Below are 72,089 nucleotides of genomic sequence, written 5' to 3' on the forward strand. Positions count from 1 at the left end.
AAATTATTACCTACACACTTGACTCCGCGGCGACAATTTTGTCGCTGATTTGCCTAACAGCCCATTACGGTGCTACGAATTCCGTCACCAACTCTACTCACAGATGTTACCTATACAAGGAGTGTTATCGTCAATCTCCACAACACTGTGGGCCACGAAGTATCCTCATAGTATGGTGTAAGGACAGCGGACCATCAGTACCGGTTCAGCTCAACGTATTCGCGGTGATGATTGGCGACGGCCTCGTGGGTCCAGTCATCCACAACCCCTAACAGGCGAGGTACACTGTAGTGACACAAGTCACGGGATACCTCCTAAGATCGTGTCAGACATCCTTTTGCCCGGCGTAACGCAGCAGCTCGATGTGGTACCGACTCAAGTCGTGGGTAGCCTCTGCAGAAATATTAAGCCATACTGCCTCTATGGACGTCCATAATTGCGAAAGTGTTGACGGTGGAGGATTTTGCACGCGAACTGACCTTTCGATTATGTTCCATAAATGTTCGATGGGATATCGTGCGATTTGGGTGAACAAATCATCCGCTCGAATTTTCCTGAAAGTTCTCCAATCCAATCGCGAGCAGTTGTGGCCCGATGACACGGCACGTTGTCGCCCATAATCCATACTCGAATGGCTGCAAGTGGTCTTCAAGTCGCCATACATAACCATTCCCAGTCACTGGTCGGTTCAGTTGGATCGAGGACCCAGTCTGTTCCATCTGAACACATTCTACACCATTATGGAGACACCACAGTGCCTTGTTGACTACTTGGATCCATGGTTTCGTGGAGTCTGCACCACACTTGAACCAAAAGCTCTTACCAACTGGAATTGCGACTCATCTGACCAGGCTACGGTTTTATGGTTGTCTAGGGTCCTACCTATATGGTCAGGGACCGGCACTCCTGGCGATGTAGTGATGTCAGCAGAGACACTCGCGTCGGTGTACCGCCTTAGTCCACTAAGGCTAAATTTCGCTGCACTTTCCTAACTGATACGTTCATCGTATGACCCACATTGATTTCTGCTATTATTTCACTCAGTGTACCTTGTCTGTTAGCACCGACAAATCTACGCAAACGGCACTGCTCCCAGTCATTAAGTGGAGGCCGTCGGACACTGGGTTGTCAGCGATGAGAGGTAAAGCCTGAAATTTGGTATTCTCCACACACTCTTGACACTGTGGATCTAATTCCCTAATGGTTTCCTAAATACACTCCTGGAAATTGAAATAAGAACACCGTGAATTCATTGTCCCAGGAAGGGGAAACTTTATTGACACATTCCTGGGGTCAGATGCATCACATGATCACACTGACAGAACCACAGGCACATAGACACAGGCAACAGAGCATGCACAATGTCGGCACTAGTACAGTGTATATCCACCTTTCGCAGCAATGCAGGCTGCTATTCTCCCATGGAGACGATCGTAGAGATGCTGGATGTAGTCCTGTGGAACGGCTTGCCATGCCATTTCCACCTGGCGCCTCAGTTGGACCAGCGTTCGTGCTGGACGTGCAGACCGCGTGAGACGACGCTTCATCCAGTCCCAAACATGCTCAATGGGGGACAGATCCGGAGATCTTGCTGGCCAGGGTAGTTGACTTACACCTTCTAGAGCACGTTGGGTGGCACGGGATACATGCGGACGTGCATTGTCCTGTTGGAACAGCAAGTTCCCTTGCCGGTCTAGGAATGGTAGAACGATGGGTTCGATGACGGTTTGGATGTACCGTGCACTATTCAGTGTCCCCTCGACGATCACCAGTGGTGTACGGCCAGTGTAGGAGATCGCTCCCCACACCATGAAGCCGGGTGTTGGCCCTGTGTGCCTCGGTCGTATGCAGTCCTGATTGTGGCGCTCACCTGCACGGCGCCAAACACGCATACGACCATCATTGGCACCAAGGCAGAAGCGACTCTCATCGCTCAAGACGACACGTCTCCATTCGTCCCTCCATTCACGCCTGTCGCGACACCACTGGAGGTGGGCTGCACGATGTTGGGGCGTGAGCGGAAGACGGCCTAACGGTGTGCGAGACCGTAGCCCAGCTTCATGGAGACGGTTGCGAATGGTCCTCGCCGATACCCCAGGAGGAACAGTGTCCCTAATTTGCTAGGAAGTGGCGGTGCGGTCCCCTACGGCACTGCGTAGGATCCTACGGTCTTGGCGTGCATCCGTGCGTCGCTGCGGTCCGGTCCCAGGTCGACGGGCACGTGCACCTTCCGCCGACCACTGGCGACAACATCGATGTACTGTGGAGACCTCACGCCCCACGTGTTGAGCAATTCGGCGGTACGTCCACCCGGCCTCCCGCATGCCCACTATACGCCCTCGCTCAAAGTCCGTCAACTGCACATACGGTTCACGTCCACGCTGTCGCGGCATGCTACCAGTGTTAAAGACTGCGATGGAGCTCCGTATGCCACGGCAAACTGGCTGACACTGACGGCGGCGGTGCACAAATGCTGCGCAGCTAGCGCAATTCGACGGCCAACACCGCGGTTCCTGGTGTGTCCGCTGTGCCGTGCGTGTGATCATTGCTTGTACAGCCCTCTCGCAGTGTCCGGAGCAAGTATGGTGGGTCTGACACACCGGTGTCAATGTGTTCTTTTTTCCATTTCCAGGAGTGTATGTCCCACACATCTAGCTCCTATTACATTTCCGCGTTCAAAGTCTGATAATTCCCGCCGTGCGGCCGTAGTCACGTCGGACGTCTTTACACATGAATCACCTGAGTACAGATGACAGCTCCACCATCGCACTGCCCTTATAAATGTTGACCACGAGATACTACCGCCGTCGAGATCTGTGCATATCGCTATCCCATGACTTTTGTCATCTGCACTTCCTGCGGGTGATCACCCAGTGTTCCTGGCTGAAAGACGTGCCTTTGGCGGTAAGAAGGATAATTCTTCTACTACACGATGGTGCTGGAGCACACTTCTGCGTTTCCGTGTAGAGGAATATCGATAACATCTATCCCAGCTGATGGATCGGATGTGTTGGTACAGTCGTATGGCCACTTCGCACACCTTGTCTAACAGTAGCCAATCACAGCATATCGTGCTCTACACTTTGCTGTACAGAGGTACAATACATTTCCACTCATATGTCCATATAACCATTTTGACTCCTTATCTTTTCAGACATCGATACTTGATGTAAAAATCACAATTGCGAAATCTGTATATGAATATAAACTCTGAGAGAAAAATAAAAGAAAAGCTTCGCGCCACGAAAGAATTATCTGAATGGGACGGGAGTCGGTGTATGACACGTACATCTACAGACAAGCAAACCACTACTATTTCAGAAAATTTGGATGATTTATTCAAGAGAAATAGCTTCACAAATTGAGCAAGTAAATATCGCGTTGGTCCACCTCTGGCCCTTGTGAAAGCAGTTAAGCGGCTTGGCATTGATAGACAGAGTCGTTGGATGTCCTACTGAGATATATCGTGCCACATTCTGTCCAGTTGGTACATATATCGTCAAAATCCGAGCAGGTTGGAGGACCCAGTCCCTAATGTTCCAAATGTTCTCAATTGGGAAGGGATCCGGCGACCTTGCTGGCCAAGATAGGTTTTGTCAAGCACAAGACAAACAGTAGAAACTCTCCCGTGTGCAGGCTGGCATTATCTTGATGAAAGGTAAGACCAGGATGGCTTGTCACGTAGGGCAACAAAACGCACTGTAGGATAACGTCGACGTACCGCTGTGCTGTAAGGGTGCCACGATTTCCAACCGAAGGGATGCTGCTATGAAAGGAAATGACACTCAGACCATCAGTCCTGGCTGCTGGGAGCTGGGACGGATGGTGGGCGGTAGTCAGGTTGGTGTACCACCGGTGTCTGCAGCGTCTCCAGAGAGTCTTCGCTGGTCATTCTGGCTCAGTTTGATTCAGGACTCATCACTGAAGACAATTCCACTCCTGTCAACGAGATTCCAGGCCGAAGACGCGTCTGGAGACGCCCCTGAAAGCGATAGGATGGCGACCGCCATACGACCCGACAGCCAGAAGTGCTGACCTGGGGTGTCATTTCTTTTCATAGCAGGACCACTTTGGTTGACCTCCGCAGCATCTTTACATCACAGCGGTACATCGACTACGCCTTGTTTTGTTGCCTTTCATGACAAGACGTCCTGAGTTTATTGCAGCAAAACGATGCCAGACTGCGCAGGCCGAGATGTTCTTCTGCTTGTCTTCGTGCCTGCCAACATTACCTTGGCACCAAGGTCGCCAGATCTCTCCACAATTGAGAGCGTTTGGAGGCCGGCCGCTCCAGGCATCTCCGATTTTGACGATCTACTTCTCCAGTTGGACAGAATTTTGCTTGATATCACTCAAGAGAACATCCAAGTGCATAACTGCTTGAATACGGACCAAACGTCGACCAACGCATTATTGATTTTCTCAGTTCGTAAAACTCTGTCTCGAATTAATCATCCCGTTTTTCTGAAATAGTAAGCATTTGTTTGTATGTACATGTACATACCGTACACCGACTTGCGTCCGATTCGGATGATTCCTTCATGGTGCGTTGGTTTCTTTTTCTGTGAACATATGCATACATATTTCACAAACAGCTGCACTGAGGGTAACACTTTCTTTCTATTGAATTCTCGAATAAATCGAGAATGGTATCACTTTCGGGATCTTTATCCTTGTGGTCCTCTCGCGAAGTAGAGAAAGATCTAGTTTAACAGTCCACAGGATATAACAAAAAAGTACGACCAAGTTTCTGGACACACATAGAAGAGGAAAATGGTCCAGAAAACGTAGAACACTTTTCCTACAACTTCTCGCAATACATTCATCATGGGAAAGACACAGGAACAGAACATACCAGCGTATCGCAAGAATCTGTTTCTTACATGGAATATTCAAAACGCTCTCACGGCTGGGTATGGTTAAGTTTTAACCCTTAGGTTCACCGCCAGTGCTTCCTGCTCTATTTCACCGGAGACAACGTTGACAGCAGACCGACAGCATTGCTTGGGTCTACATGAAACTCATTTTATTGCCTCGCTTACACATAGCATTTGAAAGTTGAGAGATTGTTTGAGCTCGTGTCGCAGAAGACTGTGGCACCACGCGCAGTTCTCCAGAGTAGGCCACTGCATATGGGATTCATTGCGACAGCGATTTCTTCCACACATTAATGCTAATCTAGGCTGTTTTAAACCTTTCCACGCAAGGAAGAGTTTCGTGTGGTAACCTGGTACGAATATCACGAGCTCAGATGGAGAGCCAGTACTAAACAAAGGGGGGAAAGCTGAAAGGTGGAACAAGTATGTAGAGGGTCCATACAAGGGATATGAACTTGAAGGCAATATCATAGGAATGGAAGAAAAAGATGAAATGGGATATAAGATACTATGAGACGATTTTGATAAGAGTACTGAAAGACGAAGTTGAAACATGGCGCCTGGAGTAGACGACATTCCGTCAGAACTACTGATAGCTTTGGGAGAGCCAGCCCTGACAAAATTCATTCTTCTGTTGAGCAAGATGTATGAAACAGGCGAATACTCAGACTTCAAGAAGAATATAATAATTCTAATTACAAAGAAATCAAGGGCTTAAGTGTGAAAATTATTGAACTATCGGTTTAATAACTCCTGGCTGCAAAATACTAACACGAATTCCTTACAGAGGAATGAAAACAATTGTAGAAACTGACCTCCGGCAAGGCCGGTTTGGACCTCGGAGAAATGAACGAAACGCGAGCTGATGCTGATCCTGTGACTTGTGTTAGAAGATCGGTTAGGAAAAGTCAAACATACGTTTATAGTATTTGTAGACTTAGAGAAAGCTTTTGACAATGTTGACTGCAATACTCTGTCTGATATCCTAAAGGTAGTAGGGGTAAAATACAGTCAGCGCAATGCTATTTACAACTTGTATAGAAACCAGGTAGCAGTTATAACCGTCGAGGGGCATGAAAGGGAAGTAGTGGCTGAGAAGGGAGTGACACAGGGTTGTAGCCCATCTCCGTGGTCATTCAATCTGTAAAGCTGTCCAGGGAAAAATACTGAGTAGGAATTAAAGGTCAAGGAGAAGAAATAAAAACCTTGATGTTTATCGATGACGTTGTAATTCTGTCAGAGACAGCAAAAGACATGGAATAGCTGCTGAACCGAATGGAAAGTGTCTTGAAAGGAAGATATAAGATTAACATCAACTGAAGCGAAACAAGAATAATGGAGTGCAGTCGAATTAAGTCAAGGGTTGCTGATACAAATAGTGTAGGAAAGGAGACACTTTAAGTAGTAGATGAGTTTTGATATTTGTGTGGTGAAATAACTCAAAAAAAGTTAAAATGTGCGTGAAATCTTATGGGACTTAACTGCTAAGGTCATCAGTCCCTAAGTTTACACACTACTTAACCTAAATTATCCTAAGGACAAACACACACACCCATGCCTGAGGGAGGACTCGAACCTCCGCCGGGACCAACCGCACAGTCCATGACTGCAGCTCCTGAGACCGCTAGGCTAATCCCGCGCAGCGCGAAATAACTGATGATGGCCAAAGAAGAGAGGATATAAATTGTAGACTGGCAATGGCAAGAAAAACGTTTCTGAAGAAGAGAAATCTGTTTTGAATATAGATAAGAAGAGAATAGAAGCCTTTGAAAGGTGCTGCTACACAGGAATGTTGAAGGTTAGATGTGTAACTAATGAAAAGCTACTGAATGGAATTGGGGAAACAAGGAATTTGTGACACAACTTGACCAAAAGAAGGGATCGGTTGATGGGACACATTATGAGACTTAAGGGATCACCAGTTTAGTACTGGAGGGAAATGTGGGGGATAAAAAACGTAGAGGGCGACCAAGAGATGAATACAATAAGCAGATCAGAAGGATTAGATTGCAGTAGTCATCCGGAGACCCTTTATGTTTGGCCTTACCTTTATGCCACTCTTCGCCGTAAATTAGCGAATAGCTTTGTGTGTCTTTGTTTTCCCAAAGTTCTCTATTTATGTTCCCTGAGCTTCCAAGAGGTACAGAGCATAATTCTGTTATCTCTACTTTCGCACGGATTTAATTCTACAGAATATTACAGATTAGCTAGGTCTTCCAAATGCGTCTAGCTCTTCTTTAAAGAGTGAAGCCAGTAAAGAAAATTTGCCGTAGACTTTTACGTGTCAGAATAAAAATGTTCGTTCGTTTTACTTTGATGCATTAGAACGTTGGAAATTAAATGTAAAAGTATTTCAAAGTGAAAATACCTATCCGAGACTTGAAAAGTCATTTTGTGAGAGACATTTGCTTATTTATCCATTATAAAAATGAGATTTATCAGAGATATTAACACCTCAGTCATTTACACCTCTTCTTGAGGAACGCGAAACATGTGTAATTTTACAGTTTACACTTGACAAAGGAGACAAAGAGTTTTCTGCAACATATGACATGGAAAGGGCGATATGTAGCTGTTTGACCACGGTCACGTAAAATCAGCACTAGGAGTGGACGGCTTAGATTTCCGAGAAGGGTCTTGGAAAAGTAGAATGCAGTTTTAAAGGAAATCGCATACGAGCCGCCAGTGCGACCAATTCTAGAATATTGTTCCAGTGTTTGGAGTGATTATCTGATGGGCAAGACAGAAGACATCTAAAGAATTCAGAGACGCTCTGCTGCGATCGTAAAAACTCGGTATGCGGTCTCCTGCTACAGGCCTCGAAGGCCCAAAGTATGTCGACCGGCCGCCATGTCATCCTTTGCCTTGCACTATCATGCGGACATGGTATGGAGCTGCATGTGGCCGGCACACCGCTCTCCCAACTTTTTCCCGACTTTCCAGACTTGGAGCAGTTACTCGTTCCAGTAGCTCCTGAACTGGCATCACGAGGCCGTACCACGAATCGACTCCAAGTCTTCCGCAGGCACAGCTGCCATCTGTGCTGAACATACAGTTATGGAGGCAGCACAAGTCGGTGCAGCCCGTACCGAAGTGTAAATAAATGCTCCGTAAACTAGAATGGTAATCACCGGAAGAGAGGTGTCGTTATTATCGCGAAACAACACTATGAGATCAAAAGTGTCCAGACAACTGGCTGAAAATGACTTACAAGTTCATGGCCATCGGTAATGCTGGAATTCAGCATGGTGTTGGCCCACCTTTAGCCTTGATGACAGCTTCCACTCTCGCAGGCATACGTTCAATCAAGTGCTGAAAAGTTTGTTGGGGAATGGCAGCCCATTCTTCACGGAGTGCTGTACTGAGGAGAGGTATCGATGTCGGTCGGTGAGGCCTGGCACGAAGTCGTCGTTCCAAAACATCCCAAAGGTGTTCTACAGGATTCAGGTCGGGACTCTGTGCAAACCCGTCCATTACAGGGATGTTGTTGTCTTGTAACCACTCCGCCACAGGCCATGCATTATGAACAGGTGCTCTATAGCTTTGAAAGACGCAATCGCCATCCCCGAATTACTCTTCAAGAGTGGAAAGCAAGGTGTTTAAACCATCAATGTAGGCCTGTGCTGTGACAGTGCCACGCAAAACAGGGGTGCAAGCCCCCTCCATGAAAAACTTGACCACACCACAATACCACAGCCTGAGAATTTTACTGTTGGCACTACACACGCTGGCGGATGACATTCACCGGGCATTCGTCATACCCACACCCTGTCATCGGATCGCCAGATTGAGAACCGTGATTCGTCACTCCACACAACGTTTTTCTACTGTTCAACCGTCCTATGTTTAAGCTCCTTACACCAAGCGAGCCGTCCTCTGGCTTTAGCGGCGTGTTGTGTGGCTTATGAGCAGCCGCTCGACCATGAAATCCAAGTTTTCTCACCTCGCGCCTAACTGTCGTAGTACTTGCAGTGGATCCTGATGCAGTCTGGAATTCCTGTGTGATGGTCTGGATAGATGTCTGCCTATTACACATTACGACCTTCTTCAACTGTCGGCAGTCTCTGTCAGTCAACAGACGAGGTCGGCCTGCAATCTTTTGTGCTGTATGTGTCCCTTCACGTTCCATTTCACTATCACATCAGAAAGAGTGGAGCTGTGGATGTTTAGAAGTGTGGAAATCTCGCGTACAGACGTAAGACGCAAGTGACACGCAATCACCTGACCACGTTCGAAGTCCGTGAGTTCCGTGGAGCGCCCCATTTTGCTGCCTCACGATGTATAATGACTACTGAGGTCACTGATGTGGAGTACCTGGCAGTAGGTGGCAGCACAATGTCCCTAATATGAAAAACCTATGTTTTTGGGTGCGTCCGGATACTTTTGATCACATAATGTAGAGAAATTCAGAGAATATTCAACAACCATTAGTACGCTGCCACCACCACGCATCTCGCGGAGAGCTCACGAGAATCAGATGAAGGAGTTTAGGGCGCCTGCAGAGGCATGTAGATAGTCATTTTTATGGCTCATTACACGAATCGAATGAGAAAATCTCCACGCACTGTCCAATGGTTTGCGGAGTAGATACTTAGATGTACAGGTAGAAGGGACAGTATTAAGCTGTGCAGTCAAGCTTATCTCCTTCCAAGCCACCGGACCTTGCTGTACTAATTGATTAACCTGTAATCTCAGACTACTGATTGCGAATGCTATCTACTGATTAGGACTGCTATCATGTTGTTTATAAAAAGATATCAGTGATACATACATGATGAAAAACAAATCGCGTATATTGAGTTCAGGTGCACAGACGGAATTTTTGTAGTGACGCAGTAATAAGAGCTATCTCTCTGGCACACTGGACTGTTAGAGTCTTGGAAAGGAATTGGATCAGTTCTTACATGTAAACCTAAGATGGAGAAAGTGCTCTCGCTGGTCACTGATTGGCCAACAGAAACGGAGGCTGAATCGTTAGTCTGCTAATTGGTTTGATACAGCATGTCACGAATTCCTCTCCTGTGCCAACCTCTTCACCTCAGAGTAGCACTGGCAATCCACGTCCTCAGTTATTTGCTGGATGTATTCCAACCTATGTCTCCTCCCTTTGCAGCACTCTCTAGCACCATGGAAGTTATTCACTAATGCCTTAACGCACGTCCTGTCATCCTGTCCCCCTCTTCTTGTCAGTGTTTGCCACGTGTTCCTTTCTTTGCTGATTCTGCAGACAATCTCCTCATTCTTCATCCAATTTCCAACATCATTTTGTAGCACCACATTTCAAACACTCCGATTTTCTTCCTTTCTGGTCTTTCCACAGTCCATCATTCTCTTCCGTACAACGCTTTGTTGGAGATGCAGACACTCAGAAATTTATTCCTCAAATTTAGGTCAATGTTTGATATCAGAAGACTTGTCTTCGACAAGAATGCCTTTTTTGACAGTGCGAGTCTGCTTTTTACATCCTCCTACCTCCGTCTGTCATGGGTTATCTTGCTTCCAAGATAGCAGAATTCCTTCACTTCGTGTACTTGGTGATCCTCAATCCTTCTGTTAAGTTTCTCGCTGTTATATTTTCTGCTACTTCTAATTACTATCGATTCTCTTCGCCTTACTCTCATTCGATTTGGTGTACTCATTAAACTGTTCATTCTATTCAATCGATCATGTAATTCTACTTCACCGTCATAGAGGATAGCAATGTTATCAACGAATCTTATCATTACTATCCTTTCATCCTGAATTTTAATTCCTCCCTTGAATCTTTCTTTTATTTCCGTCATTACTTCTTCAATATACACAGTGAACAGTAGTAGCGAAAGACTGCACCCCTGTCATACACTCTTTTTGATCCGAACGGTTGGTTCTTGGTCTTCCAAACTAATTGTTCCCTCCTGCTTCTTTTGCATATTATATGTTACCCGTTTAGCCCTAAAGCTCACTCTAATTTTTCTCAAAATTTCGACAATCTTCACTGACCGAAACATTAATCACTCTATGAATCCTTTGACCTAATGCTTCCAAACTGACGATCCAGCATTTCAAAGGCTTTTGGATATATTGATTAAAATTCCGTATTTACTTGAGGCTATTACCGGCATATTTAGACAGAAAAAAAAATCATTTCTGCAGATGAAGAACGGTGTGAGTGCAAGACAGCTGTTGGGTCTGTCTTACGTTACCGATCTTTTCAGATGGAGATAGCATCAGAGCTTGCGCAGAGGATTTGTACGTGAAACGTATAGCCAACTTTCTGACTGTGAGACAGTCTGTCATTGGTACCGATGATTACAATTAAAGTGCAGCTATTCACTAAGGTAGTGTGTGGGGCCTAATTATCGTGTTGTAGAGAAACTTTTTAGATATGCTAATGCGTTAATGCAGAACCGATTAAGGCTGGAAATAAATTAGTTCCAATTTTGGACATCGAGTACAAATCTCTCGCTGTGAATGCAAGAAAGACAGACAAATCTTCCCGTTTGCAATGAATTAGGAACGGGACGTTGGAAGAAATGGTCGAAGAAGAGAGAAAGGCTTAATGTTGATTTTATTATTAACCTCTGCTTACGCAATTTGTTCAATATGAGCTCCAGAGACATCGACGAGATGCTGTACAGCGACAGATTTGCACCTGGTGGACAAAATTGGAACTAATTTTTTTTCACCGTAAATCGGTTCCAAATTAACGCATTAGCATATCTACAAAGTATCGCTGCCAAACTATAATTGTAGCCCACACTAGAAGTCCGTGAGTTGCTGCACTCTTCACTTTAACAACCCTGTGTGAGGGATGTGGAACATCATACTGACAAATAGCACAGACAGTTGGACATAGTGCAGTGACTGCAGAACAATTGGTGACGAGATAAATTCAGGACAACAGCGTGGCAAGTAGAATAAGTACAGATGTTTTCAGAAGGACCACACCACAAAAAGATCGTAGGATTGTTCGAATGACCCCGAGGAATAGACAAGAGCTGAAAGCCGGAGAGAATTAACCACAAAATGACGGGAACATATTACTGGAAACAAGGTTGGGATCTCGATTTACCATGTGACGTTTACCACTGACACCATACCCCAGATAAGATGCTATTAAGCCAAAGACAACTGGAACGTTGAGTGGCATCTGTCTGTGATGATCACGTCGTCGCTAACGGTCCTGCAAACGACACTGTGAAAGAATGTAGGAAGCAGCGATTATCGAGTACGTGGCATTGTATTGTGGGGAGGTACTGGATATGGCTACAACACTGATTTAGTAATTGCTGACGGAAGACTGAATGCCACATGTGGCAACCCTGTTTTGATATCCTTCATTACCAGGATACCAAATGTCATATTCCACCAGGATACTGTAAGACGCCACCGCACCGCAAATGCCTTTAGGAACGTCCCCTATTCTGTCCTCTATTTTGTCGCCCATAGAGAATGTCAGGGATGCTATGGGAAGATGTCTGCTGTCCTAGAAACCTCCAGCCGTCAATCATCTTGAAGTGACGCGGTATATGTATCAGGCATGGCGAGAAATTCTTCAGGATGACATTCAGAGGGCGTTTGCTCCCAAGCCACAACGAATAAAAGAGAGTATTGTAGCTATTGGGGGACGTCGTTAATCAGATCCGAATTAAATGAACATTCACTCATTTAACACCCGTTACGTGATGAACATCTGCACAAAGTTCGAAATTTTGGACTGGTGTTTCACGGTGTAAAATTTCCACTTCCGTAAGTGTATAAATGAATAACTCCATGTAATCTTGCCTATGAGACACGTAATAAACAGAGCTATTCGTTTTTTCGTTTAAGTAGTATCCAAAACCTATAATACACAAGAAGAGCCACGATGCAAAAAATCCAAAGAAAGTATACCGTGTAGGCCGTTATCAGTAAAAACGGGTCGCAGTGTGGTATATTGGGTCCCTTAATTGGGCAGATAGGTTAGAAAATTTAGAATCGGAAATGGACAGGCTAAAGTTAGATATGGTGGGAATCAGTGAAGATCGGTGGGAGGAGGAACGGGATTTCTTGTTACGTGAGTATAGGATTATAAATAAAAAACCAAATAGGGATAATACACGAATAGGTATAATACTGAATAAGAGGAATATAGGTAAGCTACTATCAACAGCATATTGAATGCGTTGTCGTAGTCAAGATAGACACGAAGCCAACAGTCACCACAGTAGTACAAATTTATATACCAAATAGTCCGTGGATGATGAGGAAACTGGAGAAATATATGATGCGATAAAGAAGTTATTCAGATAGTTAAGGGAGAGGAAAAGGTAATTGTGAGGCAGGAATCGAATTCGGTACCAGGAAAAGGAAGAGAAAGAAAAATAATAGATGGATATAGGCTTGGGGAAAGGTTCAAAAATGGTTCAAATGGCTCTGAGCACTATGCGACTTAACTTCTGAGGTCATCAGTCACCTAGAACTTAGAACTAATTAAACCTAACTAACCTAAGGACATCACACACATCCATGTCCGAGGCAGGATTCGAACCTGCGACCGTAGCGGTCGCTCGGTTCCAGACTGTGGCGCCCAGAATCGCACGGCCACTCCGGCCGGCCCTTGGGGAAAGGAATGAAAGAGGAAGCCACATAGTAGAATTTTGCACAGAGCATAATTTAATCAGGGATAACAGTTGCTTTAAGATACATGTTGAAAAGGTTGAATACATGGAAGACACTTGAAGACACTGGAGGTTTCAGATTGACCATGAAATGGCAGTACAGAGGTTTCAAAATACATTTTAAACTTTAGACGTTTCTCGGGGCGGATGTGGACTCTGCCCACAATTTATTGTTTACAAACTACAGATTAAAACTGAAGAGATTACAAAAAGGTAGGACATTGAGGTAGTGGGACATGGATGAGGTGAAAGAACTAGAGGTTGTTGAGAGTTTCAGAGAGCGCATTCGGCAATGACTGACTGAAACTGGGAAAAGTGGAAGACGACCCAGAAGAAGGCCGCTGCAACCGTGACTGAAACGTTGGTTTTTTTCCAGCAGCAGTAGGTTTATACGTTATGACGCGGTATCACATCTAGAAAACGTTTATGTCGACTAATGATTTCCTTTGAGGGTTAAGTTGGGAAATTATACTTTAAAACATGTGGATGAATTTTGATATTTGGGCAGTAGAGTAACTGATGACGGCCGAAGTAGAGAGGATGTACAATGTAGACTGGAAACGGCAAGAAAAGCGTCTGTGAAGAAGATAAATTTATTGACATCAAATATAGATGTGAGTGTTAGAAACTATTTCCTGAAGGTATTTGTCTGGAGTGTAGCCCCGTTTGTAACTGAAACATGAGCGATGAACATTTCAGGCAAGAAAAGAACAGAAGCTGTTGAAATGTAATGCTACCCATGAACGCTGAAGATGAGTAGATGATGTAAGTAATAAGGGCGTACTGAACAGAACTAGGGAGAAAAGAAGTTTGTGGCACAACCTGACTGAAAGAAGGTATCGACTGAAAGGACACATTCTGAGGCATCAAGAGATCACCAATTTAGTACTCGAGGGAAGTGTGGGAGGAGGCGGTGAGTAAAAATTAGAGAGTAAGACAACAGTAAGCAAGGATGTGGATTGCAGTTGTTATTCTGATAAAAAGGGCTTGCACAAGATAGAGTAACATGGAGAGGTACATCAAACCAGTCTTCAGAATGACGAGCACAACAAAAAACAGACTGGACAATGACCAATGACCCCTTGACTAAGAAAGTCTGGACCTGTATAAGCGAAACAGAAGGTAGTAAGAATACACAACAGACCTGTTACTAGTCACAATCCCAGGATACACCGTCGAGTATAGGGATAAATTCAGAAATACGATAGATAACTACCAAAGATTTATACTGCGAGTAGAATCTGCAAGAAGAAAAGGGCCTCTGTTGAAAGGTCTTTCTGAGAAGCTCACGATATAGTAGCAGAATGTAAATACCGACGGAACAAGTAGCCCTAAAAGACGGAAAAATATTTTGTGTTACTGTATAGTTTATACAATTACTGCATAATCTACATGCTTGGTGAATAAATATTTGAACATATCTAGAGTCGAGTGGTTCTAAGAACATTCTGGAGCGAACGATTCGTTCGCCAAAATCGCCCGATATGATTCCCGTCGATTATTTACGGGACTTAATCGAGAGGTCAATTCGTGCACAAAATCCTGCACCTACAACATTTTCGCAATTCTGTACTGCTATAGAGGCAGCATGGCCGAATATTACTGCACGGGACTTCCAACGACTTTTTAAGTCCATGCCACGGAGTTAGCGCACTAGGCCGAACCAAAAGAGGGTCGACACAATATAAGGATGTTTCCCATGACCGTTGTGGCCTCAGTGCAGTTTAAGCTACTGTGCTTCATTATGATAGGGCTCGATTTCTTAGTGGGTAAGTACTAGACTGCAAATCGGGTGGTCTCCTGTTTGATTCCCTGTCCTAGGATTTCTTCCGTCATTCATCGGTTTTTCAGTTCTGGAAATGATTTGTTTGTATGTAAAATGCTAATCTGCACCGAGATATGGTGTCCATTTTAAACTGTAATTAATCTACACTATTGACTTTTCGAAGGTCGAAAAAAAAGACAACGATTCGTTATCTCAAATAGCACCATGGCTAGTAAAGCACTGTAACGTTCACAAGAACCTACGAGTTGAAGACACCTTTAGTTTACTTCATTTTGTAAGGTGTGCTGCTGTTACAGCTGATAAGCTCTAATTAAATTTACGTGTAGTTAATATATCCGATGAAAGTATGAGAGCCACAGTGAGATCCGAAGTACAATAGGGCAAATGACTGTTCAACAGGCGTAGTAACAAAAGTGCAAGCTACGTTAAAAGACCTAGGAAAAGTTAAAGGAAAAATAGGAAATTCTATCCAGAGCGTTTGATCTAATCGGGCCTGCGTGTACAGTTACAGTAATAAGACGAAACAGATGCAGATTTAATGGAAGAAGTAGGGATCTGAAAAATCATTTTAGTTGCAGAAACTCACCACAGGACACGACCACAAGCGCGGCCAGAAATAAAGTCTTGCTCGCCATCACCGCAATGATTACGCTGCGCTCTCCGTAACTGAGGCTTTCAACTGAGATATGCGAGATCTTGGTCACCTGACCTCCAGCATCTCTCGATAGCCCACGCACAACAGTACAAAGTACCTCCGATAGTGGCAAGCATATCGTGCCCGAGATCAAGTTCGTTCAGTCATGTGACTAGTTAAGGTCATCAATAAAGGAACTTTAATCGATGTGGATGAAGGCACAATCAACAAGAGGCGGCTCAGCAAGGCTGTGTTTGTTCTACATCTACATAGACACTCCGTAAGCCACCGAAAGGTGCGTGGCGGAGGATACTCTGTACCACTACTTGTCATTTCCCCTCCTGTTCAATTGGCAAATAGAGTGAGGGAAAAACGACTGTCTGTACGCCTCCGAATGAGCTCTAATTTCTCGTATCTTATCTTCATGGTCCTTAAGCGCGATGTATATTGGCGGCAGCAGTATCGTTCGGCAGTCAACTTCAAATGTCGGTTCTCTAAATTTTCTCAATGGTGTTTTCCGAAAAGAACGCCATCTTCCCTCCACAGATTCCCATTTGAGTTCCCGAAGCCTCTCCGTAACATTTTTAAGTTCTGTTCGAACATATCGGTAACAAATCTAGCAGCCCTCCTCTGAATTCCTTCGATATCTTCCTTCTATCCGACCAGATACGGATTCAAACACGCGAACGGTAATCAAAAATGTCACGCCAGCGTCCTGTGTGTGATCTCTTTTCTTTCCTAAAATTCTCCCAATAAACCGAAGTTGGCCATCTGCTTTTCCTATCACAGTTCTCACGTGCTCGTTCCACCTCATATCGCTTTGCAACGTTACGCCCAGATATTTAAACGACTTGACTGTGTCACGCAGGACACTAGTAATACTGTATCCTAACATTACAGGTTTGTTCTCCTTACCCATCCGCATTAGCTTACGTTTTTCTACATCTAGGGCTGGCCACCATTCATCACACCAACTGGAAATTTTGTCAAAGTCGTCTTGTATCTTCCTACAGTTACTCAACTTCGACCATCACCGTGCACGACGGCATGACCAGCAAACAACCACAGACCGCTGCCCACGCTGTCCACCAAATCATTTATGTGTATAAAGAACAACAGCGGTCCTGTCACACTTCATTGGGGAACTCCTGACGATACCCTTCTCTGATGAACACCCAACATCGTGGGCAACATACTGGTTTCCATTATTTAAGAAGTCTTCGAGCCACTCACATATCTGTGAACTTATTCTATACAGGGTGGTCCACAGATAGTGATTGGGCCAAATATCTCACTAGTCTAGCTTGAAGGGGGAAACTAGATGGGGCTATCGTTGGCCCGCTAGATGGCGCTGCCATAGGTCAAACGGATATCAACTGCGTTTTTTAAAATAGGAACACCCATTTTTTATTACATGTTCATGTAGTACGTAAATAAATATGAGTGTTTTTGTTGGACCACTTTTTTCTCATTGTGACAGATGGCGCTGTAATAGTCACAAACATGTAAGTATGTGGCATCATGTAACATTCCGCCAGTGCGTACGGTTTTTGCTTCGTGATACAGTACCCGTGTTAAAATGGACCGTTTACCAATTACGGAAAAGGTTGATATCGCGTTGATGTGCGGCTATTTTGATCATAAAGCCCACCGGGCATGTGCTATGTATGCTGCTCGGTATCCTGGACGAAATCATCCAAGTGTCCGGACCGTTCACCGGATAGTTACGTTATTTAAGGAAACAGGAAGTGTTCAGCCACATGTGAAACGTCAACCACGAACTGCAACAAATGATGATGCCCAAGTAGGTGTTTTAGCTGCTGTCGCGGCTTATCCGCACATCAGTAGCAGACAAATTGCGCGAGAATCGGGAATCTCAAAAACGTCGGTGTTGAGAATGCTACATCAACATCGATTGCACTCGTACCATATTTCTGTGCACCAGGAATTGTATGGTGACGACTTCGAACGTAGTGTACAGTTCTGCCACTGGGCACAAGAGAAATTACGGGACGATGACAGATTTTTGGCTCTGAGCACTATGGGACTTAACAGCTGTAGTCATCAGTCCCCTAGAACTTAGAACTACTTAAACCTAACTAACCTAAGGACATCACACACATCCATGCCCGAGGCAGGATTCGAACCTGCGACCGCAGCAGTCGCGCGGTTCCGGACTGCGCGCCTAGAACCGCGAGACCACCGCGGCCGGCGACAGATTTTTTGCACGCGTTCTATTTAGCAACGAAGCATCATTCACCAACAGCGGTAACGTAAGCCGGCATTATATGCGCTACTGAGCAACGGAAAATCCACGATGGCTGTGACAAGTGGAACATAAGTGCCCTTGGCGGGTTAATGTATGGTGCGGCATTATGGGAGGAAGGATAATTGTCCCCCATTTTAACGATGGCAATCTTAATGGTGCAATGTATGCTGATTTCCTACGTAATGTTCTACCGATGTTACTACAAGATATTTCACTGCATGACACAATGGCGATGTACTTCCAACGTGATGGGCGTCCGGCACATAGCTCGCGTGCGGTTGAAGCGGTATTGAATAGCATATTTCATGACAGGTGGATTGGTCGTCGAAGCCCGCACGTTCACCGGATCTGACGTCCCCGGATTTTTTTCTGTGGGGGAAGTTGAAGGATATTTGGTATCGTGATCCACCGACAACGCCTGCTCACATGCGTCAGCGAATTGTCAATGTACGTGCTAACATTACGGAAGGCGAACTACTCGCTGTTGAGAGGAATGCCAAATAGATTGAGGTTGACGGACATCATTTTGAGCATTTATTGCATTAATGTAGTATTTACAGGTAATCACGCTGTAACAGCATGCGTTCTCAGAAATGATAAGTTCACAAAGGTACATGTATCACATCGGAACAACCGAAATAAAATGTTAAAACGTACCTACGATCTGTATTTTAATTTAAAAAACCTACCTGTTACAAACTGTTCGTCTAAAATTGTGAGTCATATGTTTGTGGCTAGTACAGCGCCATCTATCACAAATTGTAAAAAGTGGTCCAACTAAATCATTTATATTTCTTTACGTACTACACGAATATGTAATAAAAACTGGGGGTTCCTATTTCAAAAAACGCAGTTTACATCCTTTTGACCTATGGCAGCGCCATCTAGCGGGCCAACCATAGCGCCATCTGGTTTCCCCCTTCAAACTAGACAAGTTTCGTTCTTTCTAGTTTTTTAGTTTGACGATTATTTCGTGAGATATTTGACCCGGTCACGATCAATGGACTTACTCCTAAAATGTCAAATGATCCAGCCATTCAGATAGTCTGAACTTCCTGGAAGATTGGAACTTGTGCCCGACTGGGATTCGAAACGGGATCTTTGCCTAGAGGTTCTGGCGGAAGTAAAGCTGTGAAGGTGGATTATGCGTCGTGCTTGGATACCTCAGTCGATAGAGCACATGCCTTCGAAAGGCAATGGTCCTAGGGTAGAGTTCCGGTCAGGTACAGACTTTTAATCTGCCAGAAAGTTTCAGACCAGCGCACTCTTTGCTGCAGAGTACAAGCTCATTCTGGTTCTAAACTTTCTGCTGACCATAAAACTACTGGAGACGCCGATGACCTATTCAACTGATCTCTCCATGGACACCATTCCATTTTGGTTACACATACGGTACAGCTATTCGTATTGAGGCACTCGAGCTACCTAACTGCAAGGAGGTCCATGTTTCGAACGGATCGTAAAAGATTAGTCAAACAGAATTCCAATCAGCATATAACTCAGTACGAGAAACAGAACGGAAGATATGTGATCGGAGGCTTTCCGGGCTAATGTGCTGTATCCAAGGTTCTCGGGTGTCCAGCCGGATCATTCCATCGGCACCACCTGATGATGGCGGAACGGTTATCCGCCGAAATATCGTGGAACTTCGACGATCGGATCCGGCTGGACACCCGAGAACCTTGGATACAGAACGGAAGATGGTCGCGAGATAGCAAAAACGTATATAACAAAACAGTCGAAAATTCATGAAGAGTATCCTAGTTTTTTGGGAAGGCCGCGTAGACATGTAATGGCCGGACGTTTCGTGAGCGTGCAACGATAACGAATGAAATGGAAGAACGTACTTTTTATTCCTGTGTCAGTCGATCGTTGCGTACCACATAACGTGTCGTACATGGGGCGATCTTTATAATGCTACAACCTCGCCAACTATATGGGATCAACAACTAAGAAATTCACTATGTGGTCAGTCTGAACCGGAGTCGGACCGGTACATTTAAAACTGTAGCATTTCGAAGCAGGGCAGTCATCGAATGGAATGCTTCCTACTGCTACTGTTGATTACTTGCCTGACACCTGACTGAGAAAGTATTTTCAGGGGGTGTCAAATGGCTCTGAGCACTATGGGACTTAACTTCTGAGGTCATCAGTCCCCTAGAACTTAGAACTACTTAAACCTAACTAACCTAAGGACATCACACACATCCATGCCCGAGGCAGGATTCGAACCTGCGACCGTAGCGGTCACCCGGTTCCAGACTGTAGCTCCTAGAACCGCTCGGCCGCCCCGGCCGGCTCAGGGGGTATAAAAGGGCGCGGGAACTGAATGTAGCAGAGTGTCCGCTTAAGGGGACCCGCTGTTGGGTGATTATTTTCAGTTATACATGTTAACATTAAGCAGGTGTGATATGTGCACTTTTCCCTTCTTATTACTTCGCTTCCGGTTTCATAAGCGAGTTCACTGGACATATATTTGCTTAAGTTTTTGTTGCAATATAAAAAAAAGCAAGTAAAGTTACAGATTTGTGTTTACAAGGTCCAGTATTTCGTTAATCACTGCCTCTCGTAAGTTTTATAGTACGATACTTGTTCTGTTGACAGATATCGTTGAGAGCCTATACACGATCACATCTACACTCTTGTTCACAGAAAACAGACCACGTTGTACAACTAGAAACAGGACGTTCATATTCACAGGATATGTACATTAGGATGTTTTGCAGAAATGATTAGTATTTGAACCATGTCGGCCAGCGGGTTCAAGGTCAACATCGATATCACTGCGCAACATCAAATACCGGTAAAAAGTGCCTAGCCTCTCGTTGAAGCTATATGGGATGCATATGTGTGACTTGAGCAGGTATGCAGGATACATCGCAGACGTATGCGCGAATGGTACCGTCAAATTAGTGAGTTTGAAAGAGGGCGAATTACTGGCTCGAGAAAATGTCATCGATCCATCCAGGAAACTACTGCTAGTGTCGGACGAACTGTTACGGCAGTGCAACCGGTGTGTGCAGAATGTTTCACGGAAGACCGTAGAACGCGACGACATGGGTCAAGTCGCACCGCCCAGATAACCCCCCCCCCCCCCCCTAGAAGATAGATACCTCGTCCCAGTGGCATTGCACGACATATCTACGTCCTCAGCTCCGGCGCAACAGTGGAACAGTGGAGCATATCACAGGGGGTGACCATCCGTCGGCGTTTATTGCGGCATGGGTTACGTTCGTGTGCGTCGTCCACTTCTCCTCCCACCTTTGACGAATGTATAGACACATGCTAGACGGCAGTGGTGTATGGAAGGACGACACTGGGGACAGGAATGGCATCAGATAGTGTATGCCTACTAGGTAACAGGAAGTGTGCTGAACCGAGGTGATTCAAATTCTAATCATTTCTGCAGAACACATTAACATACATGTCCTATGAGTATGATCGTCCTATCTGTAGTCGTTCAACATGCTCTGTTTTTCTCTGAACATGAGTGTATAATGATTATAATGGCTCTATGGCCATTGGAAATATGCTAGAATCCCAACAAAAGTCTAGTGTACGACATCCAGCCGGTATTATGATTAGTCCCATCCCTTATCGCTTCTTTCACCTACAATAATGATTCGTACATGCGAATAACGCGGAATTGCACCGTGGTTCGCAGCCCACGTTGAACCGTAACTCCCCCTATAAATGTTTGGGTAAGTTAGTTAAGAGGTAGAAATAGGCAAGGGTACGCTAGGGCATATCACCTCCAATATCACTATTGTCTAGTAAAGCTCTGCGATGTTCAACGTAGCCTTCAATTCGAAGATAGTTGCACTTTACTTATGGGACATACAACAAACCTTCTGGAATTCAGGCTTAGACTGACGATTGGTTAATGCCGTGTTGCACATTCTGCGAGGTAGCTGAGACCATCAGCAGGGGCAAAGTTGGACGATATGGTAATTTTTCTTCTTGGCTTTCTTGGAACTTAACTGAAATTCGTTCTACTACGTTCAGCTAGAGACTGAAGCTCACATGCGAAATTGTTTATCTGCTGTTCAACAAAAAAAAATGAACGCACTGACGATGGTGCAATATCACTGAGCTTGTATGGATTTTAAAGACGGATATTATGTTTGGTCAAAGTAGAAACCTACACTCATAATTATCTATTACTACGGAAACCTCTCGCAAAATTATATGCAATTACAGGACACATCCTGCTGTTTATTTTGAATTCAAAGCCGCTGCATCGAATATGAACTTACCTCTGGCCTCCTTGGGATAATGTTTTTCCAACAACTGGGTCCGCAGTGTTTTGAAAACTGTTGTTACCCCCAATCTTATCTTGTTCACAACTAAAGTTCTCGCGATATTAGAATAACATAATGCAGGAAGCAAGGACATAATTGTCATAATTCCTTTTGTACAGACGTGAAGTGACGTATAAGAAAGAATTAAAGTGTCTATTTTATTCTTTGTTTAGGATCAGTACAATATACCTTTATCGAGATTGTTGCTACTTTTGCACTGTATTATTTGTTGGCTGTTCTTCATTTTGTGCAACAGAATTGTCATTTTATGATTTATGTCTTGCTAACAGTAATTTCAACCTCTGTCAAGAGATTTCAAGTCCTCTTCTCCATCTAGAAGTCAGACTTTCATGTGATACAGAAAAATATTAGTGTTCTGTACTTTTATATGTCTAAAGTGTACAGCTGGAGGGTCCTGAGAAGAACCATGTGAGTCCATGCTTGTGAAAAATTCATTGTAGCCAGGAGATGTTTGTGATTATCTGGCTGCCTCTGCTTCTTGGCTTTAGATATTTGCCTTTAAGTGACTGTTCTTTAGCAGCACCCACAGGACATGTCACGGACGTCGGCTAGCAATCTTGAGCCACATTCCACCTCCTGATAGCAGGCGGAAGAGCGCATTGCTGCGTGAATACCAGTAGATTGCTAACAACACCGATCTTCTGGTAATGAACGACGTATTCCCTGCGGAGCGAAAAAGACTAAGATAAAGTCATCCCACTCTCATCACAGCCAGGAGTCTCAAGGTAGCTGACTTCAATCCCATTGATGACTGGAAGCGCTGCTGACAACAGAACTGTTCTTCACAATGCCTGAATCTGCCTTGCACCCAGAGGAAACCCCTTGAATTCGACAAGCCTCGGGCAATAAGGACTATCTTGAACGCATCCGAGTGGGCCATGTATGATGTGCGGACACTATAAGTGGGGCAAATCTTCATAACCATCCTGTGACTGTTTTGCGGAACGACAGACAGTTGCTCATGTTGTATCGACATTTGTCGCACGTGCCAACAAACATCCTTTCGAAGATTTCCTCACAGTGACGACTGATGTTATAAAATACATAAAAGACCTTGACATCCGTCTGTAGCTGTTGTTACTTATGTTATTTTATGCTGGAGAGCTGCGCTTAAACGTTGACGTGTAGTAGTTTTGTAATCTTTGTGTATGTATTGCAATACGATAAATAAATTACTCCTATATGCAACATGATCAGTATCTTCTTCTTCATAGTTTATCACATGGGGCATCTGTAAGATTACAGAGACAGTAATATGATCTATAATACATATTTTTTTAGAAATACTCATTCGTCCGATAAATCGCAATTATTGCAGTCGATTACAATTTGTAGTTTCACAATAACCACATTCGGATCTTTTAAGAGACTGAGAAATTAAATTGCAACATAATCTAGGAAGACGCTGGTGGTACGAGTAATAAATAGTAAAATTTAAAAATTACCAAAAAATCTGCCACACTAAAATTATTGCCATGGCTACACCACAAAAATTGATTGTGTTGAATCACAGATGATGTTAAAATTGAGATAAGTAAACTTTTTTTAATCATTCTTCTGACTGGTTTGATGTGGTCCGCCACGAATTTCTCTTCTGTGATAAACACTTCATCTTAGAGCAGCACTTGCAACTTACGCCCTCAATTATTTGCTGAATGTATTCCAAACTCTATCTTCTTCTAGAGTTTTTACCCTATACAGTTCCCTCTCGTACCATCGAAGTTATTCCCTGATGTCTTAACAGATGTCCTACCATCGTGTCCCTTCTTGTTGTCAGTGTTTTCAGTATATTCCTCTCCTCGCCGATTCTGCGGTGACCCTCCTCATTCCTCACCCTATCGGTCCACCCCATTTTCAACGTTCTCCCGTCGCGACACATCTTAAATGCTTCTTCTCTTCTACTGCCGTTTCCCAAAAGTCATTGTTTCACTACGATTCAATGCTGTGCTCCGAAGGTGCATTCTAAGAAATTTCATCCTCAAATTTAGATCTATGTTTGACACTAGCAGACTTCTCTTGGCCAGGAATGCCCTTTTTGCCAGTGCTGGTAGCTTTTTAATGTCGTCCTTGCTCTGTTCGTCATGGGTTATTTTGCTCCCTGGTTAGCAGGATTCCACAGCTTCGTTTACTTCATGATCACCAGTTATGACAATTTTCTCGCTGTTCTCGTTTCTGCTACTTCTCATTACTTTCGTCTTTCGGCAGTTCACTCCATATTCTGTACTCATTAGACTGTTCATTTCATTCAGCTGGTCCTGCAATTCTTTTTCACTTTCACTGAGGTTAGCAACGTCATCCACGAACCTTAGCTCTCGTATCCTTTCACACCGAATTTTAATCCTACTCTTAAACTCTTCTTTCATTTCTGCCATTGCTTCTTCGACGTATAGACGTATAGCAGGGGCTAAAGACTGTAACATTGTCTTACCCCTTTTAAATCCGTGCACTTCGTTCTTGGTCTACCACTCTTATTGTTCCGTCCTCGTTCTTGTACGTATTGTATATTACCCGTCTTTCGCTTTGGCTAACCGTTTTCTCAACATTTTGTGCATCTAGCACCATTTGACAATGTCGACCGCGTTTTACAAGGCAACAAATCCTATGAATGTTTCTTGATTTTTCTTCAATCTTGTTTCCTTTATCAGACGCAACGTAGGAATTGCCTCTGTGGTGCCTTTACCTTTCCTAAAGCCAAACAGATCATTCAAACATATCATGAATTTTCTTTTCCATTCCTCTCTTATTACTTTTGACAGCATCTTGGATGCATGACCTCTTAAGGAGATTGTACGATAATTCTGCACTTGTCGGCTCTTATTATGTTTGGAATTTTGTGGATGACGTTTTACCGAAAGTGTGATGGTATATGACCAGTCTCATATTGTTTTGCTGCTTCTCCAATTATTTTAGAAACTCCGATGGAATATTGGCTATCCCCTCTTCCAAAGCTATTTCCCGTTCTGGATCTAACACAGGATCGCCTATCTCTTAGCTATCGACTCCTATTTCTTCTTCTATCACGTCAGCTGACAAGTGAAGATGTATCATGTCAAATTACATAATAGTAGACATATCTAGCTGATGTCAAAAATGTAAAGGCGCCTTTCGCGACATACGAGGAAGCGAAGAAATAATTTACACGCGCATAAAAAATATAAGCCTGATATTGGACGGCGAATTTACTAGAGGAAATATGTCCTACAGTATTTCTAAAAATGTAGTTTACCAAATACACTATGTGATCAAAAGTATCCGGACATCCCCAAAAACATTTTTCATATTAGATGCATTGCGCTTCCACCTACTGCCAGGCACTCCACGTCAGCGACCTCAGTAGTCATTAGACATCGTGAAACAGCAGAATGAGGCGCTCCGCGGAACTCACGAACTTCGAACGTGGTCAGGTGATTGGGTGTCACTTGTGTCACACTTCTGTACGCGAGATTACCACACTCCTAAACATCCCTAGGTCCCCTGTTTCCGATGTGATAGTGAAGTGGAAGCGTGAAGGGTCACGTACAGCACAAAAGCGTACAGGACGACCTCGTCTGTTGACTGACAGAGACTGCCGACAGTTGAAGAGGGTCGTAATGTGTAATAAGCAGACATCTATGCAGACGTCACACAGGAATCCCAAATTGCATCAGATTCCACTGCAAGTACTATGACAGTTAGGCGGGAGGTGAGACAACTCATAAGCCATACATGAACCTCGCTTGGTGTAAGTAGCGTAAACATTGGACGATTGAATAGTGGAAAAACGTTGTGTGGAGTGACGAATCACGGTACACAATGTGGCGATCCGATAGCAGGGTGTGAGTATGGCGAATGCCCGATGAACATCATCTGCAGCGTGTGTAGTGCCGACAGTAAAATTCGGAGGCGGTCTTGTTATGGTGTGATCGTGTTTTTCATGGTGGGAGTTGCACCCCTTGTTGTTTCGTGTGGTACTATCACAGCACAGGCCTACCTTGGTGTTTTAAGCACCTTCTTGCTTCCCACTGTTGAAGAGCAATTGGAGGATGGCGATTGCATATTCCAACACGATCGAGTACCTGTTCATAACGCACGACCTGTGGCGGAGTACTTACACGACAATAAAATCTCTGTAATGGACTGGTCTGCACAGAGCCCTGACCTGAATCCCATAGAACACCTTTGGGATGTTTTGGAACCACTACTTCTTCCCAGGCCTGACCGACAGACATCGATACCTCTCCTCAGTGCAGCACTCCGTGAAGAATGGGCTGCCATTTCCCAAAAATCCTTCCATCATCTGATTGAACGCATGCCTGCGAGGGTGGAAGCTTGTCATCAAGTCTAGGGGTGGGCCAACACCATATTGAATTCCAGCATTACCGATGGAAGGCGTCACGAACTTGTAAGTGTTTTTGCAGCCAGGTGTCCGGATACTTTTGATCACATAGTGTATATTCAGAATCAATAACTGTTCTCACAAGTATCATTATCCGCACAGGGATGACATCACAAAGCAGCAACACAACATAAAATTAATTATACGTTTCACAATATAAGCATCTTAAAATAATTTAAGTGCAAAAATAGAGACGTTTCTCAAGGCAGAAACTAATTAGCTGGGGAACGGATGCTTCATTAGTTGCATTTCAAACGGTGTCAGAAGACCAGCAAGCTACGTAGTGACGAATAGTTTACCAAACACGGCAATTTAAAACACCTAAAAGGATTTCAGATACTGTCATGAGAATTGTTTTGGGCAAGAAATTGTGTGTTTCTTCAAAACAGAATGTTTGCCGTTAATAATTACACTATGAATAGCTGCACATAACTTGACCGTAATATGACTGAGATATGCAGACTGCAAGCAGCCAACTCGAATATTAGTGCTGGAAGAAACTTTCATAAAAAGGATTGGCACTACTAAATGGCTCTGAGCACTATGAGACTTAACAGCTATGGTCATCAGTCCCCTGGCACTACTAGTTAGGAGAAAATTTTAGAGCTAAATTGTGTGCCAAAGTCATAGATTAATTTCAAAACATCTCTCCACTGTTTTAGACAGTGAGAGCGCAGTTCAGTCCGTTGAGTAGAGCTCAGGTTGTGTACGGTTAGTCTCAGTGGCTCTTTTACTGTTATTTCAGAGAGTATTCCGTATGGAAAATAATCCCTCTCTCCTTTACACATTTTCATAAATAGTGAGAACAAAGTAAACGCAACTGTCCACTTTACAAGCATTCATCAAAATCATGTACATGGAAATCCATGCAAACATTGGAGGGTAGCAGTGGTAAACCATCTAATCATCTCTGGTAGAAGCGTGCTGTGAAGATCTAATCATTGGTTTCGTGATTCCGCTAGTCTTGGGAACAGTGTCCGCAGAGGGCACGCTCTTTCATTTGTTACAGGGGACAATGTCGATGCACTGCGAAAGCTATACTAGGATGCCCTGTAGGTAAATGGAAATGAGCTTTTGGCGTCATTGGCGGGAGGCCCCTTACGGGGCAGGTCCGGCCACCTTGGTGCAGGTCTTATTACATTCGACGCCACATTGGGCGACCTGCGCGCCGGATGTGGATGAAATAATGATGAAGACAACACAACACCCAGTCCCTGAGCGGAGAAAATCCCCGACCCAGCCGGGAATCGAACCCGGCCCGTAAGACGGCAATCCGTCACGCTGACCACTCAGCTATCGGTGCGGACGCCCTGTGGGTGGTACTGTGCAAGATAGAGAAATGCTTGCATCTTCAATGAGATCATCCTGCAATATCATTTTAAACTAAGGAGTCTTTATAATTAATATTGATAGCTATGTAGACGAATGGGCCATCATCAGGATGTCCAGATGACTGATTTTGCTTCCACTGGGCTCCTTCTTACATACATAATCTGACCAAAAGTTTACAGGCACCTATTAGTAGTCATTATACTTTCAGTGCAGTGTCCGAATGTCTATGAAGCAATGGTAGACCATTCTTCAGCAGCCGAAAGCAGAGAGGATAGTGATGTAGGATGCCTGGGTGTGGAGCAAAGTCGACATTCTGTCTCATCCCAAAAGTCTTTCATTGGGCTTACATCGGGCCTTGGGGGGGCCTGGCCATTTCAGCAGTACTATTGTCCACAAACTATTGCTTCGCAGATGCCGCTTACGACAGGGTGCATTGTCATGATCACTGTCTTCAAATGGTTCAAATGGCTCTGAGCACTATGGGACTGAACTTCTGAGGTCATCAGTCCCCTAGAACTTAGAACTATTTAATCTTAACTAACCTAAGGACGTGACACACATCCATGCCTCAGGCAGGATTCGAACCTGCGACCGTAGCGGTCGCCCGGTTCCAGACTGTAGCGCCTAGAACCACTCGGCCACACCAGCCGGCTCACTGTCTTCATCTCTGAAATGTTCCTCTGCTGTACGCAGTACATTCCAGGGCGTCACCTCAAGCATCGTTTAGCATTGGCTACAGAAATGTGTGCCTTACGAGCAGCTGCTCGACCATTGTACCCTATTCTCTTTAAAGCCTCAAGCACAGTGATTATGGTAGCTGGACTGCTAGCTCACAAGCGATTCCTTCCGCTGATTTCGTGCGATATTTTACAACTACCCTCCGCAATGCCTGACAGGCCCATTCCGTCAGTAAATGATGTCCGTCTGGCCGTGATTTAGCTGCAGTTGTTCCTTCGCGTTTCCACTTTACATTCACATCGCCAAAGTACACCTGGGCATATTTAGAAGGGTTGAAACGTCGCTGATGGTTTTGTAACTCAGGTGACATCCATTGACTAATTTGCATTCAAAGATGCTGAGCTTTCCTAACCCACTCATTCTGCTATTAGTGCTTCTCTAGCGACAGCACAGTATTCCCCGCCTCCTCTTATACTGGTGACACCGTCTTTACTGACATCTAGTGGTCAAGTCCACGTTAATCCCCCCATCCTCCACCGACGAGATGAACCGGAGTGCGGCTCCGCTAGAGAGGTGGCAGGGGAAATGCGCTACAGGGAAACGAACCGCGGTTCTCAGAATGGTTGGCGCCACCACATGGCTCAGGACGCCGTCGATGGGAAGGAGGGGTGCTAGTTCGTGCATTCACCTGACGTGGTGTGAATGGATCTTGCCGCAGTCGTTGCGCTTTGACCGATCTCATGACTGTGCCAGAAGCCCTACTTACTGTCAACCGCTGTCTTTCGTTATCAACTCATTACATACTCATACAGCTACACAGAGTCTTTAAAAACGGAGTGTGTTGGTCGGTTGTAATACACTCTAAGACTAAAAAAGGCAGTAGAAACTTCAGTCTGGAATCACGTTGACTAGAGTGGAGTTGTCTTCAGTTATGAGTTCCGTTTGGAACCGAGCCTGGACGACCAACGAAGACGCGTCTGAAGATGCCCCGGGCAGTGGTGGAATATCAACCTGTCACCTGGCGTGCGGCCCAACAGCCAGGAGTGATAGTCTAGAGTGCCATTTCATTTTGACTGTCATCTTAGGCACCCTCACCACAGCGGTACGTCGATTATATTCTACGCCAGTTTTGTTGTTCTTCATGGCAAGCCATCCTGAAAGTACTTTTGAGCAAGATAATACCCAGTCGAACACGGCGACAGTTTCTACTGCTTGTCTTCGTGCTTGACAAACCCTACCTTAGCCAGCAAGGTCGCCGGATCTCTCACCAACTGAGAACATTTGGAGCAATATGGTCTGGGCCCTACAACCAGCTCGGAATTTTGACGATCTAACTCGCCATTTGGACAGAATTTGGCACGATATCCCTCAGGAGGACATACATCTCTGTCAATCAAGTCAAGCCGAGAAACTGCTTTTATAAGGGCCAAAGGTGGATCATCACTTTATTGACTCACTCAATTTCGTGAAGCTCTTTCTCTTGAATAAATCATCCAGTTTTTCTGAAATTGTTATCATTTATTTGTCTGTACATGTACATCACCTCTTTTGATTTCCAACCCACGCGGATCTTTTTTATTCCAAGGAACTCTTTGAAAGCGAGTCGCAAAAGGAAAATAATTTTTACAGCATTCTACGCCCCACATATTGTTTACCATTCAACGACAGTATTGGTTCTGAGCACTATGGGACTTAACATCTTAGGTCATCAGTCCCCTAGAACTTAGAACTACTTAAACCTAACTAACCTAAGGACATCGCACACATCAATGCCCGACGCAGGATTCGAACCTGCGACCGTAGCAGTACCGCGGTTCCGGACTACAGCGCCTAGAACCGCACGGCCACCGCGGCCGGCAACGACAGTATTGGCTGCTAATGGCAACAGGGGGAGGAATTGGAGGCATTTAATGATGAACACAGCATGTGGCTACCTAGTGTAGTTGAACTGCTACAGTGCTAGTGATGTTGCTACAAAGCAGAGCAACGGCAACGAATAAACAAAGCAAACATTGCATAATGTCTACAGTAAACGTTGCAGAAGTGAGAAAGAAGTGGGTGATGAAATATTAGCGCTTCTGCGAGATGACTCACTAGAATGTGTGTTGTCACATATGCTCGACAGTGCGGAAAATGCACACTGATGAGGCAGAACATTATGACCACCTGCCCCATAGCCGGTATTTCCACCCTTGGCACCGATAACAGCGGCGACGCCTCTTCGGATGGAAGGAATGAGGCCTTGGTAGGTCGCTGGAGGGAACTGGCGTCACAACTGCACACACAAGTCACTGAGTTGCCGTAAATTTCGGGGAGGGGGTGATGAGGTGTAACATATCCGAGATGTGTTCGATCGGGTTCAGATCTGGCGAGTTGGTGGTCCAGCACATCAACTGGAATTCACTACTGTGTTCTTCTGACCACTCCATCACACTCCTGGCTTTGTGACATGTAGCATTATCATGTTGAAAAATGTCACTGGCGTCGGGAAACATGATCGTTCAATTGGCTCTGAGCACTATGGGACTTAACACCTGAGGTCATCAGTCCTCTAGAACTTAGAACCACTTAAACCTAACTAACCTAAGGACATCACACATATCCATGCCCGAGATAGGATTCGAATGTGCGACCGTACTGGTCGCGCGGTTCCAGCATGTAGCGCCTAGAACCGCTCGGCCACCCCGGGCGGCAAACATGATCGTCATGAAGGGGTGTCCGTGGTCTGAACCGATACTCCTTGGCCGTCAAGGTGCCTTGCACGAGCTCCACTGGACCCATGTTACCCAGAGCGTAGTGGAGCTGCTTGTCCCTGTCACGCAATACAGGTATCAAGGAGCTGTCTTCCAGAAAGACGACGGATTCGCGCCCTCCCATCGGCATGATGAAGAAGGCATCGGGATTCATCAGACCATGCAACGCTCTGCCACTGCGCCAACGTCCAGTGCCGATGGTCACGTGCCCATTTCAGTTGTAGTTGCCGAGGTCGTGGTGTTTACATTGTCACATGCATGGGTCTTTGGCCGCCAAGGCCCATCGTTAGGAATTGTCGGTGCACTGTGTGTTCAGACACACTTGTACTCTGCCAGGCATTAAAGTGTGATGTTAGTTTCGTAGCAGTTCGCCACTCATGCTATTTTAATGGTCTGCCCAGCATACGACTCCCGACATCTATAGTGAGGGTTGGCTGCCCAATCCCACGACGTCTGGACGTGATTTCGCCTTGGTACGCTCGTACAGTACGTTGAATTCCATGGGCATTACCCTATTGTAACAACACATTACCTTCCTGTTGTAAGAAGCTAATGAACGGGTGTATCAACATTCTGCACGTACCGAGCGCTGATGACCGTCCCCTGCAGAAACACCAAATATGAAAGGGAGCTGTAGCTCATCGAGCTCCAGACCTTAAGCCCTAGGGTTGGGTCAGCATGTCTAGGGTGAATGTTCACCAGGGCTACATCGTACGCGCAAATGATCATCGCTTACGTGCCGACAGACTCTACTTTCATCGTTGAAGACTGCGGCGCGCCATTCAATCTTCCACGTGATCCTCTTAGGCACCTTTTGAGCTGTGCACGAAGATGCTGTGAGTGGAAGACGGGCTAGAGTTGTATATGCCCATAGTCCCAATAAACGGTTCGCAACAGTTCGTGTTGACACGTCTGGGTTCACACGCCCTCTTATTTACGCTGTGTTAGCTGCACGATCTGCCACTGCTGCCCTTACAGTACGATGATACCTGGCTGACGTCTGGGCTGTGTGCACGTCCAGAACCTGGTCTACAGGTGTGACAGTGTTCACGTGACGACTGATACCAGCACGTTGAATAACTGATGTAGCACTTCCAACTTGTGTGGCAGTTCTCCAAAAGGACCATCCGGCCACTCGAAAAGCCATAATCTGGCCCCTTTCAAACTCGCTGTAGGAAGCACAAGTTGCCTGCATGCTTCGCAGGGATGCACCAAATTGAGCCTTCCAGCTGTGCACGTTCTCTATTAATGGATAAACACATAGAGTGCTCTGGTAGCTACACCACTACACTATCTGTTGGCGGTAGACGTTCAAACCATTATCAGTACAGCTGCTATCACCCGAGTGGCACATACCGTGATTGGATCAAAATCGGCGTCGTCTTTCCAAGTGTACTATGCAGTTCAAATGGTTAAAATGGCTCTGAGCACTGAGGTCATCAGTCCCCTAGAACTTAGAACTACTTAAACCTAACCAACCTAAGGACAAAAAAATGGTTCAAATGGCTCTGAGCACTATGGGACTCAACTGCTGAGGTCATTAGTCCCCTAGAACTTAGAACTAGTTAAACCTAACTAACCTAAGGACATCACAAACATCCATGCCCGAGGCAGGATTCGAACCTGCGACCGTAGCGGTCTTGCGGTTCCAGACTGCAGCGCCTTTAACCGCACGGCCACTTCGGCCGGCCAACCTAAGGACATCACACACATCCATGCACGAGGCAGAATTCGAACCTGTGACAGTATCAGTCGCGCGGTTCCAGACTAAAGCGCCTAAAACAGTTCTGCCACACCGACCGGCTGTTACTATGCAGTGCATTAACCTTCAGTTAGAGGGCTGGCTAGAGGCGAAAGTCTGAAAAGTGCCCAGTAGTGATTGCTCAGTAAGCGTGATCTAAGGATAGTTGTTAATAAACGGGAACGGCTTATCAGTAGTTTATAATTTTAAATTTTTCGATTGTGATGAAGAATATTAAAATTTTTAACAAATAACACACACATACGAAATTATTAAAAATATCGTCTAAAATATCGTTTTCGTCTGTAGTATTAAACCAAATTGTTGACGATTTACGTTTGTAATTAAGGAATAAAACTGAAAATTAAAAATATTATGCTGAAAGTTGGAGATGTTAAAATGAAGTAATACACATTTGTTGAAAGCTGATGAAATGGCACTTGGAAAAGATAGGAGAGCGAAGAGTAGGAGCTTGTATTGTCGAAGGATGTAAGTATACACAGGGGTGATAGAGGTGTCTGCTAGGCCATGAAATGTGGAAGAAATGAAGAGGAAAATATAGAGGCCTAACATATAGTGGGATGGGCTGGGGACGTAGCATGAGTTGATAGCTTGTGTAAATATCTGGGTGGATTTAATTGTATGGGCGAGAGATCGGTCGAAGCTTCGTTTAGAGAGGTATGATGTGATGATGATGATGTGTGTGTGTGTGTGTGTAAATGTTCGGTTGGTAATATGTGTCGGTAAAGGTGCGGAAGATTAGCAGGATTCGAAATCAGAGTTGAAACAATGAAGTTGCTAGAGTCGCGTTTGTGTATAATGTGAGACTTACGTAGATGTTTAAAGTGGGTGAGGTTAAGTGGGAATTTAATGAGTTAAATGATTGATGAAGGACAAGCTAAACGCGTGTGTAAGTCAAACCTGACTGCACGTCGTTCAAGGATTTGGAAGGAATTATGGAACTTCAGAAGAGCCGTTATACAAGCTTCATTGTGCGTAAGAACTTATGCTATAAATAGGAAGTAAGAGACAAAAAGAGTGCGCGGTAGTTCTGACAATGTAGGCTGTTACTGTTTACATGCTACTTATACTACCTATATATTAATATAGTTCGTGTATTTTCTTTGGAGAGAAAAAGTTCGTGGTTAGTAAACAGTATATGAGTGCTCTTGTACACAGAGAAGCACATAGGCCACATAAGTGACGCCACTGCACATGACAGCTGGCCACAGCAGGTGGCAGAGAGATGTCGCACTGCCGTGCTGCGGGCTGCGTGTGATACGGGGATCGTGGCACGGAGGCGCTGTATCTGATGGCGGTGCCGCCCCCTGACCGGACACTCCCACAGTTTGATTCTAGCCGCGACAACCCCGCCCCCTACATGTGCTGACGCTTCCCGCACGCCACGAGTGTGTCACACGCGTATTTGTCGTGCAATGTTCTTCATTTATCTCCAGCACTCCTTCTTCCGCAACTACGGTGCACCACTGTTTTCATGATTTGGCCTTTCATATACACTACTGGCCATTAAAATTGCTACACCAAGAAGAAATGCAGATGATAAATGGGTATTCATTGGACAAATATATTATACTAGAAATAACATATGATTACATTTTTACGCAATTTGGGTGCATAGATACTGAGAAATTAGTACCCAGAACAACCACCTCTCGCCGTAATAACGTCCTTGATACGCCTGGGCATTGAGTCAATCAGAGCTTGGATGGCATGTAGAGGTATAGCTACCCATGCAGCTTCAACACGATACCACGGTTCAACAAGAGTAGTGACTAGCGTATTGTGACGAGCCAGTTGCTCGGCCACCATTGACCAGACGTTTTCAATTGGTGAGAGATCCGAAGAATGTGCTGGCCAGGGGAGCAGACGAACATTTTCGGTATCCATAAAGGCCTGTACAGGACCTGCAACAGGCGGTCGTGCATTATCCTGCTGAAATGTAGGGTTTCGCAGGGATCGAATGAAGGGTACAGACACGGGTCGTAACACATCTGAAATGTAACGTCCACTGTTCACCGTTCAAAGAGCCGTCAATGCGAACAAGAGGTGATAGAGACGTGTAACCAATGGCACCCCAAACCGTCACGCCGGGTGATACGCCAGTATGGCGATGACGAATACACGCTTTTAACATGTGTTCACCGCGATGTCGTCAAAAGCGGTTGCAACCATCATGATGCTGTAAACAAAACCAGGATTCGTCCGAAAAAATGACGTTTTGCCTATCGTGCACCCAGGTTCGTCGTTTAGTACACCATAGCAGGCGCTCCTGTCTGTGATGCAGCGCCAAGGGTAACTGCAGCCATGGTCTCCGAGCTGATAGTCCACGCTGCTGCAAACGTCGTCGAACTGTTCGTGCAGATGGTTGTTGTCTTGCAAACGTTCCCTTCTGTTGACTCAGGGGTCGAGACGTGGCTGCACGATCCGTTATAGCCGTGCGGATAAGATGCCTGTCATCTCAACTGCTGGTGATACGAGGCGAATGGGATCCAGCAAGGCGTTCCGTATTACCCTCCTGAACCCACCGATTCCATATTCTGCTAACAGTCATTGGATCTCGACCGACGCGAGCAGCAATGTCGCGATACGATAAACCGCAATCGCGATAGGCTGCAATCCGACTTTTATCAAAGTCGGAAACGCGATGGTAAGCATTTCTCCTCCTTAGACGAGGCAATTAGAACAACATTTCACCAGGCAACGCTGGTCAACTGCTGTTTGTGTATGAGAAATCGGTTGGAAACTTTCCTCATGTCAGCAGGTTGTAGGTGTCGCCACCGGCGCCAACCTTGTGTGAATGCCCTGAAAAGCTAAACATTTGCATATCACAGAATCTTATTCCCCTCGTGTATATTTTGCGTCTGTAGCGCGTCATCTTCGTGGTGTAGCAATTTTAATGGCCAGTAGTGTAAACTTAGTATGTGTATCTCATTCCATATCCTACGAATCGTATTAATATTTTCATTCTAAATGCAAAAATTGTACACTGAATAGCCAAAGAAACTAGTGCACTTTCCTAATATCCAGTAGGGCGCCGCAACACGTGGTACGGACTCTACTCGTATCTGAAATACTGCTGGAGAGAATTGACACCATGAATCCTGCCGGGCTGTTCATAAATCGGTAAGAGTAGGTGGCGCTGGAGATCTCTTCTGAACAGCGCGTTGCAAGGCATACCAGATATGCTCAATAATGTTCATGTTTGGGGAGTTTAGGCGCCAGTGGAAGTGTTTAAACTCTGAAGAGTGTTCCTGTAGCAATTCTGGATGTATGGGGAGTCGCATTGTCCTGCTGGAATTGCCCAAGTCCATTGGAATGCACAATAGACATGAATGAATGCAGGTGATCAGACGGGACGCTTACATACGTGTCACCAGTCACAGCCGTATCTAGACGAATCAGTGGTCACATACACTCCAACTGGACACGCCCCGCACTATTACAGAGCCTGCAGCAGCCTGAACAGTCACCTGCTGTCATGCAGGGTCCATGGATTTATGGGTTGTCTCCAAACCCGTACACATCCATCCGCTCGATACAATTTGAAACGAGACCTGCCCGACCAGGCAATGTGTTTCCAGACATCAGGCATCCCATGTCGGTTTTCACGGGGCCTGGCGAGTGGTAAAGATTTGTCACGTGCAGTCGTCAAGGGCACACGAGTGGGTCTTGTGCTCCGAAAGGCCATATCGATGATGTTTCGTTGAATTGTTCACACGCTGACACTTTTGATGGACCAGTATTGACATCTGCAGCAATTTGCGGAAGGATTGCACTTCTGTCACGATGAACGATTCCCTTCAGTTGTCGTTGGTCCCGTTCTTGCTGGACCATTTTCCGCCCGCAGCGATGTCATAGAGTTAGTGTTTTACCGGATTCCTGATATTCACAGTTCACTCATGAAATCGTCGTACCGGAAAATACCCACTTCATCGCTACTTCGGAGATACTGTGTCTCATTGCTCGTGCGACGACTATAACACCACGTCCAAACTGGCTTAAATCTTGATTACCTGCCACTGTAGCAGCAGTAACCGATCTAACAATTGCGCCAGACACTTGTCTTATGTATGCGTTGCCGACTGCAGCGCTGTTTTCTTCCTGTTTACATGTCTCTTTATTTGAATACGGATGCCTGTACCAATCTCTTTGGCGCTTCAGTGTACATATAACATTTTAGATGTAACAATTCCTACGCTTCTACAATGCTTAGAAAAGAAGTGGAGCGTCCAGAATGGAAGGAGGAAACGAAATGAAGACTGGCTGATTGGTATGTGGTTTTATTTCAGTGATTACAAAATCGAGTCAAATTTACGTACATAGCATTTGCCGACTCGAGCTCGCTTATCAGTATGACGTTGCACCCCTTCTGGCCTGGAGGCATACACTGGTACAGTCGGGAAGCAGTTGTATCCTCTCCTGAGATGAGTTGGCCCACAACTGTTGTAGCTGGTCCTTGATGTACTGGCAGCTGGTCACACACGTGTTCTATCAGGGATGGCTCTGAATATTTTTCCGGCCACAAAAGTACCTCACCATCACGCAGGCACTTCATTGAGATACGTACCACATGTGGACGATCATTCTTCTGTTGAATACTGGAGCCAAGATAATCTCTCATGACACGTTAACACATGCGGACGTAGGATTTCCGTGACAAATATTTGTACCATCAGTCACAACCAATCGTATCATGACGTCATACCCGATGGCTCCCAACATCATGACGTCAGAAGTAACACCCCTGTACCTCTCCAAAACTTTGTATGTGGGGCCTCTCCTCAGGTCGTCGCCATAGTCTCAGATGGTGGCCATCTAGGGTCGTACAGGATCGCGATTCATCGCTGAAGACAGTTTAACTTCATTCATCAGCAGTTGATGCTTCCTGGTCACGGAACCACTCCAGGCGCAGCCGTTTTGTTGTAGTGTTGACGGCAGTCTATGAATGGCCGGTAATTCTCTAGGCCTGCTTCTATTACTCTCGATCAGTGCTGCGTCATGACGCAGAATGTTGTATCCTGTTACTCGTCAAATATGGGGTGCCTAGGAAACCTACTTTCTCAGATAGCTAGACAATAATTCAACCAAATCGTATTAATGAATTTTATTACAGAAAATAAATGACAAAACTTAACTTTAAGAAATGCAGATGTGTCTCAAGCAAAGGGAGGCATGCAATGTATTTTTTTTTTTTTTAATCGGATGGCTAGGGCCCCCCTTCGGGCACGCCGTTCGCCGGGTGCCGGTCTTTCAATTTGGCGCCACTTCGGCAACCTGCAGTAGATGAGGATAATTGGATGATGATGAGAACAGCACAACACCGAGTCCCTGGGCAGAGAAAATTCCCCAATACAGCCGGGAATCGAACTCGGACCCAGATGATTCACAATCTGTCATGCTGTCCATTCAGCTACCAGGGCGGACATGCAATGTAAATAATGTTTTTCAGTATAACTATTTCAATACATGTGAAGTAATACCGTGGATGCTTCTACACACGTTGCTGGCCCTGGCGCTTCTGTAGAACTCGTAGAACTGGCTCGCGACAAGGCAGCGTGGCACTTCGTGTAGAGGGCTCTGCCATTGCATTGTTGTCCCGGAGAGGGGTTGGTCAGCGTGCAATTGGCTGACGTGCTCTTCACAGCCCTCTCTGCTCTAACGTTCCCGTCTGGCGTGCCGGAGCTTGGCTTTATGCCGGAACATAGAATGTTGCATGACGTTCATTACTTGTGCTCGCATGACAGCTGCACGCTCGTATAACAGGTGCAGATGTGGAGAGGTTGCTGTGTGCTTGGTGCACAATATGGCGTTTTCCTCCCTTGTGGTGCTCAGGCGTGATAGAAAGGAACCTTGACGACGACTATGGCTGTCATCACTTCTCTATACTGTTATATTGTCCAATATCGAGCCTCTGTCATATCTGAATGCCACAAAAATCTCGATATTGGACGATACGACCAGTAGGCCAAATAGAGACCCACACGGAAGTCCACTTCAAACCCTATGAGGTGCTGACAACACTGTGACACACGAGTACGCAGCATCTTCGTGTCCTTCAGAGTGATCACTCAACATTAAGGGAAGATCTGTTCTTATTTTATGGTTTTCCGTGTTGGATCTATTCGTTATGGCGCCAGGTACAGACTGGGAAGTAGTAACATCGTTTTTCAAGCAAGTAATGTGGAGCTCACCGGGTCTCCATAACAGATTGTCTAAAACCACATCTGGCACTGTTCTTTCTGGGAAGCTTAATAGACTTCTACCCAGGCCTAAGTTCCCTTTAGCATTTCGATGTAAGGCTACTGCGTGAAGCAGAGACCGAAATGCCTAGGAGTGCATCTGTAATAAGGTAACCAGGTAGGTTTGCAAGAAATCGTACTGCAGGAAAGGGCCCAGCAGCTGCACAATCTGTATTCGTTTCTGATTCCAGCTTCAGGTGCCAACAGGATAGGCCGGCGAGGAAATGCGAGGGTGTGCTGAAAAGTAATGGCTCCGAGTTTTTTACTTTGCTGTTATTATCGGTTAAGGTTTTACATGATGCACTTATTACTCCGTCAATTTTCACGCTTCACTGGCGTAAGTTGCATTCCTCTGCCGCTAAAGGGCTGCTAATTGTAGCATGTAACATGGCGGTGAGTAACGTAACTACATCGGTACGAGAGAAACAGCGTGCTGTAATCAAGTTTGTAACTACACAAAAACCTCGTCCACCCTACTACCTTCGGCATGACAATGCCAGACTATACACGATCGCTGCATCTGCAGCAATCCGACGTCTGCCATCTATCATCCTCCATACACGTAACAAATTGAAACACCTACAGCCATCCTTACTGTGTTACATGTTATATGGGTACCAGTTTCGGTGCTTCAGAACACCATCTTCAGGCCTTAACTCACGCTAAGGGGGTTAACTCCAACGGTATATAGGGCTCCTTCAGTAGCCAACATCTATAAGCTATCAGCTTACCTTCAATTCGGAAAATGGGTGCACTCAGCACCTGTTACGTGACTTATAAATTATAGAGTACAGCAATCAGTCGTCCTTTTTTTAGATTTTATTACCCAAATCCAGATTTCGGCTAGTATTCAAAATACTATGACTGACGCCCGAACAACAGGGACTTACATGCATTGAGAATAGAATATAGTGCATTGAAAATGGCTAGCTACTAGGCGAAATCTGGATTTGCGTAATAAAATATGAAAAAAGGACGACTGGTTGCTGCACTCTATAATTTATAAATCTATGGACTAATTTTCGCAGACTACCTGTAACAACGATCTTGTGTCTCCAACCATCGACTACCAATTCAGCGTTCCATCTTATTACATAAGTGGATTGCTGAAGTCCCTCATACCACCAGTCAGAAGGATGGACATACAAAAAAACCTCCACACATTCCCGTCATGGCCCCATCAGATTTTCATATGTTTTCGTAATTTAAAGGACACCTGCGAGCACTTCACTTTGATACAAGACGTGTGGTTGTGGCTCCGTCAGAGAAATGTGTTCGTCCTTACGATGATTATGTTGAGGAATAAATATGAAGACATGAAGGATAAAGATGTAGAATGTTAATAAAGTTGGTGTTTTATTTAAAAAGCTTTAAGGGGATACGGAATCACCTATCCCCGCAATGTTAATATATGCCTACTATAGGGAACATTTTCTCACAAACTACTGGAGACAGAGAGGTAAAAATTTTACTGTATGTGCATTCATATGTTACAACAATACTGAAACAACAGTTTATTGTCAAAGTATTTTCTTACAGAGATATTGTACATTTATTTTTAAGTAAATTTTTTCCATCGCTTTTTACTAGACTATCACCCCTAAGTCTTTTGTAAATCAAGTAATTAAAAAATCGTTGTTTCAGTATGTAATAGGGACCTATGTCACTACGTCATAAAAATTTCAGACTTCTAGGTTGACCAGTACCTGAGATAATGTTCCTAGATGAAGTAAAAAGTAAACTTACGGGAAACGGAGAAAGAAGATTAAAACATTCCTGATCCGTAGCTAATACCCCCTTCACAGTCTTCATAATCATCTTCAAGTCTTCTTTTGGCACCCCTCTGCACCTGTCTTGCTTTTTTCACTAATGTCTTGATTATATTATCAGCATGCCTTAGTCTGTGCTGATCTAAAAAGAACATAGCACCTACCGTACGGGAACCAACACACATACCCAACTTTTGAAGGACCTGGCATTTAGTTATATTTCCAAGATTGAAGGTTGCCACAGCATCATACACACCAAAATGTAGTGTATTAATTCCGACAAACACTGTTTTTGGGAGACGATGCCATATCACACTATTCAAGCACTCGTTGGGGTTCTGCGTTTTTCCGTGAAGACATTTCATCAGAAGACTTCTGTCAGCCAGATCTCTGAAAATGGGCTTTATTTCTGCCATGATGGCTGATGGTAGACTGTGGTGGTGAATGTATTTCTCTCCTGTTGTTAGTCCCCTATTGTATTTACACCAGCTGTTTTCACCTTTGGGGCACAAACCATGTTGTGGATGCTCATCCGTGGATGCGGTGTGGAAATATAAAGCCCATATAGCTCTCCTCATTTCTTCAAGATTGCCTGTATTTTGCCTGATTGCAAGGCCATAGCAGTTCTGAATGTGGTCTATTATGGAATCAGTCAATCTTCCTCTGCCATCCAAGGTTTTCCCATCATCTAGTTTTTTCCCTTTCATAACTGATTTTAACCTTCTCAGCCTGGCACCCATTCTCTTCTGCACATGTCCTATACATTCAAGTTTGCTTATATTTACACTGTTCCCATATGGTTTGCTTTCCAAAACTTCTTTGAATGCTTTAGAGTCACCATCTCCCAGATATTTGACATAGCGAACATTATACCACTGTGAAGAGCGATGAAAAATTTTCTTCACCCCAGCAACCTCCATGCCACCACTACTACCATAATAATTAGCAATACAGTCATCACTGTGTTCATTTTTCAGCCTGCCTGTGCACCTACAGTATTTAGACATTATTGCAACATCAATAACCTTGCCAGTATCAACATTAGTTGCTGTTACAACACCATTGTTGGAGGTGTGGCCCCTTTTCTGCCACGTGCCATCAAACGCCACTGTGAGGTCACGACTGCCGTCATTTTCTTCCACTGCTTCTTCCACAGCAACCTGCATTGACTTCTGTGCTACATCTTCAACTGCAGATCCTAGTACATAATTGTAAGCTTCAAACTTTGAAGGTGCACTTGGAAGATTTAGAACACCACATAGCATATCACCAGCTGCTTTGCCCTTACCAATTGCTCGCAATCCATAAACTAACCTAATATTTACACTATAAAGTTCAGTTTTCTTGTATCCATTATTTACAGTTACTGAAACCAAACTTGGAAACTTACAGCTGTATTTACAAACACTGCATATTAAATTAAACTGGGCAGCCAGGCCAACATGGGATTCTACTTTCAGAGAAACGTTTCCATGACATTTTTTGCAGCACAAACTGTTTTCAAGAGCTTCACACAATATATTCGTATCAATGAGTTCAAAAACTTCATTCCCTCTATCAAGTAAATTATATTTCTCTTCCAAATCTCTTAGTTTTTTATGAGAAGCACTGTTTTCATTTGGTGTAAGTTCGTTCGGCAAATCAGTAATAAGTGGATTCACATTTTCCAACAGTGATGATGATGAACTGCTTTGCTTTGCTAATGAATCATTATTTCTTTTCTTTTGCCAGTTCACACGCTTTTTAAATACTTTTGCTTTAGCTCTAGGCATTTTCACTGCGAAAAATGAAGCACTAAATACGAAATAACTCAACAACAACTACTTTCTTATATCACACTGTTTACAAAACAGTCCTGCCACAAAGTCAAAGAGTAACTTGAGGAAACCAGAGAGAAACATTTTCGGGCAACTAGTGTATAAATAGTCGCTGGAAACCAGGATATTTGAATTCATGTCACTTTAAAGGTACTGCCAAAAAGTTCATGGTCAGCCACGAGAGACGTGTATAACTAAAGCGCAATACCCGATCTCACAAATATATAAAAATGAAATTGTTATAATTGTAGTAGAGCTATGTATGATACGTCATTTTAAAGAGGAAACATGGCAGAATATAATACACCAACAAAAAAAAATTCGATTTTTTAACCCAAAATCCGATTCCGTATCCCCTTAAGACATTTCACATAAAAAATCTCGGAGGCATTAAAAATTTTCCCACTCCATCGTGGCAGGCTGTTACAGAGGCATTACTTTTCAGCACGCCCTAGTAGAAAAGCCTTCCTAGCTCACTAGTCAAAGCTGATGCCAATCATTTTCCAAATAGCTTTTTGGTCTCAAAACTTCTAATTTACAAAACTGTGCTCCTAGAGGAAAATGTGACACACGGTCTTATATGATGGTATATTTGAATGTATAACTAATTTTGAACTGAGATTCATTAATATATCTCGAAGAGGGCGTCGTATCAGGCGAGTTTGCAAGCCCTATCATGGAGCACACGCAGTTACCTGTGAAAGCTGAAACTCTGTGAACAGAACCTCGCAAGATGAAAAACAGTACAATACAGCACCAACGTTTGAGTATGAGTTGTACAAGTGATCACAATTAAATGCTAAAGAAAACAGTCTAAAACGCAACCCGAATAAAAGTAATTTGATAGCTGTCAAGTGCAAAACAGTTTTTTTAGATTATCACTGAAATGAACCAACTTTGGACATCCGAGGACAACTACTAGTTTTAAGTGACCAATAGTGACCAGTCATCGCTTGAGAAGAGGTGAAACCAGAACTCTACGAGAAGATGTGAATGATTACGTGTTGCTTCCACCGCAACGGAACGAGTGCTTGTGCACATAATTTCGATGTTCTTGGTATAGTCTTCAATCCAAAAACTTGTCTGATGCAGATTCACCCTTATTTGTAGTCTTGAAGCCTCTTCATCTCTGTGTAACCACTGTAACTTACATCCATTTTGAAACTGCTTGCAACTTTACACTCAACCCTAGGTCTGTATCTATGAAACTACCGTACCCCTCCACCCTCCCCGCCAGCACTTTTGTCAATTCATAATTCTTGATGACTCAGGAAGTGTCCTATCAACCGCGCCTTGTTTCGGTCTAGTTCAGCCCCAGTTTGATAACAGTACCTCTGCATCAGTAATTCGATTTTCCAGTCTGATCATCAGCATTCTTTTGTAGCGTCACATGTCAAGATCTTCCATTCTCTTCCGGTCTGGACTGTTCATCGTTCAGGTTTCACTTCCGGTTACACTCCAAGCAAATCCATAAATATTATAAAATGAATATACATGTATTTGTATTTTCCACATTTCCTCCTAAACAACTGTACCGATTTCAACCAAACTTGGTACACATATCTGGAAAGAATTACTGTGGGAACGGGAGCAGCCTACGAATCAAAGCGGTACGGTTGGGGTGAAAAAGCACCGTAGCCAACAACGCCCGAATATCTTGACTTTAGTCATTCAGTACCTGGGAAAAGAGCGCTTAGTGACTTGCAACGAATGTGACACATAATTTCAAACCCTTATGAAACTTTCTCTCCCTGATAACCCACACAAAACGATGAAAGAAAACAAGTATTTTGATTACTATGTTATCCCCATTCACGCAGTAAAACTGCCTCACAAGGCAAGACGTTTTAATTTATTACTTCTTTACTACTAACTGTATTGACAATATATTTTGCAGCCAATACTCACATATACCAATAAGTGTACCAGAAAAATTATATCACTGAGATCACCGAGATCCATGAGAAACTACATCATCACGCATTTTTAAATTTATTACTTTTTTAGTACCTATTCGCGAATACATTTGCAGACAGTACCCACATATACTGATGCGTGTACCTAATGCTGCATGTATGTACAAAAATATATCACTGTACAACACATAGTTTAGGAGATATGACGTCATAAAAACTGAGATGCGTGAAAAACTGCCGCATTATCTCTTTACTACATATCTGTTCCTAAAACATTTCGCAGACAGTATCCACATATTCCACTGGATGTATCCGTAAAATTACATCACTGCACGACGCATAGTTCGGATTATATGACTTTATAAACATTGAGCTGTATGAAATGAAGGTGTTGATGACATTGTCATTCTCTCGTCGACAGAAAGGTACTTAAAAGAGCAGTTGAACTGATGGATACTGCCTTGAAAAAGATTTTAACAACAAAAGTAAAAGAAGGGTGATGCAATGTAGCGAGATTAAATCATGTGATAAAGAAATGAGACCCTAAAAGTAGGAGAAGGGTTCTGGTATTTGAGTAGCCAAAGAAATGAAGATGGCTGAAACAGAGGACATACAAGATACATATTGGCTATAGCAAGTAAAACATTTCTGAAAAGAAGAAATTTGTTAATGTCTGATACAAATTTAAGTGTTATAAAATATTTTCTGTAAATATTTGTCTGCAGTGTAGCCTTATGCAGAAGTGAAACATGGATGATAAGCAGTTCAGACAAGAAGAAAATAGTTTTTCCAAATGTGATGCAACTGAAGAATGCTGAAAACTGGGTGGGTAGACTGAGAAAGTAATGAGAAGATACTGAATCCCTTTGTACAAAGAAAAAAGACAATCAGATTAAAAGAAAAGAATGGTTGACAGAACAAATCCTCAGCCATCAATAAATCGTCAATTTGGTAATGGAGGGAAGTGTGGGGGTAAAAATTGTAGTTGTATATCAAGGGATGAATGCAATAGGTATGTTCAAATGGACATAGATTGCAGAGTATTCAGATATCAAGAGACTTGCGTAGAATAGGCTTAGACCCACCTCAAACGAACTTTGAACTGAAAATCGGAACAAATAAGTGGGAAAATGAAAAGGTATGGATGAGAACTGTAAAATTCAATGAAATACACAAATATGGTCCTAATCTATGGGAAAAATTTTAATGGTTCACAATGGTATTTTAGCAACAAGTTGGTTGAGTGGTGATAAAACTGGACACCTCTTCATTTATTCCGAGAGATTTTGACAAAAACGTAATAATTGAGAAGTATCAAAGTTGAAGAGAATTCTCAAGTTAACAAATACTTATTTCTTGAAAGATATGAAGATATCACTAACATTACTGCATATGCAAAGGTTTTTTAAAGATTTTTAAAGGTTTTTTTGGGTGACTATGTTATGAAAAATCTTGATAGCATGAGAGAAATCTTTAAAGGAGAGGGGGAGAGGGTCATGAAGAAATAACTGCTTTTTGTAGGAAAGGAAGACAGCTTAAAAGCTTTCAATAAAATAATAATTGGTTGCCATAAAATTTAACAGTAAGTTAAGGAAACACACATATAATTTAAGAAACATTAGTCATAGATACGAATGTTAATAACATAGCCTAAAATGAAAGTTTATGAAAGATTAACCAAAGATTCCTAATCAAGAAAGAATAACATCTAAAGGCTAAAATAGAAAAACAGAATGAATTACCAGTGATAAATGTGAACAATATTAAACAGCCAATCAAGTTGTTATAAACACAACTCAAAATATAATAACAATTTTGAGGGATGGATCAAAATAATGCCATACAGAATATATTCGTCCTAATTAACAGTTAATATTTTTGACATTTATTTTCTGTTCACTCCAGAAGTTCACTTTAGAGGGGGTTATTCTACCAAAATTGTTGATTCATCATCTGTAAATATTCTGCTAAACATCAGAAGATCAAGAGAAATGCAAGAAGAAATGAGAAACGTGGGAAAAATTGATATGACAATAATTAATTGTCCACTACAAGATATAAAGTTTTTTATTTACAGTTCAATTTTTTGTTCATGACATAGTTAACAATAATAATAAATTTAAGGATATAATGATTTGGTGCCACTTTTAACTTGAACCAGATTGATACATAAAAGAACTTAAAATATGATGGTCATGATAAAGAAGTTGAAGTATTAATTACAAATAAAAAACTATCACCCTTAACAAGTGTTATGTATTGCTGTTGTAAATTGAGCACAGGAAAGTAAAATCATGTTCAAATGAAAAATCTTCAGCAGCAGAAGCAACAGTCTCTTGAAATCTGGTAAAAGCCTCGTCTAGATTTTGCCATGCATTACAGCCTCCAGTCAATTGCACACATCCTCCACATGCGTGTTTCTTAATGTCATCTGTCAACATTCCACTAAATCATCCCCACATTCTTTCTGTTTTTTCTAGAAATTCAGATTCCTGGGACCCAATACCATCATTTCACCTGGCTATATGTCTCAGCCCCCTTCATTTTTTTTCAGTATCTTCATAATTATTTTCCATTACAGTTTCTTCCGTGGTCAAAATATTTGTTTCCAAGACTTTCCTAGTCTTTCTATCATCTATCTCCCCACTGTATGCTGAGCAACACTGAGTTGGTAAATGATTTATGCAATAAAACACCATGTCTCACTGCTGTATGTGAAAACAGCTGATTATGAATTTTCTATGTGTGACAGTCTGTAATCTGTTTCAATAACATATGTATTCTTCAGTACACTAATACAGGTTGAATGGGTGTCTTGTTTTTCAGAGGTTATTAATATAATTTCTTTAATTGAGTCAAAATCTTTATAAAATCTATGAACCCCTACAAAGTGGGGTTCTAAAATGTAGCTGACTGCTTGTACTGTTCTGTTGTGTTAGATCCACTTTTAAATCGTGCTAAATACTATACTTAAATCGAAACTAACGTTCTTTTATGATGTTGATGATAAGTTACACAACCGAAGCTGAAATTTTTGCAGTTATTTTACATCTTGTTAGTATTCATCCTTACGAAACAGTACATCTGTAGCATTGTTCGACTAATGGTACACTGCCTAACACCACGAACATTTCTCACTAATTTTCCGTATTGCTTTTGTAGGAAAGAGTGTTGTATCTAGAGAATAGTATATCTAGGAATACATGAGTTTCCTGCTTGGTATTTCAGTGTACTGACCAAATAACATGAAGGAATATGCAGTAGAGACTGTCATAAGCAGTTTCTGACATTTGCTACCGTTTTTGTTGTTGTGATACATAAGGTTGAGTCTTGTGTGGCATTTGTAAATGTTTTCACGTCTGCATATTGATATGATTTATAGTATATTAAATCTGTTTGAAAGAAATCATTAATTATTCAGTTACAGACTTCAGTGACAAGTAAAATTCTATGTATTTTTTAAACTAGCTGTATTATGAGTGACTCTTAAGCTGTACTTCGTCCAGGTCACCATCTTGTACCCTGAAATGCAAGGTCTTTTACCATGGAACACGGGATATTTGTAAATGATCTATACTTTTTTTTCCTCTGACAATTTGACCTATATTCCTATATTGTAAAGGAATATTCTGATTAGTTTCCGGTATCTTCTGTTCCAAATAACTGGTTTCTGATAATACTTCTTATGTTCATGTCACTTGCATGTGTGTAGTATATATAACAGATAGATTCTACAGTATTGAAAAGATTTACTAAATTGTGCTGCTTTTAAATTTCACTAGAATATTTGTTCCTAGGTACAAGAATGTGTTGTATGTTGAAACAGGTTTTCACATTTGGAAAATCATTAATTTTCCAGGTAAATGTTTGCAGTCTCAGAAAAACAATGCAGCACACAAAAAGTGAATACGAACATTTAAAAATGGAATCAGAAAGTATATTAAACTTCTGTAACAGGGCTACCCAGAGGCCAAGGTCTGTCAGATTGCAGAAATACAACTCTTTCCCCTAATATCTCAACTCTAGGTACAATAATTTCTATTGAAACCCCATCATTTGTAGGCATTTTTCGTTTCTTTGTGCCTGAAATGACTTTATACACCCCATGTGACATTAGTTATGGAATGGCATTCAGCATTCTAATTAATAATTGCATTTATGATTCATGTTCTAAAGTAGACAAACATTTTAAGAAATGTTTGAATTCTTGTGCAGTTTTTCCACCGTTTGCTAGTTGCTAGTTACTGTACAATTGTTACCTCAGTGAAAAATATAATCAGTACCCAACATGAGAGTTAGTTTTGCTATCTTTCTTTCTTATTGTTTTTAGATGTTTCTTTTATCATATCTTCATAGTAACTTCTCACATCCTCTTAGACAAATTTAAAATAGTTTTATTTAATTAGTGTATTCTATAATCATCCCCTTAATGTTTTCGTGAAAGTCTTGCCTTAGTAATGCGACAGGTCTCGTTCATTTTTCCACAATGTAATTGATCTATAAATCTTTACCCTTTATTTAACGTTTCAGTAATGGAGCATATCACAATACACACATAGCAGCGTGAGAACCGACTTTAGCTACTAAAAAAGATAGGAACTGAGACACAATTTTGTTTAGTTACCTGAAACGAAGGAACAATATATAATTATAGATATTTTCTGAAGTATATCACAGGGAAAGAAAACATCTGACATCATTACAGTTCAGTACAATGTTTGAAAACAGAGAATAAATTAATTACATAAATGTTTATTTACTTCAGTTGCTTCATATGTGACTGCGTATGTCCACTCCAGAGGAACCATGACAGTTATATCACTACAAACCGTACAGCGATAAATCAAATGAGAAATGAAATATCATCAGAGTACAGTGAAGTCAATTCTTGATAACAAATGTTGCCTAACATAGGTATGTCCCTTCGAACCGTATAAAGACGTTACTGGCTAATTCCCTATTTGTGTGTCTTTACCGCGGTAGAAGTGGCACCATAAAGCTGCCACACAGCGTTGCGGCAGTTATCGCGTACGCAGGTAGTAGATGAAGGCGCCCAGCAGTCCGACACCAACCACGGCTGCCAGTGTGCCGACGACGATGGCCACAGTGTTGTCTATATCCAGCACAGGCGAGGATCTACACGAGCTCACTACAAACATACCAACAACATCGGCACTGATCGTAATTTTATGCCAAAATTAAGTAATTGTTGGTGTATGTATAACACAAAAATGAGTTGTTAACTCAATTTATATGTACTGGACATTTGACATTAAGTGGATGTTGTCTAATTTAATATTACAAAATCGTCTGTTTAAATCAATACGTACACTGTGCAAGCGTCTGTGAAGTGTATCGCAGAGGGTACTTCCCGCTAAAAAGGTTCTTAGGGCTTCTTCCGGTTCCATTCTCGAATGGAGCGTGGGAAGAATTATTTCTTAACCCGTTCTATGCGCACTGTCTTTAGTGTAATATTGTCTTCACTATGAGGGGAGCAACAGTATATTCCTCCATACCGCAATTAAAGCTGATTCTTGAAAACTTGTAAATAGGCTTTCTCGGGATAGCTGCATCTATCATCAAGTGTCTGCCAAATCAGTTTTTTTAGCAACTGCGTGACACTTTTCTTTGTGAAATTCCGAATTGCGGTTATGCCAGCACCATCTGTGGAACGCAACTTCAGTTGTGCGTGCATGCATGTGTGTGTGTGTGTGTGTGTGTGTGTGTGTGTGCGCGCGCGCGCGCGCGCGCGCTTTTGTGTGTGTGTGTGTGTGTGTGTGTGTGTGTGTGTGTGTGTGTGTGTGTGTGCATGTGCGTGCGTGTGTGTGTCCGTGCGTGTGTGTGTGCGTACGTGTGTGTGTGTGTGTGCGTACGTGTGTGTGTGCGTGCGTGGGGTGTATGAATCATGTACTGTAAACTCTTGCGCCACCTCTCTGAAGAAGAGCACAGCTTTTACTTGTTCAGATCTGGGGACTGCTAGACGAACTGTAAATCATGATTCATAACAACTCTAATTAATCGCTTCCAGAGACTTTAATTTAATATTAAGTTATGTAAATTTTGTTCAAAGCGTTTTGTAAATTTGTGACGTAAATTAGTTGTGAAAATTTCGTTGTTTACCCAAGAATTTATTTAGTTTGATAGTAACATGAGATAGGAAGCTTTTTGAAAACTTTGGTATATGTAAATTTAGCATTGAGACGCTCATGAATACATATGACAAGGCAGTTGAGCGTAACTACGTAAATAAAGACTTTTAAGAGGACACAATCTGGCGCCAAGTGAGGGAGTAACGTACATCTTAACGTGAAGTGGTATTAATGATGTGGCTGTTGTGTAATGTCGGCTTATCTATATGAATTATGGTTCGGGTAGAAGTTGACAGAAGTTCTTGGAGAAACTTTAAACCGCACATGAAGATATTGGCCATAAAATCTGATGAAAGCCAAGTATGAAGCCACCTATGGAAAAAGACATAAATATTGTTTGTCCCGCTTCGCTGTAAGTGTTGTAATGCTGTATTTATCTTCATATAGCGAGAGATGGGAAAATGTAATTCACTCACGTACATTTCGAACATCATCATTTTGGTGGTCCACGTGTTGTGGCGTGCAAAGTGATAATGTTCCCTGGGCGTACTGTCTTCCTGATGTTTGAACGCGCTACACTCACGGTTCAACTTTATAGTGGCACTCTACCCCTTCTCCATGTGTGTCTTTCTGGGGGTGCATTCGGCAGTGACTTCAGTTTTATGGATGGCAATGAGCGACCGCATCCAAGAGCACAGGTGGAGGACCAGTTGGAACGGGAGGACATTCGGCGAATTGACCGGTCTTCCTGTTTTCCTAACTTAAATCCTATCGAGGGGGAGACATACTGTAGCATGTCCACATGCAGCAACGACCATCCAGCATTTGTCAGCCGCTCTGACAGAGGACTGGAACACCCTATCACAAGAACACCTTACCAACCTTTTGGCCAGCATGAAAGCACGTTCAGAGCATGCATGCCGTCCGTGGTGGTCATCCACCCTGTTAAGAAGCATATACCGCATTTTGCGATGACCAGGAAACTATTATAAGTCGCGGTGACTTCGGTGCCAAAACTGTTTTTGAATAAAGATGTAGTTTCTACTCGTTTTGACTGTGTATTCTTTCAGTTATCTTCTGGGCTATATTGAAGCAGTTCTTTCTATGTCTGGCCCAGGATCCATCGACATCTGTTATTTCGCAGTGAAACATCATGCGAAAGTTATTTTTGTCCTTAAATTTCCTACGCCAGTGTGTTATAGATCAAATGGAGGCTACCTCAGCTGTAAATTCTGTATATGTGGCGCGGGTACCACCGGGCACTGAAGACTTGTATAATTTTAGCCATTTCAGCAGTTTTTGAACTCCTCTGACACTAATCTTGATGTCACTGATTGCCATAACATACAACCTGTATTACTTTCGATTTTGTGAGAAAGGTTCCGATAAGATCCTGCCACATCGGTCATTAAAGGTTTCTTGCGTTGCCCTTTTGACGGCCAAACGCTGTCATTGATCTCCAATTTCATAAGACTGTGTCTCGTTTTGTACCGATTATACAGCAGTTACTGACTTGTTTAGAAGTTTCTTCATAGTGGCTGTATAATACGGAGGGTCCTTTTCATCAGGAACTGTTCTATACACTGAGGTGACAAATGGCGTGTTGTAGCGATATGCGCGTATACAGATTGCTGCAGTATCGAGTACACATGGTAGGCAGTGCATTTGCAGAGCTGTCATTTTTACCCAGGTGACTCTTGTAAATAGGCTCCGACGTGACTGTGGCCGCATGAAGGAAATTAACAGACTTTGAATACGGACTGGTAGTCGGAGGTAGATACATGGGACATTCCATTTCGGAAATCGTTCTGAAGTTCAGTATTCCGACGTCTACAGTGTCAAGAGCGTGCCGAAAATACCAAATTTAAGGCCTTATCTATTGGTTCAAATGCCTCCAAGCACTATGGGGCTTAACATCTGAGGCCATCAGTCCCCTAGAACTTATAACTAGTTAAACCTAACTAACCTAAGGACATAACATACATCCATGCCCGAGGCAGGATTCGAACCTGCCACCGTAGTAGCAGCGCAGTTCCGGACTGAAGCGCCTAGAGTCGCTCGGCCACAGCGGCCGGCTTCAGGCCTTGTCTCTCGCCATGGACAACGCCTTGGATGACGGCCTTCACTTTACGACCGAGAGCAGCGGCGTTTGCATAATGTTGTTAGTGCTAACAGGCAAGCACCACTGCGTGAAATAACCGCAGAAATCATGTGGAACGTACGACGAATGTATCCATTAGGACAATGATGCGGACTTTGGCGTTAATGGGCTATAACAGCAGTCGACCGACGCGGATGCCCTTGCTTTGAGCACGATACCGCCTGCCCTGCTGGGCTCTTGACCATACCGGTTGTACTCTAGACGATTAAAAAACCGTGGCCTCGTGAGATGAGTCCAGATTTCAGATCGTAAGATCTGATGGTTGTGTTCGAGTATGGCGCAGATCCCACGAAGCCGTGGACCCAAGTTGTCAACAAGGCACTGTGAGGTGTGTTTACATGGAACAGACTGGGTACTCTGGTCCAACGGTAGCGATTATTGCTTGGAAATAGTTATATTCGGTTATTTGGAGACCGTTTTTAGGCATTCATATAGTTCATGACCCCAAACAACGATACAGTTTCTACAGATGACAATGCGCCATGTCACCCGGCCACGAAAGTTCGCGTTTGGTTTGAAGAACATTGTGGACAATTCGAGCGATCGATTTGGCCACCCAGATCGCCCTACATGAACCCCATCGATCATTTATGGGGCATAACAGAGAGATCAGTTCCAGCACCGGCATCACTTTCGTAATTATTGTATAGTATTAAACCGGGGACCAAGAACGACGGAGGGTTTCGTCCCGCCGTAGACTTTCAGTGGTTCACAAGCCCACAACACGCCACAGCAGTCCACCTACCCCTCCGCCGCCCCACACCAAACCCAGCGTTATTGTGCGGCTCCTCCCAGGGAAGTCTCATACCACATGAGTGTAACCCAAGATGTTTGCGTGTGGCATAGCAGAATAATTATGGTGTACACGCACGTGGAAACAGTGTTTGCGCAGCAATCACCGACACAGTGTAACGGAGGCAGAATAAGGGGAACGAGCCTGCATTCGCCAAGGTAGATGAGAAACTGCCATAAAAAGGATCCACAGGCTGGCCGGCACACCGGACTTCGAAATTAATCCGCCCGGCGGATTTGTGCCGGGGACCGGCACGCCTTCCCACTCGGGAAGCAGCGCATTAGACCGCGCAGCTAGCCGGACGGGCACTTCGTAATCATGGACGGCTATAGAGTCAGAACGGCTCAATATTTCTGCAGGGGACTTCCAACGCCTTGTGGAGTCCATTGCACATCGAGCTGCTGCACTTTGTGGCGCAAAAGTAGGTCAGACACGATATTAGGCTGTATCCTATGAATTTTGTCACTTCGGTATATGTATTGTAAATTAAAGTCCTCCATACCCAGAGGGGTTGTTCAAAAATGTTCAAAAGTGTGTGAAATCTTATGGGACTTAACTGCTAAGGTCAGTCCGCAGCTCGTGGCCGTGCGGTAGCGTTCTCGCTTCCCACGCCCGGGTTCCCGGGTTCGATTCCCGGCGGGGTCAGGGATTTTCTCTGCCTCGTGATGTCTGGGTGTTGTGTGATGTCCTTAGGTTAGTTAGGTTTAAGTAGTTCTAAGTTCTAGGGGACTGATGACCATAGATGTTAAGTCCCATAGTGCTCAGAGCCATTTGAACCATTGCTAAGGTCATCAGATCCTAAGCTTACTCACTACTTAACCTAAATTGACCTAAGGACAATCACACACACCCATGCCCGAGGGAGGACTTGTACCTCCGCCGGGACCATACGCACAGTACATGACTGCAGCGCCCTCGACCGCTCGGCTAATCCCGCGCGGCCCAGAGGGGTTGCTCAGTGGTTAGGACACTGCATTCTCATTCAGGAGGACGACGGTTCAAACCCGCGTCCGGCCATCCTGATTTAGGTTTTTCGTGATTTCCCTAAATCACTTCAGGCAAATGCTGGAATGGTTCAATTGAAAGGGCACGGCCGACTTCCTTCCCTATCCTTTCCTAATCCGGTGGGACCGTTGACCTCGATGTTTGGTCCCCTCCCCCCCCCCCCCCCCCCAACCAAACAATTAACCAAAGTCCTCCGCCGTGTTTTTCTCTCTGTATGATAAGATTTGTCCCAGGTGCTACTGTAGGTATTTTGATATGGTTTTGACTGGTAGACAGGGTGATTCACGAGAAATTTCTGTGCATATAATCTATTACCGCTACGCCATACAAGTCGTCCGGCTGTAGAACTTAGTGCTACCCGTGCGCAGGTGGGGCTAGACGCTAGTAACATATAAATCAAACTTAAGTACTTTCCTTCCAAATCTGCCGAACTCCAGATATTTTTTGCACAAACAGAAAAGTATTTAACTGCGTATGATATTATCTACTGAAGTATCTGGAACGATTAGAATTCATACGATCTGTGATATAGTATTTACGCAGCTCAATACAGATTCGAAGAACATTCGAAGTACATCCTGCAACTCTAATCCTTTACGGCTTCTACCAAAACATTTGTCCGTATTATCTAACTTTTCGATTTCCCGCAATCTACCTTAGCATAATATTCAAAGTGTGTCATAGTACAGTATTAAATCTGTAACTGCAAAGTCTTTTGAAATAAACTCTCTTGTTCCAAACATTCTTCAAACGGTGTCACCAATTTATTTATTTTGCTATTGACAAAAGTAGCTGACGAGCAAACTTCGCAATCAGAAATCCTAAACTTGTCGTTCGAGTTAGATGTATTTATAAGCGTACCAGATGAAGGAAGCAGTAAGATACCTTGGTTTGGCCAAAAGGACTCCTCGTGGTAGGCCAGCAGCTGCACGTCGGTGAAAACGAGAGTGACGGCTGTGACGTTGCCGTAGACCTCTCCTTCGACCAGCGTCTTCCCGTAGCACATGGACACGATCCCCAGCGGCGCCTCGAACAGTTTCTGGTCTCTTACGGACAATTCGATTACCGTGCCTGCAAAACATAGAAGGTGATGTCACAGAACATCAACACAAGAGATGGCTGTTCATGACAAACATGTCTGTCGCACTATTAGCTGAGGGAAAGTGGAGTCTTTCAGTCATTCCTGTCCGTTCCGAGGTAATGTTCCGTATCTAATGATCATGTTGCCAACAAGAAATTTCTTCAGTTCTGAAATCTATTTGAATGATGATAGCAGATACAGTGCCATGTTGTTTCTCTGTGATTCTACTACGACAGACGTTTTGTAACAGAACGTTGTCACGCAGCGACGAAGAAACAACAATCACACGTAGGGTGTTTCCGGGCTTGCTGTTGGCTTGAATCATATTTGAGCGATAGAGACGAGTGTACAGAGTTGTTGTAATTAATCTTAGGCTACTTGATAGGGCCACTGTGACAAACGAGTGACCGAGTGAGGAGCTGCAGTGGTTAGCGCACTGGACTCGCATTCGGGAGGACGACGGTTCAAATCCACATTCCACCATCCTGATGTAGGTTCCCGCGATTTTTCTAAGTCGCTTCAGACAAATGCCGCTATGGTTCCTTTGAAAGGTCACGGACGACTTCCTTCGCCACCCTTCCCTAATCCAATGAGACCGATGACCTCGCTGTTTCTTCCCCTTCCCCCGAATCAACCAACCAAACACCAAACGAGTTGTCGCAGGACAATAGACCTTGGTGGAAACATTTGTAAGGACATGCGGCAGTAAAACAAGGAATGAACCATAGAATGGAACACCTTTTAATTTCCACATTTCAGAGTAACATTTATTGCGCACCAATTTTACATTCCAGTTTCCAGACGTTCTTCAGTGTGTCCATATTACTTTAATGCGTCGATAATGGCGAAGAGCAGCAGTAGTATTGCTATTGCTTTGATGAATCACTTTTAAAACCGTGGACACCTTGTCCATACAAATGCTGACTGTCTTTAGCTATAATGCACGCTTATGCTTGTGTTTCAGCCCTCCGTCGCCGTCCCAGTACCGGAGCCTAACGGCAAGTCGTGATACTAAAACCACTAACGACGCAAATCCTGCAGTGTGGTGTCTGTTAAGTTGGGCACCTATACGGTAAACGATTTTCCGTCTACACTGGCTCAAGTATCATGAGTTTAATTATAACCATTTTGTGTTACACTAAACGATTTATGTAACGTCTGGTGTACCTCAACGAGACGTAATAGAACCACTAATATAGACACTATACACGAAAAATTTGTCACAGTCTTCAACACTCCCAAATATTTCGCTAATGATGTTCGCCGCATGGTTGTGATGACATAACGAACGACCTAGTATTTTCATTCGGTTTGTTTGATAGCAGCTCTCTTCGATAATGCAAGATAATTTCCATAAACAAGAGAAAGAGCCCTGGGGTACTGGACGCATCGCCTGTTTTCTGTTTGTAATAGGACTCTTGTTTCCTGCAGGCACTTTCCATAAAATTTTTCATCGTTAAATAGGGGTCACAGTAAGTAAAATTTTGTAAATTACTTCATGGTAGCCTTTTGACTCTAAAATTATGTGTTAGTACAACGTTCTATTGCAGTTTCGGCCATGGGTCCATTATCAGGTAGAAATAGTTCTGCTTCAGTACATGTTAAAACCAACCAATCTTCAGACACACGTAGATGCGCCGATGAAATGCATATATTTATTTCAGATGATAATTAGGTTTTGAAATGTGCTAAAGCACAATTATTTCCAATTGATAATAACCAAACGGCCAAAGTTGCAATATTGGGTTGTACAAACACAAATTTTACACTCAAAAGGCGAACCTGACATTTATAATATTTTACACATTTGGGACTGATTTCCTTGCCAGTTCTTTATTTTTTTTATTTACGCTCTACATTTCCACAAGATGTACAGACCAGTTACGTAAAACTTGCACATGACTTTATCGATTTTGCTGATTATTTAGCATTGTTATTTACTATTGTTATTATTCGTATTGTTTGCGCTGACTAGTTTACATTCGAACTCAATGTGTTGGCATCTTAAGGCAGATCTAGTAATTCTATTATGTCAGTCCTCCTTATAAACCCCCTCCACCCCTCAACATACGGTTATCTGTATATAAGCTTGTGGAGTACGGGGTGGGGTGGGGCTGTTGCGAGGAAGGAAGATGAAGGAGAGATTGAGGGCGCTGCAAGTAGGTGGCGGAAGGCCATAAATGCAATGGTTGGTCCATCTGGTATGATCGGAAGAACGAAGATGTGTAGTAAGGAAGGATATGAAAGGGAGGAGCTGTGGGAAGAGAGAAATGAAGAGTAATATCACAGATAAACGCATACTTTTCCTAAACTGAGTGTGGGGAGAGAATTATTCACATCATATGACGTCCTGTGGTTCTCTGGTCATATAGTAGACGCATTTAATGTGTTTATGTTCTTTGAGACATGCAAAATTGCTGCTTCAGACTAATTATATTGATGTCTCTGTCCATTGTGCTTGGTCAGTCATGAATTGTTTGTATTATATTACCATGTCGAGTGTTTTCCTTTTTTTATTTTTTTAAGATGCCCTTTGCTCAGCATATAGTCTTCAATGGACGTTGCAGTCAATAACATACTGTTATTGTTATAGTCTTTGTTGGTTTTAGTTGGAACGTGTTTCTATGTTGAATTTCTGTATCAAATTATTTTCATTTGCTTTTTTCGGATATCTTGCCTATCAGGTAAGTGTATTTTATCGTGATATCGTTGTGTGCCATTTCCTTGCGGTTGTATTGTTTCAGTATTTTCTGTTTTACCATTTTCGGATCTAAGCACAGCAATAATTGTGTTACTTTGTCTGCTCCAATGTTTTTATTATTATGTCAGTTGTGTATCCACAACGTTTTATCCGACTTTTCTAGTCGCTACGTGTTTACATATCTATGCTCAAAGGTGCTCTTTCCTAGTCTGCATCTCCATTACGTAGCATGACGTCGTCCCAATACTCCGTTGTCTCAAACAACTCTTTCTGTTCTTAGTCTGTGATACCGCTTCCAGTGCTTTATTAGTTTTTCATATTTAGTATTAAGGTTCCTACAATTCCTACAGGCGAATTTTAATACTGTTCCACTTTATTATTTGGTTCTTAGTTCATAGCAGTTGTAGTCATTTCATAGTAACGAGCCTTGATATGATGATTACGCGTAGTTCCACTTTTCTCCTGTCAGATGCATGAGGCAACATTCCAGGATATTCATCTAGTAAGTTGCCACTCAGGACTACCTGATATCCGCAACCAATTCCACAGCACATTTTCCCCACCTTAGTCTTCGGGATTGTTCTTTGTGGGCCAACTAAAGTAACACGTTTACATACTTTTCCTCAACCTATAACCGCAGATTGCAAAACCATTTCAAGCTCTCCACAAGTACTAAAGTGTGTGACAGCCCTTGCTCTGACTAGTACATCCATGTGTAAAATCAGTCAAAGGAGATTTTGAATATTTGTTATTAGCGTCTGCACTGAGGACTTCACAGAATGTTCTGTCGTTTCAATCTCATAACGATGATTTTCATGACCGTTTTTTCGTTTTGATGTGAAGATTTTCCCCTAAATTCTGTCAAAGTATTTATGACGCACTTGTAATGACACACCTGGAAAGGTTAGAAATGTTTATCCGATTGGTATTCTAATCCGGAAACTTGCACAATCGTAGTGCATATGCTGAAGTGTGGAAGGAAAATTTGTTTGCCAGTTTCATTGAAAATATGACTGTATCTGTAAATAGAGAATGATACGGGATGGAGTTTCATAGGGCATGTGTTTATATAATTCATAGAATCACAATGGTGATGGACTCATTTGTTTCTGATTGATTTTGTGTGCGGGGGAGGCACAACGTTTTATATTAATGACGGTACGGATAGAGAACGCAACGAAAAAACAGGGCTTTGTCGTCAGATCAGGCTGTTGCCTCTGATATTGACTTCACGGGGGTGGGGAAACCAGGATTAGCATCTACTGCGTATTTTTACTGCCTCGCCTTGATCAACTGCCAAAATGGGGCTGGGTTGGCGACGCTAGCAGCAGGAGTACATATTTTTGTCATTTTCGTCGGGAGGGCCTTTGCAGACAGTCATCTGACACTTCTAGAAAAAAAATATTGACCCATTCTCATGAACTACTGTTGAACTTTCAGAGGACTGCAAGGCTGGGTGCTGCCCACATAAACTTGCCGTTGGTGTATTAGTTAGTGGCGTCACAAAAACTCCGATGGTGCAGTTTTTTTTTCTTTTTTTAACCGCTATGTTCTGCAAAACCCACTGTTGGTGGGCTGGTACGGATCGGCAGAAAAAGATAGAAAGGCATTACAATCAGCCAAAATTTTAGAGACTCCTTGGGGAGACTTGGAGAAGGGCTTACAGGTATGCAGAGCTGCACACATCTTGTTCGTGGCACCCACGTACATCGGATACGGAGATCGGTGCATGTTAGCAGACGGTCAAGTTGCAAAGTAGCAGAAGTAGCAAACTGTCCTCGTTTTTGGTCGAGAGCTATTTGCACGGTGCCAGCGTTCACCACAGCAGTCGTTTATAATTTCGGCAGCGTAAGTAACAGCGCTGGTGTCGTGGGGGATTCTTGGTCTGCACTTGCGGAATTCTGTACCAGTACCCGACTCAGATTCTGTCTTGGTGTATTGAATGCGTGAGCTTTGCAATTAGTCACCAGGTTTACAGTCACCGTTTACCGTGGGGGATTAACAAGCTTAGAGTTTGATTTCCTGATCGACATTAGCGACAGCAATCGAGTAACACTACTAATCAAGTAAAGCTACCAATTAGAATTTCTAGAATTTGAGTTGGTAAACTGTTCCTCATTTCCTCATGATTATGCATATGATTGTTTTTTTAGTCAGTAAAATAACATGTTAAAATGAAATATTGTTTCTGTTAGATGCCTCCCTTCAAATTAAATATTTTATGAGAAAATTTTCACATTAGTATCTACAGCTAGAGTCAAAAAAATCAACGTTATCCATTTAAGTTAAACGCATTAAACACACAGTGTATATCATAAAGGCATGGCCTGCTCACAATTAACTTCCCATACACGGGAGGTTTCAATATAACCTGTATAGACCACTGTGGATTTGTGAAATTGTGTAGAAGCAAGATGAAACAAACTTTCCAAAACAACATAGCTTCCTTTATATTTCTTACAACTGCAGTTTTTCAGATGTCTGTGATGTGGCTTACTTTCTGCCGAAAATAGGGTACGATAAAACGTCATTAGAATCACTGAATAAACCTCTAAATCTCTATCCCACAGGTTTTAGCTTGCTTAGTGAAATTTGGTGAAGTAAGAGAGAGAAAGGTAAGAATGCGGCCTCCCTTAACAACTTGTCAGTTAGCATGAATAGTTAGAAGATCAGTTATCAAAGAAAAAAGTAATATAAGGAGAAACTTACTGTTTGGTGAATAGTCTTCGGAGACGTCATTAATGTTAATGAAGCCTGAAATGTTTGCTATGAAGTAAGAGTCGTTCTGCTGTACAAAGCTGAAATGAAGAGTGTTGCTGTTGACATCGTCAAATACTGTGGGCTCCGACCACGACGTCTCTTCCACATTCAGTGCATTAGCTTCCTCTGGCGTCGGAGACTCCGTCGTTGCGTCAGGTGAAGGCCAGGATAGATGCAGAGAGGCGTCTGGACCACAACTGCCTTCCACATTTTCCTTTGTAAGATGAGGAACTATGATCTGGACCGCTCCGTCCTGTCGATGACAGAGGAAAAAATCAGTAACAAGCAAGAAAGTCACCTGAAAAAGAGTCACGAAAAACTGTTTTGAGCTTCAGTTGAAAGGTGACACTACAAAAGTGATAATTTTGCTGGTGGCGAATACTTTGTCTCTTCCTTTCTTTTTCTGAGCTGTTCTAGGAAATATTTTCAAGAGACAATATACTTTAACAAGATGTGTTACGTAACGAATTTTCATGTGATAACTGCTATATAATTAAATTATTAGCCATTTCTTTATTTTTTTATACGACATGATACGCATGTCAGATCGATAAAAGAAAACCTGCTTATGCAGTGAGTTGGTAGCGATTGTAAATTACAATATTTGAGGGTGGCATTTTTCTGTGAGACTTTCATGACGAAGTTAATGAGTTTCCAAAGAAGTATAACATAAGGTGAGTACCGGGAATTGTGACTGATCTGTTGGCTTGGTACACTTTGGTCAGCACTTCGGAATCCTAAAATGGCATATGTGTGTAGGTAAGTGTTGTATGCCTTTTTGCCGTGACTGCACGCTTTTGTCACATCATAAAGTGTCCTAGGAGAGACAAATACGGTTTCTTAAAAGCGACAGGTGTTCATTCATCTACATCTACGTGACTACTCTGCTATTGACAATAAAGTGCCTCGCAGAGGGTTCAATGGATCACCTTCAAGCTGTCTCTCTACCGTTCCACTCTCGAACGGCGTGCGGGAAAAACGAGCACTTAAATTTTTCTGTGCGAGTCCTGATTTCTCTTATTTTATAGTAATGATCATTTCTCCTTGAGTAGGTGGGCGCCAAGAGATTGTTTTCACAATCGGAGGAGAAAATTGGCGACAGAAATTTCATAAGAAGATCCAGTCAAAACGAAAAACGCCTTTGTTTTAATGACTGCCACTCCAATTCACGTATCGTGTCTGTGGTACTATCTCCCCTATTTTGCGATAATACAAAACGAGCTGCCCTTCTTTGAACTTTTTCGATGTCATCCGTCAGCCCACCTGATGCGGATCCCACACCGCACAGCAATACTCGAGAATAGGGCGGACAAGGGTGGTGTAAGCAGTCTCTTAGTAGACCTGTTGCATCTTCTAAGTGTTCTGCCAATGAATCGCAGTCTTTCGTTTGCTCTACTCACAACATCGTCTATGTGATCGTTTCAACTTAGGGTATTTGTAATTGTAATCTTTATGTATTTAGTTGAATTTACAGCCTCCAGATTTGTGTGACTTATCGCGTAATCGAAATCTAGCGGATTTATTTTAGTACTCTTGTGAATAACTTCACACTTTTCTTTATTCAGGGTCAATTGCCACTTTTCGCATCATACAAATATCTTATCTAAATCATTTTGCAATTTGTTTTGGTCATCTGATGACTTTACAAGACAGTAAATGATAGTATCAAAAAAGTTCTAATGGCTCTAAGCACTATGGGACTTAACATCTGAGGTCATCAGTCCCCTAGACTTAGAACTACGGAAACCTAACTAACCTAATGACATCACACACATCCACGCTCGAGGCAAGAACCTGCGGCCATCACGGCCGGCGCTTTATTTATTGCATAAAGCACGCTATTTTTCCTTGTGGATCATAACAGTGCCGCAATTACACAATACCATACAGGAATACAGATCTGCAGCATAACGAAGTTACCGGAGTGTAGTTGCAGTATCTGGTTGGAGTTTGCCACGAGCGCCAGCAGCCTGCAGACACACAGAGCTGCTACCAGCGAAGCACACTAATTGCAGACCTCTAGTGTGCATGCACAATTGTACTGGAATACGAAATCATCTCTCCAGTTCTATCTTGGAGTAACACCCTCCCAAAGACTCGAAATAAAATTAATTTTGGGAATCTATTAACTGAAACTGAAAAGCAAGTCACTCAGCTGTTTAAAATGCTTCAGAATGTATAACCAATTTGACTGAATGAAAAACAATACTGTCAAGGAGAAGTGATGTATCAAACTCTGACAGAATTTACGTAATAACAATACTTTCAATAGCTGAGCACAGCTTTTAGACAACATAGCTTTGCAAAATGATCTGTGATTAATTGAGAAGAGATGTGCACAGTACTCCACTGTGAAATCTCAACGCCACCAGAACACGTAAAGGGATATTCTTCAACTATCTTAAGCTTGCTTAGAAATACTGTCCATTCTACTTAACATTCATTACCTTTCTTTCTTTTTGAGTCATCAGCCTTCTGACTGGTTTGATCCTTCCCGCCACGAATTCCTCGCCTGTGCCAACCTCTTCATCCCAGAGTAGCACTTGCAACCTACGTCCTCGTTTATTTGCTCGGCGTATTCCAATCTCTGTCTTCATCTACAGTTTTTGCCTTCTGCGGCTCCCTCTAGTACCAAAGAAGTCATTTCCCGATGTCTTAACAGATGTCCTATCATCCTGTCCCTTCTCCTTGTCAGCTTTTCCACATATTCCTTTCCTCTCAGATTCTGCGCAGAACCTTCTCATTCCTCACCTTATCAGTCCACCTAAGTTTCGTCTATAGCACCACATCTCAGATGCTTCGATTCTATCCCGCTGCGGTTTTCCTACAGTTCGCGTTTCAGTACGATACAATGTTGTGCTCTGGATGTACATTCTCAGAAATTTCTTCCTCATTCATTGCGTGCAAGTTTCAATTTCGCAAGCTGACTCTACAAAGTCTCAGTGTAACGCTGCCTACAAATTATAGCACATGCAACATCACCTTACGTGAGCTTCCCTCTTCTCCAGATTGTTGAGAAGGATAAGTCAGATCGATCTCATATATATTTCTGCTATTGTAGATCAGTCTTACTTTGCATTGTCACTCGCTACCTGTTTGCAAAGGCAGCATGCCTCTCGGAAGGAACTGAGTCGCTTTTTCTCGATATTTAAACTGCTGTTTATGGATCTGCGTCCTTCCCATATTCTGTTTCCATTACTTAATCCAGTATATGTAACTAATGATGCAGATCACGTAACTAATGAGTAGGTACTGCGTAAAATTAGGAAGAAGTTTATGACACAACCTGAGTAGAAGAAGGGATCGGTTGGTAGGACATATTCTGAGACAGAAAGGAATCATCAATTTAGTACAGGAGAGATGCGCGGTGGGGGGAGGGGGGGGGGTTAAGACCGTAGGCGGAGACCAAGAGATAAACACAGAAAGCTGGTTGAGAAGGATGTAGGTTGCAGTAGTTACTCGGAGAAGAAGAGGCTCTCACAGGATAGAGTAGCATCGAGAACTGCATCAAACCAGTCTTCGGACTGAAGACCACAACAACAAATGTAATTGAGATGAACAAATGTGAGTTTCATAAGAGTGGTCGGTATCTGTTGTCTGCTAGAGCAGTTTTACCAAGAGTAGTAGCTTCAGCAAAAGGCAGAGAGGTTTTATTTGACCATCAGGCCAGGTGCCTGAGCTGATAGTACAGTTATATTCGCAGGGGACAGCTGTCATCCTACGCTCGCACCTCTCCACCGGAAACCGAGGAACGGTTACCACTCGTCTAGAACGAGAACACTTTGCTGCTGAGACTGGTAAGGACGGACGTGTCTTTGGAAGTCTGTGGATGGAGATATTGGAACTTACTCCCTACCCATTTCCAGAGGCAGCATACATCTTGGAAGGAACCGACTCATTTTATTCCCGATGTTTAAATTGATATTTGTGCACCTGTGTGTGATTTTGAGGGTTAAAAATATTTATTTCAGCATTTCGCATATTAGGGGAAAATCATGCTAATCATTCAAGGCAGGAGTAATTTCGAATGTGGATTTACCGACATTCCTACCTTTTTTTACGTTGTCAGTGAGTGACCTCAGTGCTCATGTTATTCAGCCTAAAGAAACTTTATCCTCCCGTACAGGTAGTAAAGTGAAATCTTGTTTCAATTTGTCAAGTTAATTCGTCGAGCACCGTTGTCAAAATCCTGGACTGAATTTTATATTTTTCATGCATCTCGTGGTCTTCAAAAATGGTGGCTTTATTCAGCTAGGGGCCACATGACTGATGGTAGATATCAAGTTCATTCTTCCATTACTTATTACTAAATGCTTGCATTTTCAGTGCTTACATAATATACAGGGTGGTCCAATGATAGTGACCGGGCCAAATATCTCACGACATAAGCATCAAACGAAAAAACTACAAAGAACGAAACTTTTCTAGCTTGAAGGGGGAAACCAGATGGCGCTATGGTTGACCCGCTAGATGCCGCTGCCATAGGTCAAATCGATATCAACTGCGTTTTTTTAATGGGAACCCCCATTTTTATTACATATTCGTGTAGTACGTAAAGAAATTTGAATGTTTTAGTTGGACCACTTTTTTCGCTTTTTGATCGATGGCGCTGTAATAGTCACAAACGTATAAGTACGTGATATCATGTAACATTCCGCCAGTGTGGACGGGATTTTCTTCGTGATACATTACCCGTGTTAAAATGGACTGTTTATCAATTGCGGAAAAGGTCGATATCGTGTTGATGTATGGCTATTGTGATCAAAATGCTCAACGGGCGTGTGCTATGTATGCTGCTCGGTATCCTGGGTGACATCATCCAAGTGTCCGCACCGTTCGCCGGATAGTTACGTTATTTAAGGAAACAGGAAGCGCTCAGCCACATGTGAAACGTCAACCACGACCTGCAACAAATGATGATGCCCAAGTAGGTGTTTCAGCTGCTGTCGCGGCTAATCCGCACATCAATAGCAGACAAATTGCGCGAGAATCGGGAATCTCAAAAACGTCCGTGTTGAGAATGCTACATCAACATCGATTGCACGTGTACCATATTTCTATGCACCAGGAATTGCATGGCGACGACTTTAAACGTCGTGTACAGTTCTGCCACTGGGCACGAAAGAAATAACGGGACGATGACAGATTTTTTGCACGCGTTCTATTTAGCGACGAAGCGTCATTCACCAACATCGGTAACGTAAACCGGCATAATTTGCACTATTGGGCAACGGAAAATCCACGATGTCTGCGACAAGTGGAACATCATCGACCTTGGCGGGTTAATGTATGGTGCGGCAATATTGGAGGAAGGATAATTGGCCCCTATCGGCAATCTAAATTGTGCAATGTATGCTGATTTCCTACGTAATGTTCTACCAATGTTACTACAAGATATTTCACTGCATGACAGAATGGCGATGTACTTCCAACATGATGGATGTCCAGCACATAGCTAGCGTGTGGTTGAAGCGGTATTGAATAGCATATTTCATGACAGGTGGATTGGTCGTCGAAGCACCATACCATGACCCGCACGTTCACCGGATGTGACGTCCCCGGATTTCTTTCTGTGGGGAAAGTTGAAGGATATTTGCTATCGTGATCCACCGACAACGCCTGACAACATGCGTCAGCGCATTTTCAATGCATGTGCGAACATTACGGAAGGCGAACTACTCGCTGTTGAGAGGAATGTCGTTACACGATTGCCAAATACATTGAGTTTAACGGACATCATATTGAGCATTTATTGCATTAATGAGTTATTTACAGGTAATCACCCTGAAACATCATGCGTTATCAGAAATGATAAGTTCATAAAGGTACATGTATCACATTGGAACAACCGAAATAAAATGTTCAAACATACCTACGTTTGTATTTTAATTTAAAAAACCTACCTGTTACCAACTGTTCATCTAAAATTGTGAGCAATATGTTTGTAACTATTACAGCGCCATCTATTACAAAACGAAAAAAGTGGTCCAACTGAAGCATTCATATTTATTTACGTACTACACGAATATGTATTAAAAACTGGGGTTTCCTATTAAAAAAAACGCAGCTGATATCCGTTTGACCTACGGCAGCGCCATCTAGCAGGCCAACCATACCGCCATCTGTTTTCCTCCTTCAAGCTAGGCATGTTTCGTTCTTTGTAGTCTTTTCGTTTGACGCTTATTTCGTGAGATATTTGGCCCGGTCACGATTAATGGACCACCTTATATACATTTTCAAATTTAAGTCGGTTTTTCTTGTGGAAAAGACACGGTTTCTGTGCATGCATACCGATCTGCTCAACCATGTGTCACTCGAATAGCATCGAATGTCATTTGTTCTTAATCGTTTCATGGATCTAAGTTTTTAGAACAGAGTGAATACTACATGCGTGCATTATTTTTCTTCATTTTTATATTGTGAAATTTAACAGATCTTCTTTCAGGGTTTTGTAGATATTCAGGGTTGAGCTTAGGCGTCTCTACTGAGTATGCAGTGAGTTCCAATGCGTTTATTGGTAGCCGAAAGTTACTTTCTTTTGTGAATGGATGAGCGTGTTACTACAATATTTCGATTCTGCATCATGTGGTCTTACAAGAGCCGATCCCGTCATTTCGCAGTCACTATTGAGTCTGATACATCGCTAAAGTTAACTTTTACGTGAAGTGGGGACCTTGCCGATGCTGTACGTTCAAGAGTGTAGTTTCAATCTATATATCCAAATCAGACCAAAAAAATTCTCTTATATAAAAAAAAATATAAAAAAAATTCTCTTATATAAATGATTTGTATGGAATGTTAATAAGTAACACAAATCACAGTACTAGATATTACAGTCCCATCAAATCCTTTATGTATTCACAAAAGAAACTTATCAGTAAAATTAGGTGTGATACTTTGACCCCCCTTGTTGAATGATTTAAGTGAAATAAAATAGTCCATTGCACTTATACGAGGGAAATTCAAATTTTGATCGCCATATTTTGGCCAGTCAATTAAATAAGAGATTAAGTAAAAATTAATGGAGTTAAAGTAACACAATGTTTCATGGCGAGGCTGCAAGATACACTCCTGGAAATTGAAATAAGAACACCGTGAATTCATTGTCCCAGGAAGGGGAAACTTTATTGACACATTCCTGGGGTCAGATACATCACATGATCACACTGACAGACCCACAGGCACATAGACACAGGCAACAGAGCATGCACAATGTCGGCACTAGTACAGTGTATATCCACCTTTCGCAGCAATGCAGGCTGCTATTCTCCCATGGAGACGATCGTAGAGATGCTGGATATAGTCCTGTGGAACGGCTTGCCATGCCATTTCCACCTGGCGCCTCAGTTGGACCAGCGTTCGTGCTGGACGTGCAGACCGCGTGAGACGACGCTTCATCCAGTCCCAAACATGCTCAATGGGGGACAGATCCGGAGATCTTGCTGGCCAGGGTAGTTGACTTACACCTTCTAGAGCACGTTGGGTGGCACGGGATACATGCGGACGTGCATTGTCCTGTTGGAACAGCAAGTTCCCTTGCCGGTCTAGGAATGGTAGAACGATGGGTTCGATGACGGTTTGGATGTACCGTGCACTATTCAATGTCCCCTCGACGATCACCAGTGGTGTACGGCCAGTGTAGGAGATCGCTCCCCACACCATGATGCCGGGTGTTGGCCCTGTGTGCCTCGGTCGTATGCAGTCCTGATTGTGGCGCTCACCTGCACGGCTCCAAACACGCATACGACCATCATTGGCACCAAGGCAGAAGTGACTCTCATCGCTGAAGACGACACGTCTCCATTCGTCCCTCCATTCACGCCTGTCGCGACACCACTGGAGGCGGGCTGCACGATGTTGGGCGTCAGCGGAAGACGGCCTAACGGTGTGCGGGACCGTAGCCCAGCTTCATGGAGACGGTTGCGAATGGTCCTCGCCGATACCCCAGGAGCAATAGTGTCCCTAATTTGCTGGGAAGTGGCGGTGCGGTCCCCTACGGCACTGCATAGGATCCTACGGTCTTGGTGTGCATCCGTGCGTCGCTGCGGTCCGGTCCCAGGTCGACGGGCACGTGCACCTTCCGCCGACCACTGGCGACAACATCGATGTACTGTGGAGACCTCACGCCCCACGTGTTGAGCAATTCGGCGGTACGTCCACCCGGCCTCCCGCATGCCCACTATACGCCCTCGCTCAAAGTCCGTCAACTGCAAATACGGTTCACGTCCACGCTGTCGCGGCATGCTACCAGTGTTAAAGACTGCGATGGAGCTCCGTATGCCACGGCAAACTGGCTGACACTGACGGCGGCGGTGCACAAATGCTGCGCAGCTAGCGCCATTCGACGGCCAACACCGCGGTTCCTGGTGTGTCCGCTGTGCCGTGCGTGTGATCATTGCTTGTACAGCCCTCTCGCAGTGTCCGGAGCAAGTATGGTAGGTCTGACACACCGGTGTCAATGTGTTCTTTTTTCCATTTCCAGGAGTGTAGATACGTTCTTTATCTCAACACTTACCCAAATCACAGGAATGTAGGGACATTTTACATGGCCTCTCCTCCCAGGATGTATAAGTTCATTTATAGTTAGATTGTTATTGTTTATAAATCAGGTATCAGGAACATGTGAATATTAGTACGAATATGAAGTGAAGTATCCATCGATTCGAGGCAAAGATCATATGAATGCACGGAAGAAATTTGGGAAGAATTCCAATGTTAAACACTTCACACAGTTTTGCAGTATTAAATAACATAGGGTAAGCAGTGCCTGTACAAAGCATTAATCAAGAGTTGAAATAATGAAATGGGAGGTAAGGATGTGACGACAGGAAAGGCATCTGGCCACTCCTTAAATAACCCGCGTCAAAACCATTAATAACCATGCAGACCCTGCGCAGATGTAAGACAAAGGCGAAAGAAGAAGAAGATACATAACAACCTAGGGTCTGTAAGAACCACAATACTAGAGGTTTGCGTTTCAGCAAAAGGGGCACAACTGAAAATGTAGTTCAACATACGATGATTTTGACAAATAGCCCAGAAGGCACACGTCAAGTAGCAAGTAAAACATCTCAATTTGAGAAAAGACTTTGGGAGGAATATCACAACAGATGAAACTCCGAGTACTCTCACAAGAATATGGTGCATGTGACTATCGAAAATTATATAAAAAAGGAATGAACTGTCTCCGCCATAGAAGTGAGCTACATGTTGTGTGGGTGGTGGTAATGTTGTATAGCGTTGAGGATACTATAGTTCTGATGATAGCAACCATGTTACGGAGGAAGTCGCATCCAGGAGTAGATCACTGTGCAAGCGTTGGAGTTCTGTTACATTCAGAGTGGTCTAGAGGATGTGCGTACCCGAACGCGTTCCGTCTTGTACTGCACCAGGATGGAGATGGAGGCGGACAGCCGCAGGCAGATGGTGGTCGCGTTGAAATGCAGAATGTTGAAGTCGTTGTTGGGGGCCTTCTGCAGCTCCAGGCTGCTTCGTTGCAGCTCGGACGCCCACGGAAGCCACGATGCGCCCACTAAAAAGGGAAGTATAAATATCAAAAGCATATTTCCCCTTCCTAAATTCGTTGCAAAATACCACATTTTGGACCTGAAACCAACAGAACGTAATTCATAATTACGCAAGAATTGCTTATGTAATTTAATCACAGATCCACGACAGAATTACTCTGTAGTGGCAAACATGTCTAATACTGGCACGGAAAGGCATGCGTTACAACTGTTCGCGCTGATTCTGTCTGTTAAAATCATGATGCGAGAAGACTAAACAAACATAACGTCACTGCCCATGTTTTTCACTAGTGTTAAGTTTCTAAATGTTTATTTGCGCAACGGATTTTTATATCTGTTCATATGAAGTAGTCTGATTGAAATGAAATGTTATTGAGAGAATTTACGAACTGCAGACTGTAATTTTGGCCACTGAAATTTCCGAATCTTTTATACTGAAACGTTATTCTCATATATCTTCTAATTTGAAGAAACATTCTGCTGCACATGCGTACGGTCTGCTTTGTGTTAACTTCAGAACGATGGTGAGCTACTCTTGAACGCGTCAACCTTTCCTTGAGGCTGATTCGTAGGTAAATTATTAAGTTATTACAAGCTATTTCCAATTAGTTTTCAAGCACTATAAATAGTATTACTATCGATTGCTTATTTTCCTATTTTCACCAGTATGTTAAAATAAAACTTGTTAGATTAATATCCTCTTCAATTTTCACGTCGATCTTATTCCCTCAGTATTATCTCAACAGCCGGCCGGGGTGACCGAGCGGTTCGAGGCGCTACGGTCACAGGTTCGAATACTGCCTC

Source organism: Schistocerca serialis, chromosome 7 (genome assembly GCF_023864345.2).
Source record: "Schistocerca serialis cubense isolate TAMUIC-IGC-003099 chromosome 7, iqSchSeri2.2, whole genome shotgun sequence".
Lineage (NCBI taxonomy): Eukaryota > Metazoa > Arthropoda > Insecta > Orthoptera > Acrididae > Schistocerca > Schistocerca serialis.